We start from the raw sequence: 51032 nt of genomic DNA on the forward strand, positions 1-51032 counted from the left end.
GTTAATGAGATAGATCATTGATGAATAACTTTTTTTTAGACAAATAAAGATTATAAAGGATGTTTCTTGATATATACTGTAATTGAAAGGCATGTTGAGTGACTGACTTGGACACTTAGGAATATTTGATTTCTTTTGCTTAAGAAGAACTTGGCTTGTTTTTCAATATGTTTGAACTCATTGTCATTGCATTGTGAAGCAGTCTCAAGAGTTTTTATTTTAGGATTTGACTAAAAATGTAGCGCTAAACACTACAGGATTATTCTGTACATTTTCACCTTGCTTTTTTTTTTTAAGATGTTTAGCCTGGCTTTTTAGTTTGGTTTGAATCTTAAAGTAAACAAATAAACTGTCTGTATTTAGATTCATGACGGCAACTTTACGCTTAAACTGTTGATTTGGCCTCCTAAAGTTCCTACTGTCTCTGTAATAGGTCCTTCTGTCTTTTTTTAAAAAAAATCTCCAATAGGCTTTGATTTAGTAATGTTGGTAAATTCCCTTCACTTGAAGCTGAAACCGTCACTCTTCAAAAAGGGATTCGACTCTAATATAGGCTTCAGAAGAAGGAAGTGGTAACTATGATACCCCATTTAATCCCATTTGCCTCAATCTTTCGTGGCAGAAAGAAGCGGTAACATTTTTTATCATTTTGTATACTAACAGCAACAGGAAATACCTACAAGAGCAGATAAATGAGTCCACATTTCCTCTCACCATTCAGTGGTACAGAGTTAAACCTATAACCTGCTGAGTAAAAGAAGTCAGCAGTTCCAGTTTTTTGTATTAACTGTGCGTTTTAAAGGGTATATTGTGTTTAGAATGATTATGATGAGGTCACGTTTGGGATTATTTACACTCTGGAATAAAAGGCGGATGGACGTGCTTGGTCTAACAGCCGGGTCCTGCCAGCCAAGGAGAGGGGCCAGGCACTTCACTGACTTGTCCCCACCCTCGTGTATCGGTTCCTTATTGGAATAAAAGAAGATCACACACTGTCACCTTATGAGAAGTTTTTCAAGCAGCAGCAACAGCAGCAGTGGAGGGTCTCGTCTCAGTAAGTCTCTACGCCCTTTACATTCATTTCATCTGAATACATTAACATTACATTAACAACCTGCTTTTACACACTTTATTTATAATGAGAAAATGTGTGTTTTAATTAAAACACACCATATGGACTAAAGTGATTGAAATACTTTTTAAAAAGGTCGTCAGACCCTTTTCTAGATATCATGTTAGGCCACAGACAAAGTATACGCTTAATTAACGCAGAATTTTCAAGGAAATTTGAAGTGTTATTGACCCGTAATTTTCTATCCTAATGAAATTTGTATAAATGTGGTTTTGCGTGTACTTCTATAACATAGTTTAGACATGTAAATATATACGAAAAGTATTGTAAAATCCTTTTTCTGGTCCTTAATAATTTGGATTACATTTCGTCAAAGGAAAAAAGGGGGAAAGAGATGGAGTTAAACTGGCCGTATTTGATGGAGTTGGATATTTCTGAATTTAATTTGAAGATACAACAAACAGTTCAAATTTGCGCCTGCAGCTTCTCTGTGAAAGTTTTGGGTCACGGGACACGAGCCATCGTCTGAGCCGCTGTCCGCGGTGCTGAAGCGGGTTTCCCGAATCACATCATTTCAAAACCAGACCAGATGTTAGCAGGAAGGCTCGAGCGGGGCTCTGACACTTGAACAATACTTGCAGATTCAAGAAAACTGAAACAGATTGAAACTAAATCTACACAGAATTTAATAGAAGAGCTATAAAATCAACCCGAACTCCGGATTCTATTTTTTAGATTAAATCTTAGAGGGGAACAAATATTTCTGTCATTTAAGACTTGACCAGAATCAGCTAAATATCTGGACAGTAGATCTAAAGTTCCCGTTCGTCCACACGTGTTTGTCATTTGAAGATCTGAGAGAGAAACGAGGGTGTATAACCTGCCGCTAGAGCAGCTCCGATGCCCGGCATGGCTGTTAATTGGGGGGAATTAATGAGTCACAACACGGGGTTCGCCTCCTCCTGGTGGCTCGAACGAAAAGCGCACCCTCACACCGTCACCCTCGAGCATCAAGAGAAGTACTCCGCCAACACACCGAGCCCTGCGCCACGGACATGTGAGCCGGGAGTTTGTAGAAACAAGAATTTGTATTCTCAAAGCCGAAACACCAAAACGAGTAAAGGAGCAGCAAACATGGATTCTAGATCCCTTTAGCATTTTAAAGCGTCCCCATCACCCCGACTGCGTTTCTACATTTGCAACATACAGGCTGTTTGATCACACGCGACCAGTTTCCAAAACTAAATATATTATATCATTTGATTTGATCAATATATTTATATAATATATATTAATGTATATATATTTTAAATACAATATAAAATATTTTTTTAAAACTATGTTTTCATAAAAAAGTAAAGCAGTTAACAGTTAGCGGGTCCGGACTATATAAATTATTTGAAAAGATTGAGGCTGTGTCGGGTGTTACATAATTCCCTCAGGCAGACTCGCACGTCGTTACAAGCACTTTGACTTGAAGCCATATTATTTAATACCGCATAGAAAGACTACTTATTCTACTTATTCCTTGTATTATTATTATTATTATTATTATTATTACTACTACTACTACTACTACTACTACTACTACTAATAATAATAATAATAATAATAATAATAATAATAAGATGGCAAACTATATTTAGGACTTGCAACTGGCAGTCCTGCTTTTATATTTTCTTAGAAGAATATCCAGTCATATAATTAACGTATTGTTTAGGTCCCGTTGCCTGGGCGTGAGCTATCATAAGAAAGAGAGTAAAAGAAAAAGAGTCAGTGAGAGAGAGAGATGTGTTGGTGGTGGGGGTGACACCCTTTTGCAACAAACCTGCCCACTGTAACAAAGCCGTGATGTTGCGCTGTGTGGGGATAAATTACTTCGCCTGATGTTGTGGGGCTTCAAAGCATGAGCAGGCTGCGGACAGAGAGGACGGATCTCCCACACAAGCTGCTGCACTGCCTGTGGATGCACAGTAGGCTGCTCACAGTCTGTTACTTTAAATCAGGCTGTGTGTGAGAGATACGCGCTAACCGGACTCTCTTTTTTTTGGAATGATTATTTTATTTGTCGAGGTTCTAGTGCTGTCCTTCGGCTCACAGAGAAACGTGTTTGATTATTATTATTTTTTTATTTTAAAGAATATATTTTTTTTATTTTTTGGATCAGGCGCATTCAATATTTTGGAAAAATTCTAAAATATAATATTTTGCCATGAGGGAAAATACTAGGTATTTAATTATGCATTTTTTTCTACCCCATTTAATTGGGGTATCATATTTCAAGCCTTTAATCTGCAAACATATGCATTTAACAATGATTTTATGTCTTGCCTGCAGCATGTCTATCATGGATGTGACAGTGGAGGGAGTGAGCCCAGCAACTCCGAGGGCTCTGTTAGTGACATGCATGACTCTGCTGGTGTCCCTGCACCTGTTTCGGTGGCTGTGTCGGCAGCGGTCCCATTCCTGGCCGCCCGGCCCCCTCGCCTGGCCGGTCATCGGGAACGCACCGCAGCTTGGTAACGCACCGCACTTGTATTTTACGCGCATGGTGAAAAAATACGGCGACGTCTTCCAGATCAAGCTCGGCAGTCGGACGGTGGTGGTGCTGAACGGGGGGTCAATCAAACAGGCGCTGGTCAAGCAGGGCTCCCACTTCTCCGGCAGACCGGACTTCACCTCCTTCCAGTACATCTCCAATGGGAACAGCATGGCGTTTGGCAACTCCACGGGCTGGTGGAAGATGCACCGCAAAGTGGCCCAGTCCACAGTCCGGATGTTTTCCACAGGAAACCCCCAAACTAAGAAGACATTTGAAAATCACGTGCTCAGCGAGGGCAAAGAGCTGCTGCGGCTGTTTCTGAGGAAAACGAAGGAGGACAAATACTTCCAGCCCCTGACCTACGTCGTGGTGTCCACTGCCAATATAATGAGCGCGGTTTGCTTTGGGAAGAGGTACTCCCATGAAGATGAGGAGTTTCAGCAGGTGGTGGGCAGGAACGACCAGTTCACCAAGACTGTAGGCGCAGGGAGCATAGTGGACGTTATGCCCTGGCTGCAGTACTTCCCCAACCCCATCAAAACCATCTTTGAAAATTTTAAGAAGCTCAACCTGGAGTTTAGTGAATTCATTCGAGATAAAGTTGTGGAGCACAGAAAAACAATCGATTCAAGCACCATCAGAGACATGACTGATGCCTTTATAGTGACGCTGGACCAAATACGAGATAAGATGGGACTTTCTGAGAAAGACTATGTGTCCTCCACAGTCGGGGATGTGTTTGGAGCAAGTCAAGACACACTGTCGACTGCCCTACAGTGGATCATCCTCATTCTCGTCAAGTAAGATTTTTTTTAATCATTTTAAAAAATGACTTTATAGAAGGAGTTATTTATATGGATAAATAACTGCATGATAAATGACAGTTTATCTTCAACTTGTTGCTAAGGCTCTGCAGAATTGATGAAGTTTAGCTGCATTTGAGTTATGTAACAGCCCACTGGAGGTGTGTGTGTGTATGTGTGTGTACGTGTACTGGCAGTAATAAGCTGAAACTTCACACCACAATGAAAGAGAACAAAATGCCCAGTCAGCGTTTTAAAATCTTTAGTGCCATTTAATCTGTCCTGTGCCTGATACCTTTATCAGTGGATGGATTACAGAGCCACTATTTTTTTTCTGCTTGAGTTGTGGCAAGGACTACTCGTGTCTATGGACTATCTAACATGATCCATTTAAGCTGTTAACATCCTACAGGTCACCAGTCATGCATCTAGGTGTAGGCAGTTAAATTAAACCTCATTTTATTTGGAGGTGGGGGCAGGTGGGGGGGGGGGGGGGGGGGGGTTAACGGCAGAAACCATTTTCTAACGAAAAAGATTCTTCATTCCACTTTGTTCACCAGCAAGAGTGTTTAACTTCTATCCTGGCAGTAGTCACCTTAAATGTGTGTTCACCTGTGATTGCAGGTATCCAGAGATACAGGTGCGTCTCCAGCAGGAGGTGGACAAAGTGGTGGACCGGAGCCGTGTCCCTGCTATCGAGGACCAGCAGCAGCTGCCTTATGTCATGTCCTTCATCTACGAGGTGATGCGCTTCACAAGTTTCGTCCCTCTCACCATCCCCCACTCCACCACCACAGACACATCCATCATGGGCTACACCATACCAAAGAACACAGTCATCTTCATCAACCAGTGGTCCGTCAACCATGACCCAAGCAATTGGTCCCAACCAGATATCTTTGACCCAGAGCGCTTCCTGGACCACAGCGGAATGCTGAATAAAGACTTGACCAGCAACGTGCTCCTCTTCTCCCTGGGCAAGCGGCGGTGCATCGGCGAGGAGCTGTCCAAGATGCAGCTGTTCCTGCTCACAGCTCTCATAGCGCACCAGTGCAACATCACAGCCGACCCTGCAGTGCCGGTGAAACTGGGCTACAGCTATGGCCTGACTCTGAAGCCTCACCCTTTCTCTGTAGCCGTGTCTGTGCGCGATGATATGAAGTTGCTGGAAGCAGCTACCAGTCAGCCCTCATCAGACTCACAAACAAAATAATAAATTAGATTCAAACTATAAGGTGCTAAAAGACATGAAGGCAGAGGAAAACGTAGAAACTTTTGTTTGAGGCTGAGCACCATATTTAATGTCTGGAAATCTCAGGCCACTGCTTTTGCTTTTTGATCTCATATACACTGTTTCATGTACCAGAGTCGAGACTGATTTAACAGCCTTTGATTACTGACTTATTCTAATCAGGGCCAGAAAGAAATAGCCTTGGTATCCAAATCAAAGAAGATGTACATCTTGTAGACGCCATCTCACCTGGATCAATCTCACATCTAACTTCAAAAACAGTCTCACATGCCAGCCAGCAATTAGGCACACTCCTTTGATTCATCAGATTAGAGGACTGCAGCACATCGCCAGCTGTGAACGGGACTTTCAAAGCAAGTCACACTGTGGTTACCTGAGTTCCAATTTACTGAAAAGCAGAAAGTTAAAGCTGTCAGTTAATTTGTTTTATTGTTGTTGTTTTTTTGCTGTTCTTTTGTGACGTCAGTTAAAAGAAAACAAAAAACAAACAAACAAAAAAACAACAAAAAACAAAATATGATTTTCAGGAAGCTCTTAAATTCTCTTTCTCTCTGTATTCTTTGTCTTTGTGTTTATTTTCCTAATTAGGGCTCCAAACCCTTTCCAGTGCAATATCGAACTTGTAAAAGCAAAAATACGTGACATTTGAAGGTAAGCACTAAAGATTGGAGTTAATCCATTTTTGTGTGACGAAACAGAAAGTGCCAAGGTCAGACATCTTGCCAATAAATAAGCTAATAGCGGAGCCTAAAGCTTCATATCTGCTAACATTAAATACCTGACTAACACGCAGTTGTTGTTGTTTTAATATAAGGTATATATGTGTAGATACTCAGGAATAAGGCTGATAAAAGCCAAATAGTACCTTTTAAGTGCTAATGTGATACATCTATATTCTGAAACCTGTTGTAGATGCTGTTTTAAAGAACGAGGCAGAGGAAAACAAGGAGTACCCCGAGCAGACATGCTGAAGGGAACACTTGTCTCTTGTTGCTGCCCAGTTCATGTATGAGAAAGTTAATAAAGCTAATATTCGATCAGTGTTGAATTAGGGATTTGCTTCTCCTTTTGTTTAAATTTCAGTAATGAACCGAACCAGTTATGTCCTCTTTTGATTTCCACACTCATGTTGCCAGTAAAATTTCTTTTACCTTTTACTTTTTTTTAAATCCTATTTTTCTGTTACAGAAATGCTGATGAAATTGGCTTTGAGACAATACAAGTACTTTGTTAATTTTGTTTATAGACTCATCTAATTGCTGTGTGAGCACTGGAGACTAATAGACTGACTGTAAAGTCTTGGATTTGAGCATTTGTTGGCTTGCTGCTGATGCATTTGAATGAAATTCTGGCTAAAAAACCAACCGATTTTAGGTGTTAATGCATTTACAGCAGGCGGAAAAGCCCGATGTCTGTGGACTTGTTCCACTGATGCTGTAATTCGCTTGATGAGATCAGAAAAAGTTGTATTGAAGATTAAAGCCGAAAGCATGACGAAAGTCAAGAAATACCTCAAATCCAACAATTTACATTACCTTTACCTCAAATGCGTTTTTTAATAGAAATATATACATTTGTGTAGATTTTTGGCACAAACAAGACATTTAACTCTGCTTAATGTAACAATACAGTGCTTTATGCTTCTGAGTACACAATGCTGCAGCTGTGATGTTATCTTGAGTGTTTCTTTAGTCTGTAATGAGATTGTACAGTTGTATAATAAAAAGATTTCTTTTTGTTTTTCACATTTGTAGTTGGCTCTGTTGTAATCAACTTAAAGGGAGAAATGATTACATTTAAAAAATCTGTATTTAAAGCTCATAAATCCGACCTGATTAATAAATCACTCTGAAAGTGAAGGACCCTTCGCCGGGTATCATGTCAGGTGGGAACAAAGGAGAAGTGTTGGCGAGGTGCCTTTCCCTTCTCAGCATTTTATCTCACTCTGTCAGAACATCCTGTTCTTGATCAGCTGGATGATTATAGAAAGCTAGCCAGTGCACGGCCAGTTCAGACAGTAGTTGATTACTGATATGCCGTTCTCCACGCAACCCTTTGTCCATTTCTAATAATACAAAGTGAAATCTGAAGACTAAATAGTGCCAGTGAAGTCATGTGTGGCAATGCTCCAAGCATAATCTTTATGAATGGGAAGGAAAACCGTGGGCTTTCTTCAGCTGAAATGAGAAGACAGATGATAAATGAGTTAAAAAAGAGCAAAGAAGCGGACAATATTGTGGTTAATGCACCCAGTGCAGCTGCACAGCAACTTCAGGTATAACTGCAGGGACGGGACAAAAGCAGTAACCCACTGAAGGTTGATATCGTCTGTCGCCTTGCATTTCAGGAAGCTGCAGAAGGACGCAAATATTCTTCTGTACAGTAACATACAGACAAAGTGCATGGTGACTGAATGAAGGTGACGAGAAATATCATGCCTTGCACAGATGGGCGTGTGCTCTATACAAGCTTGGTGTGCATAAGAAGGGCTGTGGTGGTTTTATCCTAAGAAATTCAAAATATTGCAAGAAGTGGCGCTAAGACGCATCCTATGTCATTACAGCTTAGACCTGTCAAGGCTGCATTAACAAGATTAGCATGAAAGCTTGTATCCTTCATTGGCTGAAGATAAAGCACGTACACATGTGGCCCATTCACACAAGATCCATCTGCTGTTGACTGCAAGTTGTGTAACTTAGACATAGCTGAGCTTAGATTGTGAATGGAGGGATATACGGAGATCTGAATGAATGTGAGTGAGATTAAAACAGATGTGGTATTCAGACAGAAGGCAGCCAAACTGTTGAAGCCCGCTGCTAGGAATGGTGTGATAGAACTGTAATGACACTGCACGGTTAAGTTAAAATGATCTTAACCGTTAAAAGTTAAAATGATCTTAACCGAGCAAGTTATCAGCAGGCTGGCCTCACATTTCATTCTAGCATACATTGGAATACACAGGAGTTCACGATTGACTCCTGTGGCGGCAAAACAAGCCAGAATCTCCACCCAACCACCACCGTGCTTGACAGTTGGTATGAGGTGTTTCTCTGAATGTGCTATGTTTAGTTTTTGCCAAATGTGGTGCTGTGCATTATGGCCAAATAGCTCTACTTTGTTTTCATCTGCCCAAAGGGCAATCCTCCAGAAATCTGGTAGTTTTTTAGGATACAATTTATAAACGTAAACCATGCTGCTGTTGGCAGGCTTCCCAAACAAGCCTGTAGACCACAGGTGTCAAACTCCAGGCCTTGAGGGATTTTAGATGTGTCCTTGATCCAACACAGCTGATTTCAATGGCTAAATGACTTCCTCAACATGTCTCGAAGTTCTCCAGAAGCCTGGTAATGAACTAATCATTTGACTCAGGTGTGTTGACCCTGGGTGAGATCTAAAACCTGCAGGACACCGGCCCTTGAGGCCTGGAGTTCGAGTTGTACATCTAAGGTTTGAACCTGCAGTGAGCTTGCTGAGATGTGCACTCACCAACACACACCAAATGTCCCAGATCAGCAAAAATATTAACACAACTGTTGTTTTTATAGAGGTGCTCACTCTTGCTGATGATCAGTTATTTAAGTGCAATTATTATTTAAGTATCAGCGACTGGCTGCCAATTACCCTTTTAATTCCCATGGAAGCAACAACAGCATGTACCTTGTTTTACCGTAGGACTGCAAACAGTTCTGTCAAGGTTTTATTTTTCATGACTGCACAAATAGATAGTAAATTATCCTTTGAACAACATGTAAATAAGTTGAGCACCAGATAAATAATTGCTGTCCATAAAAACTTGTTTGGACAAACTTGAATCTTGTGGGACGACAGGGGATCAGCAGAGAACAACTAGCCTAGCTAAGCTTGGTCACATTGCCCCCCAAAAATACCATGTACCCTGTAAAAGTCTAGAATTTGCTCTTGTTTGTGCCTCTTTCGCACTTATTTACATTTTAGTCATAGAAAAAAAAAACCATTAGTTTCTCTAAAAGAAAACAAACCAGCAATAAACTCTAAAGAAAAAATGTAACCCCGTTTGACTCTTTAACTCCTCCAACCTTCTAAATGCAACACCCTGTCTGCAAAACCATTAAACAAAAAGTTTGATAAACTGCACGTCTGTTTTATGATCAAAAACATAAATGACAGCCCGTCAGTTTCCTGGATAACAAACAGGTTATAAATCTGTTATGCAACAATGGACAGCTAGTGTGTGCACACACATCCAGACCAACGTGTAAGTGATTTCTGCAGCTGTCTCAACTCAGACTTTTGATTAAAGAGCACAGGAGGCTCATAAAATCAGCCAGGAAAGGTGAAGTTTTCATTCCTGTATAAACAAACACCTGTACTCACTTGGGAGGCACCCTTTTAACATGGCTCTACTGCGGGAAAAAAGAAAAGAAAAGTTGAAACATGACTAGGCGGGTGGGAAGTTAGCCTGAATGTGATCCAGTAACAAACTCCGAATTGCCCTGGCACAAAATGTACAGTCTCCGTAATCATGTAGGCTCCAGCAGGAGCTTGTTACACTCTGTTGATTCTGGATTAAGATCAATTTAGAGTATAAGAAAAAAAATAAAACAAATAAATCACTGTATAGCTTAATTATAAGTTACAGCTTACATAACTTTACTTCTCAGCAATAAAACCTCAAAAAACATAAACAAGACAGACAAGCTGGCAAATTTGATCAGGATTGCACAGATTTAATTGTAGATTCCAGTACCATCAATCATTAAACACACACTGTCTAAAATACAGCACAAGTATAATGCATAATCTCCATCCGATGCGATACAACCTTGAGGAACTCGTTATGGCATTAGAAAAAAAGAAAAACATTTGTAGTGTTGGTAGAAAAATACATAAAGCGACAAAGCAAAATAATTCATTTTGTAAGTAGACTTAAAAAATACAATGAAATAAAAAATAAAAGCCCTAAACTAATTTCCAGTATCAACAGCACCGATGTTTTCAATCAATATGCACGTTTTTCTTCATTGAGTAGAGATAATAATAAAAAATAACAGCTGAGAATATGTAAAAGAGTAATAAAAGGAAACATTCAAACTTCATTTCAATCTGATTGGGTCACATTTTAGTGGCATTATGCAACCAGGAATTCAGTGCTGTGTCATGATAAACAACGAGTCTGAACCTGGCATTATTGATCGGTTTTAATGGACAGCCATCAGCCCTGTGGTTTTTGTTGTTGTTGTTCTTGTGTTTTTGATGGCAAAAAAACAAAACACACCCTCAGATTTCCTGTCAGTGACTCTTTTTACATGAACACCAGATTCATTTGTTTTTTTTTTAAGTTCCTTGAATCCCAAGTCAGATTTGGTTTTCCATATTAACTGAAACATATCCATTTCACAGTAACCAGTACAATAACGTGTACTATATATGCAGCATAATGACACCTCTCTATATACATCAAACACCTTTTCGGTTTCCTGATTCATGTGGTACATGTTACATAGCTCTCCAAAAAAAATGCTGACTCAGAAAAATTCCTAACATGTTTCAAACTAATCACATGTGAGTGTGTCAGAGCTCAATTTAAAAGGTTTAAAAAAATGAAAGCGTGGAAAATCAAATGTTCTTGGTGACCTATGAGAGGAGGAAACCTTCCAGGAATAGGAACTCTGGAGTAAAAGGTGCTTCTGTTCAAAAAAAACCTGTTGTGTTCCTGTACAGGTGCTCTTTGAATCTATTAAGAGGAAGTCACTGACATCATTTATGGTTTCATTTTTTCCATGATCTGGCAAACATGCAAAAGGGCACATTAAATACAGGACTTCAGGTGTGTGGTGTACACACAGAACTTGCTGCTGTCCAATACTACACTTCATTTGGTGGTACTGCTGTCACAGAAACTGAGGAGCAGGAGGTAAACGAGTTTGAGTCATGATCAGAGAATTTATCTGTGAGAAAATAATCTCATAAAGTCTGCACGTGAATGTTAAAAGAGACTATTATTGCTGGTTTGTATCGGGAGGGTGGTGGTGGCTGTTCAGTGGTCACAGCAATGCAAAATGTTTGGGTGCGTCAATGTCTGATGTGATAGGACGGAACAACAAACCCTGTTTGTCACTTTCCCAAAAGGCGACAGGTCTGTGTCATCAACCTGAGACACACCGGAATTAAGTTTCCTATCAGAGCAATCGGACCTCAGAGAATGTCTGCTACACACTGCTATAAGCTGAAGAACACTGGTTTAGCTCACTCATTTAGCTGGAATCCTTTATGATGATTGGTTTCTACTTTTAAAAATTTCATAATACAAATATGACTGGAAAGGTACAACAGATGATCTGGATGCAGTAGCCTTTTACACCCACGGGCGCTATCTACACTCACAGAGTGAAATAACACGATGGTCTATCACATGCAGCTGCAGTACTCGCAAACTGATTCCCAAAAACCTTTCCTCTGCTGTCACACTCCAAGTGCTGGGCACAGTAAACTCAGCTCCTTTTGTGCCTCTTCATTCTGAAGGTAAAACACATGATAATGAATGAGTAACACCTTCAAACAGTTAAATATCTTGGTTTAATTTGCCTATTACAGCAGGCAATGATTAGGGATGGGTATCGAAAACCGGTTCTTGTTGAGAACCGGTTCCCACTGTTTCAATTCCTTGGAATTATTTGACATTTTCGCAAACGATTCTCTTATCGATTCCAGTCGACAACTTTTCTCCATGCCCCTGGTACACTGCTGAATGACGTCACCACGTTGCGGAGCGTCATTTACCTGGCAGGAAACACGGCGCCTAAGCGGCTCAAACGCTAAAAAGTTTGGTTATACTTTACGAGAACGGATGACAACAGGGCAACTTGCAATACTTGTAAGTAGATATTTCATTTAAGGGGGGAAATACTACGAATATACAAAAGCATTTGCTCACAAAACACACGTGATAACCTTAAATGAATGTCATGTTTTTAATTCCACTCCGGACTCGTGAATCTCAACCCAGCAGCAGCGGTAACGTTTGCACGTCCTCTCCCGTTAATGCGGCAGGTAAATAATCAACTAACGGTGCATATTATGTTAGCGCGATCTGCCTTATTACCAAACTTGCCATTACTGTGCATTTAGGTGACCATGATGAGACAGACAGAGTCTGGCTGGCTCAGATGCTGGCAGTTGTCGCTGCAGTCTACCGGTAGCGTCTCCTTTCAGGCCAGGATAGACGAATGTCACCGAGCAGTGAGTAAGTTTGTGGTAAAAGGCTCGCACCCATTTGCCACAGCAGATGCCCCCGATTTTTGGTAAGTGAATGTGTTTAATTGTAGGCAGGACATTACTGGATATTCTTGTGTAATTGCTACAGAATAATTTATGTTATACTTTGTTATTGCTACAGAAGAATATTTATTTTACAATTACAATTTTTTCCCCGGGGACCCTGTGACACCCCACTGAAGAGCCATAGGCTGGATCTCTTAAGGATCTCTTAAGATCTCACTGTTGGGTTTGTAAAGCCGTGCTAATCCTAAATTTCTACCTTGTTCAAAGAGAAGATATAAAACAAAGTTCTAAGCAAATCGACCTTAGTGTTCTCCTTTGTTTTAAAAAAGAATCGATAAGAGAATCGATAAAGAATCGAATCGTTAAACAGAATCGAAAATGGAATCGGAATCGTGAAAATCTTATCAATACCCATCCCTAGCTATGATGCGTTTTTGCTAGCTGGATTAGATGAGGCAAAAACAAACAGATCTGAATACAGACGGTCCTGAAGTGTACCTCTTTGGATTCAGCACTCATTGAACAAGCAGCTTGACACATCTTCTTAGCCTTTTCGCACTGACCCAAGTCTTTGTAGCACTACCAAAGAAAAGACCCAGAACTGTCAAACGACTGTTTTGTCCTATTAGCATCTGTAAAACGGTTTATATTTCACAATCCAAGTACTGATATGTTTAGTACTAACCTTAGCCAGAAACACATAGTTGAGTTTAGAATAAGCTGGATGGAGCTCCTCGACCTGGTTAAAAACACAGACAAGAAAAGTTTCATAAGACTTAGTTAGACATAGTTTTCCAACGACCGCAAAAGACGCTAACATTTGTAGCATAGAAATAAAAAGCTAAGGTGCAAGTGCAAAAAAACAAAACAAAAGCGGTTAGAAGCAGCACCAAAAGGAATCCAATCCCCAAAGACACCACATGAGCCCATGTCCAATTTCAGAGAAGAAATAAAATACTTTTAAAACCGGTTACAACAGTTTTGACCTCTTAAGTCTTTTCCCCATTAGCTAACCAGAGCTAGTAATCAATGAGAAGTCCCAAGAACAAACGTTGACTTCGAATACCAACATGTCTACTGTGAAAGAAACAAACAACTAAACACATGCTGGAGTCATAAATAAGGCACCGCAATAAAAGTCCACAAAATAAACGTCCATCTTTTATATACAGTTTATAGATTAGGTCAAAAACATTCACATCACAGTCTGGACCTACACCAGAACTATTACTAGATTTTGACAGACCAGACTTTATCTTTCTATTTTAATCTGTGCCGCTTTTTCTTTGTTTTTTTTCTTATGGTAGGTAACGTATGTACACGTGTGATATTCAGCCAATCAAATCCTTTATTCAGCACATGAATACAGAAAATCCCACAAGACAGCCAGCTGTTGACTACATACAGACACTGACACAGATATAGTGATATACTGTTGAGCTACTTCAAAATATGTTGCATTGCATTAAAATGTATGCAATGCAACACAATGCAAGTTTGTTCAGTTGAGTTGAGGCGCTCCAACTCAGTACTTAGACAAAAGCAGACATATCAGCAAATTCCTCTGAACTGAGTGTCAAGCTAATCACACAGACAGAATCACTGTCTAAAAACGATAAAAGCCATGCTGTCACGACTTTCATTCACGTCTGTAATAACAGCTTCTGTTACTAACTGAAGCGTGTGCTTTTGGACTACACATGAATATTTTGGTTTCACAGAGCTTGCTTTCATTCTGAGAATTCGATCTTCACACAGAAGGAGTAACAAGTTTAGTCTGCAGCATTAAATATGTCAAGAACGGAGCCGCATCTCTACACTAAGCTCTAGCAAGGCTGGGGAGGTGTATAATGTTTTAGTTAAAGCTTCTCCAGGTCACTGGTGACATGTTGTAACTGTGACCACCTGAATCAAGCTTATGGTCTAGAAGACATGAAGATGAGGCATGCATAGGAATATTGGCCAAAAGCAAAAGTAATTTCCCCCACTACATAAACATTTCCAATGTAGGAACAGAGATTAAGCCTTTCTAAATACAGAGGGTTTGGGCTTTAAAAACAGGGAACAGATGCAACCTGCAGGCAAATTGCAACGTAGCACAAGATAAACAGGGGTGTGATTTAAGTGTTTCATAACTGAGGTCAGAACAAGTATTCAGTTAAAAAGTACAAAAACATAAACCACTGAATAAGAAATAAGTCTCACTTCTTGGTTTGAGGACATGGACTGAATATTACATATAACCATCATGCCTACTTTATGCACTTTAGTTCAATGTGCTTAACTTTCTTGGTAAACTTTAAACCTCAGACGGCTACGCCCATCGTTTGTGCTCAGAAATGATTGCTCTTATTTGTACAGTTCATCGTGCTTCACCCCACTCTCTGACTTTGCCTCAAACACTTTATTCAGATGTGGACAGCATATTGCTGTCCACATCTGTATAAATAAATAGAAATAAATAGAAATATATATATATATATATATATATATCGAGAGAGAGAGAGAGAGAGAGAGAGGGGATGTGGAGGGTGAAGGTAACAGTGGTCCCCGTGGTAATCGGAGCACTAGGTGCGGTGACTCCCAAGCTAGGCGAGTGGCTCCAGCAGATCCCGGGAATAACATCGGAGATCTCTGTCCAGAAGAGCGCAGTCCTGGGAACAGCTAAGATACTGCGCAGGACCCTCAAGCTCCCAGGCCTCTGGTAGAGGTCCCGAGCTTGAAGGATAAACCGCCCGCAGGGGCGTGCTGGGTGTGTGTGTATAAAACATCGCAGAATAGCTTAAGAAACAAAACACCAGTACCTTAAGGAAATTCTTCAGTGCGTCTTCAACTGTGGCGCTTGGTGGTTCTCCAAACAGAGTTGAAGCAACTTTCCTCTCAATCCACGATAACTGAGACACCTGAAAACAAACATCACCAATCAGAAGAAAATTGGCCACCTTGGCTTAACATTAATGGATGAGAGGGGTAATGCTACAGTCAAAGGCATCAAGTCAGTGATGAAATAGTAACAAGTTGGAGGCAGTCTAATTTCAGTTTGCAGCTGAATTGGTTGAATTAATCTTTACATGTAATCTGTTTACGACATGACGATTAAATGTGATAGAATGGCAAATCTTTGCCACTATTCTAACAACTCATCTGCATAATGTCTCTTTGCAACAGGGGACTGAACTCTTGTTGCCAGCATGTTGTATTCTAGTTATATTTCTATGTAAAAGCAGGGTTTCTGTGGGCCGCTCTTATTTTGCAGCGATTGTGTCACTATTTGTGGATGAATTTCTGAAGTTCTGTTTTATACCTATCAGGTTCCGACTATACTCTGAATGTACAGTGATGGAAAAAGTATTTTCGCCTTTGTGATTTCTTATTTTCTTCCACATTTTCACACTTAAATGTTTCAGCTCGTCTATCTTTGTCTGATTCTAAAAATTTTATGTGAAAACCTTCGCAAGAAATGCAAAAAACTTCCATCCAGTTTTGACTCGTGTGACTGAGCCATAAAAAGCAGTGCATCACCGCCCCTTGTAGCTAATATTTAAAAGCCTATTTTCTGACAGTGAATGAAAATTAACTCATTCACTGCCAGCCATTGGCAGTGAATGAGTTAAACCCATTAACTCATTCACTGCAATTGACGGCTATAGACGTCAATGGCAGTGAATGAGTTAAAGAACTGTTGTGAATAACAAAGACAATTAAACTTTCACAAACTTTCACACATCCTCTGACTTTTGACATAAAAAACAAACAAAAATAAACCCCCCAAAGAATTAGGTGTAGGTACAAACTTCTAAAGAACACTTAGTAATGTACGTATATATGTATACATGTGAGCCAATATTTATAACTTTGATCCTATGTGGATCATAGAAATCTAGAATAAAGTCAAACTTGCGCACACAATTCTTAATTTTTAGAGTTATTAAAGACGAATGTTGTAAAATCTAGAGAAAGAACAGTTCTAAGAAATCATTAAAAGCCCAAAATGACCCTGACATTCATGCCAGTGATGATTGTATGTAAACGTATGACCACAGCTGTATTGCTGCCATCTCTTGAGCTGTTTAGGTAATGTTGATGTTCAGTATGTGACATCCAAAACACCCTGGATAATGTATAAAACAGCAGCATCTCAGACCAAAACAAATGGTCTCATTTGACTCTGATATACACAACATGTAATAGAAATGACATCTCTGAACAAATATGAAGAAATGTAACAGTTAAAACATAGATTAAAATAATCTGCACCCATTTACCAGCAGGACTGGTTACATATCATTTTTCAGAACTCTTACAGCCAACTTCCTGTTATTTTACTAGTGTTTCCATGACAACGGGCATCCCCGTCCACTTCTGCTCTGCTACTGACACCTTTTGCAGAAGAATGTCACCAGCCAGCAGCAGCTTCAGCCTCACACAGTCATCAGAGCTGTATCTAACTCCAGGTGTAGAATTGCTCTGGCAACATCAGGAAATTTCAAACAGAGATGCTGGCTGAATGTGAACAGTAGGTCATTGTTTAACATGAATGCCCCGTAGACAGCCCGTAAAATACAACCCCTGAAAATATCAGGTGTTATGAGCAGCTCATAAAACAACAGGAACCGTCAAAAGCAGAACGTCTGGAAATTTCGATCTAAACAACAGCAATTCATCATGTTACGTGCGTTTCTGAAAAGACTAGACAGTTACAGAAACAATCACGTGCTGCATCCCAAATGACTGCAGCTACCGAGCGAACACGAGCCAAACAGAAACAGGATGAAATTATCTCCCTGGTACAATCTGATTTAAAGCTAACAATGGATGGTGTTAACCTCCCATAGCGCTCTCTGTGAATATCGCAGAGGGAAAAACAAACCTTGAGGAAACCTAAACAGTGGAAATGAATGAGGGGAAACCGTGGGTGGGTTAGCATAGGGAGGTGGGAGGTCACGCAGACACGCTAGCCTTCATAAATGTACATCATATTGAGCAGAGATAGAGATGTGCTGTACTGGTCACATACAGCGTAGCACCAGCGGCCCAGGAGGTAGTAGGACAGCGGGTCCTGCGGCTTCAGCTCAATGGCTTTATCCAGATGATCCTGAGAAGAGAAGCAGACAGACAGAGAGAAGATTTTCACTGTTGATTCATAGCACAGCTGCACCGCCTTCTGTTCTGACCTGATCTGTCCTGCTTCACCAACCCACAAGTATTTCACAAACACCTCTCACACACGCGATCTAGTCGAGCTACCGCACACTCCTGGCTGTCACGCACCCTCCCTCGTTCTTTCCATTCTTCTTCTGTTTTTTTTTTTTTTTTTAAATATCTTCCCTCTCCAGGGCTCTATCTCTCGCTTTCACCTGTCAAAGAGTTTTGAGGGAAAACAGTGTTTGCTAGAGGCTGCTGACAGAAGATAAAATGCTACGTGCTGCTGTTCCACACTCTGATGCAACTTAATGACTGTAGGAGGGTCTTATTGGCTTAAACTGTGAAAATGACCATTCCTCTTTAGCCTAAGCACATGGAGAATGCAATGCCCAATATGCATAAATAGATGTAAAATGCATTGTTTGCATTATATTATTATTTGACCATTCCAAGAATTTGCAAGGTCAAAACTAGCTCTCCGTTCACATGCCTTACCTTAAAGACGTATCCGTTCTTTATCTTGTTTTGGATGGTGTCATATTCGGCCATAATTCCACACATGATGGCATACCTGTGGGGAGACACTGCTATTAGAGGTTCAGGCCATCCTACTCTTAAACAAGCTATGTGAAGAAACACCCCAAATAACCCTAAACAAACAAATCGTACCAAACAGCAAATTAATATTTAATGTTTTCAAGCCTGTATGGTATCATAAAGGGTTCAAGGAACTGAAGTTGCAGGAACCGTATTGGCAATTCTTCTAACCCTTCTGCTTATTTATTATTTGGCACCAAATTTGTTGTGTGCAATAAAAACCTTTGAGTTCTGGAAACATGAAAGTTCATGAAGTGCTTCCAGGTCATCCAACACTCAGACCCAAAAACTTGAGGTGGTGCTGAAATAAGTTTTACAATTACATTCTACCCTTATAAATATATAAATGGAATGAAAACAGCCAGATCCTAGGATCCAAACTGCATATTTTTATTAATTATATTCTGTATTTGTTTTTATTGCGTAAACCATCCATGCAACTGGGACATTTGTCACACCACTGTGCTATAACACTGCAACTTGAGCCTTGGCTCTCTGTGCTTGGTGCTTCTTCAGGCATAGTACAAGTTTCTAAACAACAGAGGGGCCATGACTAAATTCAGGTGTAAAATGTAGTTATTGTTGTAAAGGTTGTGTGGTTTATTTGCAGCAAAACTCAGTTTCTATCTATATTTTTTACCAGATTGAAAGGAAACTAGCCTTAAAAGGAAAACCTAACCTCTAACATCTTTAGCTTTTCACACAATTTGGATTTTAAGCAAAACAACGGCAGCATCAGGCATTCTCGGTTCCCCGGTTCTGACAAAACAGAAGTTAAACAATGATATTTTGCAGGGGGCGGTGAGAAGCACAGAGATGGTCAGCAGCACCTCACAGTCACACAACCTTTTCTTTGGGTCACTAACAACCAAAGGGCCTCCAAAAAACCCACCATACTCAGTGGTCTGTGGAAAGACTCCTCATTAGACAGCACCAGCAAAGATAAGCTGCTCCACCTTATTCCCCCGCTCTCTAATTAATACGCTGGCCTTGGACCAGTGGGCAGGTGGAAGCGAAACAAAGGGCGATTTCAGCTCTGGGATCTGTAAGTCAGCATGACGCCGAGGGTTCGGAGAGGAGAGGAGTGAGCTGATCAAAGCCTTTTCACTGCACGGCTGCTTTAATCCTGCTGGTACTCTGTCAAACACCACCGAGCAACATAAACACCTTGTTATATGAAGGATCAGTGTGTGCAAAGGTCATCTGACAGCGTCGCCTGACACGGTGGCGGTGATGGGAGATGGAATCTACAACTGTACGTGTGTACTACAGTGTCTGGTATGTGTGAGTAGATTTTTTTAGCGCAGTATAATGAAATGATGGGGGCTATGAAGTAAACTGCAGAGTATACTACACGATTAGCAGGTAATTACTAAATTAAGATCATGACGGCAGAAAGATTAATCTTATGAGCAAAGGAGGAGATTTCATTCAGCTGAGAATGTTCCAACTATTATCTGATCGGTATCTGATGAAAATAAATTCACAATCATTTTGGTTATGGTTGGATGAAACATCATAAAACATGAATCTTCACACGAACTACTCACACTTACTGGAAAATTGTCAGAGATGAGACACGCGTTAATCACATCACTTTTAAATGCTTTAAATTGGCCAAACACGGGCAGATGTAACTTTAAACAAAAAAGACGTGTTTATTTTTCTTAAGTGGAGCAGGGTGTGCCCATGCGCCCACTGGTTGGCGCTTGATGAGTGGAGCGCTCTACAACATCAGAGGAGCAGAGATGCTATCTGTCTGCAGTTGTGCTGCCTGGCTTCCAATGAAAACACACAGCTGGATGTAAATGCTTTGAGCAAATCTTTGACTGGCAACTAAATATCTGCAGATAGGAAACCAAGCCACGACACAGTTGGTTTGCACGTGACCGTTTCACTTAAAAAAAAAAAAAGTAAATTAGTAGTTAAAAGCTGCTCACAGTATTTAATGGTTCACTGTTAGCAAAGAGTTAAAGCAAAAGTTTTTCGTTGGACATTGCTGCTTTTATAGTCACTTCCAGTCCGCTCTTTATAACTGACCATTTTTTTCTCCCTTGCTTCTTAAGATGCTCAACGGTGACCTATGAATCGTTCAGGCACAAAAAAAAGGAATAACCCAGTGTTGAGTCTACAGATAACAGACAACTTAGCAAAGAACAATTTTAAATTGCATCTTTATGCACTTTGTTTCTACCATCCTGTTGCAAAAACACTTAATTTGTTCCATTTTCTTTAGCTGATCATCTATAAAAATGCCACAGAGTTTGACAGGCTTAGGATATTTATTTTAGACCATTAAGATGATTCTCAAAGGGGTATTACCTGAAAACTAAACAGTAACTCAAAGCCATGTCCTTAAGAACTGGGAGACACTGACACAGGGCCTGAGAGAGCCATCTGGCCCTTCATTTTATCCATCTACTGTTGACTGAAGCCGTATCAATAAAGGTCTCACAGAAGAAGCAGCGTTCAAAGAGTGATTCTTAAGGAAAGGAAACACGGAGCAAAGGTTGAACGACGGTTAATCAAACAATAACTTGTCTTAAAATCAGTTGCAACATGTTTTATGGAGTGATGAATCCAAATATGAAGTTTTTGGTTCAAATTGTAACCAGAATAGATTGAGATGGTCAGCTCGAAAACATAGTGGAGGCTCTGGCATGGACTACATTATTGACAAATTTTCATCCACAATGCACAATGATTGCTTAATTTTCCACATGACAATGATCCCAAACAGAACAAAAAGGCAACCAACAAGACAGAGCTTTGAATGTCCTGTAAGAAATATGGAGTACTATTCCTGAAAACTACTTGAAGTACTGAAAAATAAAGGTGTGTGTGCTATGTGTGTAGATTGTTCCTGTATAAAATGTCTCAAATCTCTTGAATGGATTAAATAAATTCAACAATTTGATATGTTTTGTAACTTTATAAATAGAATGTCATTGCTTCAGCGTGTCAACATGAGGATTAGCCGTTTTGGTGTTTGTTACCCAATCTCTGTAAATTAAATTCTGCTGTGATTAAACTATAAAGCAATGTTTTGACATTGTGGCAGCAATTTTTGAAATACTTTTAGACAATAATAATTAACCATGAAAATCTATCTACAAATACGTACATCAAAAAGTCCAATGGGCTCTAATGACATACATGCATTATGTACGTGTTGCAATATGCTGATGTGATTAAATGCAATAAATCTAGACAGTAACAACACGAGGAGACCAAATACAACCAAAGAAGAGCAACTAAGATCAATTATTTCCCAGGTGACAGCTGTGGGAAAGATTGCCCAACATTCAGCTTACTGCAAAGACATATTTTAGCCTCCCACTCAATGATTAACACCAACATTCAGCATGAAGCAATTCAAACAGTGTTTACTAACACATGTTCCCCAAGAAAAGATTTGGTAGAGTAGCTAATTATTGGACCATTATTGGACCAGCAGCTGGACTGTGGGAAGTAAGCAGATGTCTGTCTGGGTTAGAATCTGCAAACACCATACAGGAGATCAAGTGTGGCATTTTGGGGTTTATTGTCACTCTGTGAAAACAGGATTGAAATGCACCAGATCCTCAGTGGAGTGTGGGCAGAGGGTAAGTGGAGGGAGTGTATGAGGAAATTAGATGCGAAGGTGTACAAAGGTGCGTTTGCCCTTAGGGTCTACCTGCTGTTGTTTATCCTTTCATTTTTACTGATAGTTGAAATTCTATCTCATATTTGAGTCTCTAAGGCAAGAAAAGAAAAAGGAATCAGGAAAGAGTACAATAACAGGAGGACAGAGCTCTTAATTGTGCAAGGTCAGCCTACGTTGTTAACAGACTCAATATCACCAACTATACTTGGCAAAAAGCCCCAAGTCTCAGCTGCATGGAAGAAGCAGCAGATTGACTTTCACATCCAAACACACAGAGCTCATTGAACTTTACACCATCAGGCACCTGTTCAGACTAAAAGCCGTACAGAAACAGGAGGAGAAACTTGAGGAATTTCGGCTAACCTGTGTGAGAGTATGCGAGTTTGCTCAAGACAAAATTAGTTGATTTTGTTTTTCTATGCGTGGGAGACGAAATTCATGGCACGATAAGTGTTCCAACGGTGTACAAAGAGGTGTGAAGTTTAAGCAGACACAGGCTTTCCAAGGCTGCTGGGAACACAGCACAGTGCTGCCACCAATTATGAGGCACGTGTTTAAAATTAGGGTTGTCATTGCAAAGTTCAAAGTTACTCCATCCTCCTGTCCTCCTCTGTCTCCCTGCTTAATCCGTGGGTCTTTGTATCATCAGTGAGGCTCTAAAGTCGGGGATTTACTTTGGATCAATGAAAATGCACCTATATACAAAGCCAGAGATACAAGAATGCCATCACGCCTCCCGTCAGTCAGATTACACAAACCGGCCTCCACGCTCAATGTCCCCAAAGCCCCACACGTATGCGTATGCATTCATCTAATGTCATACACGTGGTCAATACATTAGCCCTGTAAATAGACACAATAGCTATAGACTGAGTGCTTTTGAAAACTGAAACCTGGGAGAGGAGAAATTGAAGTATTAAGAGTTGACATGGACATAAAATTTATTTTAGTGCGGAGTACACTGGTAGTATGCAGGGGTAGAGGTGCTCTTTGAATAAGTTAAGTGCCTCTACACACATCCAACTTCAAAAGAGTCCTTATTCACCTTCTACTCAAAAAGACTGCATGACATAATGGGAAAGTATGTGTAATCTCTCCTAAGGTGACCACTGTTACCTCATCACTTAAAGCCTTAAACAACCATAAAACCCCAGAGAGGATGTGTTTTGTTCTTGTATGAGGTCCTACTGTCTCCAAACTTTGGTTAGTTATTATTTTTTAACAATAGTTTTAAATAAGGAAGTCATTTTTTTTGTTTTTAGTATAATCCTTGTTTTTGATGGAGGTGTAATGATGACGTCAACATCAACGTTATCAAACGTAGACACATAAAAAGAGGTTTCTTGATTTCTTTTTTTAAAACGGAATGTTGTTTCTTAATTTTTTAACAATATTATTCAATTCATTCCAATTTTATTTATATTGTGCCAAATCACAACAACAGTTGCCTCAAGGTGCTTTTAGAGTATAGCTACTATAGTAAGGTCATAACTTTAGCATTAACTTTATTCTACATAACCACATGTAAACATACACACAATGAAGACCCTTTGATCTATAACTTGTTACCGACATATTCCTAACTACATTTGCTTATATACCAATATTTGCTAGCAATTTGCGAGCAACAGATATGGTTGATACACTGGTCATTCGTCATTTCATTACTGTCAGTCTCACTGCTTTAAAAAAAATGAAAACAAAACAGAAACACAAAACAGTGCTTCACTGAAACTGTGAACCAAGCTGAAACAGAAAACTAAGAGTTCAGTAAAGTTTTTCTACTATTTCTGCAGAATGTGTCATCTCTCTTAACTAGGGATGGGTACCGCTGTCCGGTTCTGACATAAACGGTAGTAACCAGACCGAAAAGCAGCGCACATTTCGGTGCTTTATTTCGGTGCTTTTTTTCCCTGAGCTGTGATACACTTCTAGACAATAATTTTACGTTTCCGAGGATAGTAGGCGGGTCCAGGTACGTACGTTCTGTTAGAGCAGAGCTACAGATTAAAAAATGCCCAAGGCGAAGCGGTCAAAAGTCTGGCTGTACTTCACAGCAAAAGATGCAAACTCAGCAGCCAAAGGAGGTAACACCTCAAATCTGATGAAACACCTGGCGCCGCATAGCGTTTTTTTTTAAAAGCCCAGAAATGCGCCGTATGATAGCTTGCTGCGAGACCTCACACCGAGCACATCTACTGTGCGTAGGTTGCCTGTTATCGGACCCGGAGTTAGCAATATCCCCCAAAAACCCGAAGAGGAGAGTCCTGGCCCCTAGCCCTGTCAGTGTAGCAGAAATGATGACGGATGATGATGGCAGCAGCCGTTCTTCTCTGCGTGAGTAGCTTAATGTTGTTCGCGTGTAATTTACGTTTAGTAGGCTAACCACGTTATTACATTAATGCATGTAAGGTGAACTAGCAAACATCATCATAGCTACATGCGGCTGTCTTCTTGTTTGATGGCAGATACTCCCTTCACCCTGGCCAAAAAGGCTAAAATGACCAAAGAAAAAGTGGAAAACAGTTAAACATGAGAGGTTTTGGACAAAGTTTGTGTTTTTTCCCATTGATTAAGCACTGCTTCCAGCCAAGAGTGATACCATATATGCCCCATAGCTGCAGAAAAGGCTAACATTGTTATCTTTTTACAAAAAACAGCTGAACATGAGAGGTTTTCGGACCAATTTTTGTGTTCTCCAGTCTTTAAGCACCGGTTTGAGCACCGGCACCGTTTCAAAAGTACCGATTTGGCACCGGTATCGGATAAAACCTAAACGATACCCATCCCTACTCTTAACTCTTGGCACAATCAGTCAACGCATCATTAAAAGGCAGACCAAGCTTCCAGGTTGGATTTACTTGTCATGCCGTTTGTACCAGGTAACAAAAATCGGGAGTTTCCCTAGAAGAAGAAGAAATACTGAAGCATGCCAGCAGGTGTGACATTATTTAAGGTGGGTGACACTGACAACAGTAAGGATTTGCTTACCTCATTAATTGAAACTTTAAACATAACACAGCAAATTGTAATTTTTTTGCGTTAGATCTATTTTGATCTGGTATCATTCAGAGTATACAGTATTGGCTGGGCGTAATGAATGAAGTAACATAACGGGTGGGGTTCTATAAGGAGTAGTTCTGACTATGGCAGTACAAACATTTCAAAAGCTTGACCAAAAAAGACAACACCCATCTATTGAAGATGAGACAACCAGAAGATACTGCTTATTGTCCACGTGTTAGCTGTGTAATGGATTCAGTATGTGTCCAAGTCTTGGTCATGATGGAGACAAGTGCTGAAAAGTAAAAGGCTTGGAAGATTTTTTTTGGCAAAAAATATTCAGTTATGTTTTTAAATAGTTTGAATTTGAATATACAAATATTTAACTTGAGCATCTTGACATTTTCACTAAATTCACACAAGAATCCAATAGAAATTTGCAGCAACATTTACTTTGCATTTATGTTGGAGAATTCTCCTCACGTTGCCGTGCGTACTTTATCTGAAAGGTAAGAATGTCAAATCTTGTCATAAGAAATTGTTTTTCTCCAAGTGACAGTGGATATTTTCTAAGGCTTTGATGCAAGTGAGAAAGGCTACTTTAGTGTCCATTAAACCTTGATCACGTTTCTCAAAATAATGTCCTTTAATGACCTTGTAGTACCATATCACCCCATTAGAGCACTTCGCTCTCGCACTGGCCTACTTGTTGTTCCCAGAGTATTTAAGAGTATTTAAAAGTAGAATGGGAGGGAGAGCTTTCAGTTTTCAGGCACCTCTTCTGTGGAAACAGCTCCCAGTTTGGATTCGGGAGACAGACACTATCTCTACTTTTAAGATTAAGCTTCAAACTTTCCTTTCTGCTAAAGCATATAGTTAGGGCTGGACCAGGTGACCCTGAATCTTCCCTTAGTTATGCTGCAATAAGCGTAGGCTGCTGGGGGATTCCCATGATGCATTGAGTTTTTCCTTTCCAGTCACCTTTCTCACTCACTATGTGTTAATAGACCTCTCTGCACTGAATCATACTTGTTATTAATCTCTGTCTCTCTTCCACAGCATGTCTTTATCCTGTCTTCCTTCTCTCACCCCAACCGGTCGCAGCAGGTGGCCCCGCCCCTCCCTGATCCTGGTTCTGCCGGAGGTTTCTTCCTATTAAAAGGGAGTTTTTCCTTCCCACTGTTGCCAAAGTGCTTGACAATAGGGGGTCATACCATTGTTGGGTTTTTCACTGTATGTATTATTGTAGGATCTACTGTACAATATAAAGCACCTTGAGGTGACTGTTGTTGTGATTTGGCGCTGTATAAATAAAGTTGAATTGGAATTGAATTATATCATGAGCAGTAAAAGATACAGTAAAGGTAACAAAATTGTTTATGTTGTCCGTTTTTGAATTATCTTCAAGTTCCCTACAATAAATGTTATGTAGTAAAGAATACTAGGAATTCAAAACATTTTCTTCCATGATCCAAACTTAATTTCCTGATGGAGAAATCATGTCATTTAGAAGTGCTGTCAAGGGGAAAGGCAAAGTCCTTCGAAGTAAACTAGACAGTTGACTAGTTATTCATTTCAGTGAGCCACTGGCTCGATGTTTCGGTTAGACTTTTGAATCATTTTACCACTTAGAGTAGACCAAGCAATTTGTCCCTTTCTAATCATGATGCCCTATTACACTACCTGGAATACTATTGGCTGCAATAGACACACCCCACCGTGAAGCATATTTGGCCTAGAAAAGCCAGGGTAGGTGTAGAGACATACTTTATGTGATATGCCATGCAAACTGCAGATACAACAAAGCAGGTTTGTTTAGACAGTCCCCCTCACCCAACCTGCTCGACTGTCACTCATAGATGCAAGGGTGACAGGAGTTTACTGGCAGCCATTTATAAATCCACTGCAATTTCAATAACGATTTGGGCTTTCAATTTTCAGTTGTGCCTACACCGTTTATCACTTTTACATCTTTGACTTCCAGGTAAATCGCAATCAATCAATTTAAACACCTTAAATGAGGTCACACGGCAGAAAAAAGGTCCAAAAAGACATTCTTTCACTGGTATGTAAAGTCTATAAGTAGTTTCAGTGGCTGAGCAGAAACTGACTGGCAGCCTGTTTAATCAACATCTGTGAAACTGTGACAAGCTGAACAGCATTCAGGAAAACAGGTGACAAGTTTTCTCACGGCATCAGTACACTAAGTAAACAGTTACCTCAGACATAAACTTCCTTGCAACACTGCCTGGCACCGTCCCCACTCCCTGCCTCCTCCCTTCCCAAAGTGCAGCTTTACCTACTTTGCTCTGTCCGTTCAACTTAGATGCTGTTTATGCTCGGTTTAAGAATCTTACAAATTCCATCAGTGGATACAGGATTAAGAATTAAGGTTTTTTCTTTTTTCAAAGCCGTTCCTCTTAATTAGCTAAACAAACACAGCCTTATTTTTCACCTGCTGTCTCGAGTGCTGCGGTATGTGCATGAGCTAATGCTAATTATTCCCTAACGAACAGAACAAATAGGACTTCTGGTGCAAGCGGGCCGTTTTCTGTGAGAGAACTTTGTGTGCCTATACATAAAGTAACCACATAATCTCAATTACACTGGACACTCATTTATGAAATGCAAGTACCAGTAAACACTTTAAATTGGAAACGTTTTTTAGAATGGCCTCCATTAAGGACAAGTTTAAAAAAAAAAATAAAAAAGCTAGATAAATGTGCTCGCATTTTATTGGAGCTGTGCGCGCGTGTGTTCTGAAGAAATCATAACTGTATCTAGTGCAATTTTCATCTCTCCGTTTCAGCCACAGATTCCATCAGTCAAGTTTTGACATGAGCAGTGTTTCAGATGGAGGAATGCATTGGGGCCTGCACAAATACAAACGGGATGCACGCCATCAGGCCCACTATGCAGAGCTAATTAAAAGCAAGGGGATTTTTGCTTGAGTCACAGACTGACTGGGGTGGTGTACAAGTGGAGAGGAGGTATTCCTGATATCCTTTCCTTTAATTTGTCCGGGGATAATCTGTGACTGCCACTTACACTAAGGACCACAGAGGACAAATAATAGTCATTTTGTCTGTTAGCGTCAGATTCAACAAAGGTATCATTAAATTATGCTGATGTTTTGTGACAAGAACATGTAAAATGAAAATAAATGCCTTGGAGCGACCTGTTCAGCAGCACATCCCTAAGCGCTGAATACGTACGGCTACAAACAATGCATGTACAACTTGCACTGCTGTGAAGCAACTAACAACCTGCAGAAAAAGTTAACTGTTGCAACTTCTGCAGACACGAGTTACTCCACTATAACCGTCAGTCGAACTGAGCCAAGCTTGTGCTTACATTCCTAAATTGGATGAGATGCTATCAGGTGGATGAGGGGCTGATCCGAAGGAAGGAGATGTTTGAGATGTAAGCTACTACTATCTGACAAGCATACATGCTTTCAAAGGATGCGGCAGTGCTCTGCTGAAGGACACCATTTCACTCGTATTTTACATATTGCAGGGCTTTCTGGTTGGGTGTAAAGCATAAACCAACAAATTCATATTTAAATTGCTTTTTTCATTTACCCGTGTGAGTTTTCTCTTTTCTTGTTCAAGCTACATTTAGTAGGCTACCCAAAGGAAATGCCTGAGTCAGACGTTCATCTATTCAAACACAGAGGAACAGGCGCTCCAGGGTAACAAGTCACTCAACCCTACTGACACCTCTGATCTGGGGAAAGTACCTGCATTTGTGCTTTCATTTGGTCTCATAGCATTTAACTTAAAATTAGCTGGATTAGAAATCTGCATAACATTGATTCTCACATAATGGGACTTCTCTCATATTCAGGCTAAGCCTCATCTCAGACATCTTTCATTGCGAAAATCAGAAAGAGTTTATTGAACAGAAGAAAGTTGCATTTAAATGATAACAAGCATAAGGAAACGGCTCAGACCTACCACTGATGACTTTCAGCACATGTAGGATTTAAGCTCACTGCTTCCTCGCCAACTTTCTTCCCTGAGAGGAAAGAGAAAAAGACAGATAAACGGATAACGATCCTCTGCTGAAACATAAATCTGACACACACTCTGCAACCTGGACATTCTTGTTCTACGGGACGAAAGAACAGAGACTGGATTAGTACAATCAAGGGGTGTGTTGACTAAGAAAGCACAACAGGACACACATAAATCAAGAAGCATCAATGGGCACTGGATTAAAGCAATAAAACAGAAGTTACATCAAATGCAATCCAGGAAGACAGCTCAGTTTTTAATCCTTCATCACTTAGTGGAATGCGTTTCATTTTGTCCGCTCTATTAATATCTAAAAGAATGTTAAACATGATTCTTTGCTACTTTAAAATTTCAAGGCTTTGACACGTTCAAATGCTTTGAGACAGGTGCCTTAGCAGGAAGCACCTGGCTGGCTCTGCTTAGAGGTACAATGATGAGAAAGGATTACAGAGAAACAGGTCAGTCCAGTATGAAAACGAAAACAAACAAACAAAAAAAACAAAAAAAACAAAACAGCCTCTGTTTGGAAAAATAAAACCCACTGTGGTCAAATGTAAACGATTAAGAATAAAGCAAATTAGGTCAAAGAACAAAGTGTTTGTTATCATTAAGTTAATATGAAAGTATCCTCTTTTTTGAGCGTATTACCTATGTACACAGGACAAAGATGGCAACATAAAAGGACAATTTTCTGAAGTTAACTTCAGACACAAGTATTGTAAATGCTCCTAGGGTCACCTAATCCTTTTAACACTTAAAGTAGCTCATAGGAGACATTTTGTTGTTACATTTTTTTAATTTATAGATAAAAATACACAAATGTCAGTTTTCATCTGGAACAGTCCAATCGTCAATTGAAAAACTGTCTTTGTTTCATTTAAGTGTACAGTACCATTAGCTCCACTGAGCCTACACTCACCTGCCACCTCATGGATTACACCTTGCTAGTATTGCTGCTTTGTGGCACAGATTCAACAAGATGCTAGAAACATTCCTCACAGGAATCCAGGAAATCCCACAGCCACTCTAATGGACTGAGCTCTGGTTACAGTGGAGGGTATTTTGAAGTCAGTGAACTCTGCCACGTTAGAGAAACCACTAACATCACTGAGATGACACGTTATCCTGCTGAAAGCAGCCATCAGAAGATGCACTTTGGTCATGACGGGATGGACACGGCCAATAACAACACTCAGATAGGTTGTTGCATCACACCACCGCCAACTGCCTGAACCTTTGATACAAGGCAGGATGGATCCAAGATTTTAATGCTGCTGACACCAAATTCTGACACAGCCAATCATTTTGTCAATCTTCTACTGTGTAGTTCTGGTGAGCCTCTGTGAACTGTAGCCTGACCATTCTCTGTTTTCAGACCTAAAGATGGCTGTGTGGAACAATCCCAGTAGATCAGCAGTTTCTGAAATACTCCGACCAGCCTGTGCTACAACGACTACACCACATTCAAAATCACCTTCAGTACTCATTCTGATGCTGAGTTTAAACTTCAGCAGGTTGTCTTGATCATGTCTACATTACTAAATGCACTAAGTTACTGATTACATGATTAGATATCCAGGTTAATGGGCATCTGTACAGATGTACCTAAAAGCAGCCATTGAGTTTATTAGAATTAGAACCTAGACTTGTTGAAATTAAAAAGATGAGGTACTAGACACCAATGTTTGGGGGTTTACGTTGAACAGAAATTAGAGTAAATGACTAGAATATAACACTATACAAGGATCTTTGCACTGGTCATTGCAGAAGTTGTGACTCAGTGCTGTTTAAAGAACTGAATTTTTCTAGAAGTGTTGTGTAATTAACTTAAGCAATATGCTTAACTGAAGATACTGAAGATACATGAACGTGTTGCATCCAAGCTAGTATGACAGATAAATACCAATCCAGGGCTATGTTTGGTCCAAGCTTGCCAAGCACTCCTGCCAATTCCCTGACATTGCTTAAAACCACATTTGGATTTGGGTATTCCAGATGAGACACTGACTTTTGAGGGTTGGCCAGTGTAACAGTCGGATTTATTATAAGATAACATCTCATATCCAGCGTAGAATGCTAGTCAAACGAGACATGAAACAAGTTTTAGTAAATTACCAGTCTCTGCGTAGGTCTTCTTCTCCTCCAGAGTCAAGCTGATGTCATGGACGTCACAGTAAGCTCGGGTTAGCCGCCAAAGAAATGTCGAATTTTGTCCAAACTAGAGAAGTACATGAAAGTACACAACTCCATCACACTGTTTTGTATTTATTATGGAGACAAACACGAATTAATGAAATGTATATGCACCTCTTCTCTTTGTTCCAAAAGGATATTAAGACTTTCCCGTTTGTCAGACTCACAGCCCTGATGCAAACGGTCAATCTGCTCAATGAGGAGAGACAACTTGTCCACAGGATGCTCTTGATCCCTCTCTTCTGCATCACTTAGCTCATCCTCTGAGTCTGTGAGCGCAGTCATGTACCTGTAAGTACAAACAAATGGCAAAAGAATGAGGTGCAGCTTCATTTTGCTGTCAGCATGTGCAATTAAACGTTACTGATGTGGATTAGAAAGCTGTGCTGAACGCGTACATGCAGACCACACCGTCTCCATCCTGCTATCAGCAAAGTGCATACGCTAAACTCAAGAAGAATTAATAAACCGCCCTACATGTGAGGTGAACTCACCCCAGCTGAGGAGCTTTTCAGATCAATCAAAATCCTGTCATCATGAGAATTTTTACAAGCCACTCTGTGCCACATACTGATTATAAAGAAGCCCTATTCACTGCCTGTTTATGCACAAAAAAAAGGCACCAGGTTTGTTTATATAAGTTGGTCTGTTAATTGTTTAAAAATACTAGCTCTTAAGGAATTCCTAAAGTCTAACTTTAGTTACCTGAAGGCTTTTTCACAAACACAAGGAGACTTGTTTAGCACTGTGAGGCACGCAATGCCTGTGTTAGAAGTTTTATGGTGCCCTTTCAATGGCTGCACACGCACACTGACTCCCTAAGCTAACACTTAAATAGCAATGGCAGAAAAAAAATACCCATATTAAAAAGGCAGGTGAAAATAAAAGACAGACAAAGGTAAAAAATATGAAAGGCTTCTATTAAGTGTTGGCAGTGGCTGCATATGCGTCATTGGTGGTTAAGAGAATGTTTTGGGCTGTGAGCCATGGTTCTGAAGGGATGTGTCGGAGCGGGCCTCAGACATAAACCCTGTGGACCCAACAGGTGCCTTGTGCTGCAGGGCTGCTTGCCAGTTCCACCCCATAACGCACGCGCGCGCACACACACACACGCACACACACGCGCACACGCACACGCACACACACACACACACACACACACACACACACACCTGGGTGCAGTGATTACAGGAGTAATATGAGGGCATTTGAACTGCAGAGATTTCCCTTAGCCAAGAAAGCAACTGTTGATGATGAAGTGCCACTACAGTAAAAGTCAAGTGCACAAATCGACTTATACACTGAAATAATGGGAGTTTTTCCCACTTTTCAATCAATTTTACTTCAATGAAAATGCTTTTTAACCCCTATCAATATTTTTATACAAACAGTTAAGTGCATGATAGTTTACACTGTAGGAAAGGTGACCAGCTACCGAGAAATATTATATTCCCAGGGATCCCAGAGGCTATGTTGTCGGGGGGCTTTTTCCCCGTGGTAGGCTCTCCCATGGCAAATTGCTCCTGGGTGAGGGACCAGACAAAGAGTGATTCAAAAACCCCAATGAGTGAAAGATCTAGAGAATATCTCACCCTAGCCCGGGATAGGGTTACTGGGGCCCTGCCCTCGGGACAGGTGGGGAAGGTGCCCAAGGGCGAGTGCCTGGGGATGGGCCTTAGTCTAAGACACACCAGGCAGGCACATCCCAAATGAGGGACATGGGCCCACCCTGCAGTAGGCCCGCCACCCACAGGAGGTGCTGTAGGAGTCTGGTGCAGTGTGTGCTGGGCGGGGGCCAGGGGTGCAAACCCTGGTGGACTGATCCCCAGCTCGAACCCGAGCAGGGTTCTGTTTCTGGACTTCTGTGCAAACCAAAGTTTGTCCACAACGAACACGATTTTGAAATAAGGACACCCAAGGCCACAGGTCGATGACAGATTTTGTAATCGTATCATCAGATCTAAGGCCGTATGTTCTGGACACTTGGGTGAAGACAGGTGCCTAAATGTATAGTGAGGGTTACCTTCAACTCTTACCACCATTGACAGCATTCCGAGGGAGAATGGGGACATTGAGTCCGAATAGACCATGTTTAATACCTTAATTGCTGAAGTTTCTCCACTGAGCTGCAGCCACAAGGTGGTTGGTGTCTGTCTTGGTGGTAACCTTTGAACCAGATGGTGGGCACTGAGCCAGTTAAACAACTCCTTGGAGGCATCCACTCCAGGGGATGAAGTTTACCCAGAGTTCTTGAAAGCTCTGGATGTTGTAGGGCTATCTTGGTTGGCAAGAATGAGAATCAGCATCTCCAAGTCGGAGGCCATGGTCCTCAGCTGGAAAAGGGTGGAGTGCCTACTCCAGGTCAGGGACAAGTTACTGCCCCAAGTGAAGGAGTTTTTCCAATTCAATTTTCTTTATATAGCGCCAAATCACAACAACAGTCACCTCAAGGCGCTTTATATTGTAAGGTTTACCCTACAATAATACATACAGTAGAGTTTAAGTATCTTGGGGTCCCACCAAGAGGAAGCCACAGGGCAGACCCAGTACATGTTGTAGAAATTATATCTCCCAGCAGGCCTCTGGGAACACCTAGGTGTTATCCTGGACAAGCTGGAGGAAGTGGCCGTAGAGAGGGAGGTCTGGGCCCAGATAAGAGAAAGAAAGTGGATGGATGGACTATCGCTTTTACCACTGTTATAAATTTGAGAATTGGACTGCATAAAGATTAATCATTTGCCATAATGTCTGGAATCTATGAGCAGGGTTTCTTTCCCGCGAGATGTCTTTAGGAGCGATCATGGCTCAAGAGTTGGCAGTTCGTCTTGTAATCAGAAGGTTGCCGGTTCGAGCCCCGGCTCCGACAGCCTTGGTCGTTGTGTCCTTGGGCAAGACACTTCACCCATTGCCTACTGGTGGTGGTCAGAGGGCCCGATGGCGCCAGTATCCGGCCTCTGCCAGTGCGCCCCAGGGCAGCTGTGGCTACAATGCAGCTTGCCATCACCAGTGTGTGAATGTGTGTGTGAATGGGTGGATGACTGAATGTAGTGTAAAGCGCTTTGGGGTCCTTAGGGACTAAGTAAAGTGCTATACAGGCCATTTACCATTTAACTTCAGATGCCCCCTCTGCCTTACTTTTTATCATTTGTGAGCGAAATGCATGCACTTGTAACGTGAGTTTTTGCAACAGTGAAAGACCTCTACATCAGAACAGTCTACGGGTGGAGGAGAAAATGAAAAAACACAACCATACAGCAATATCTGTACAGGGACACTAGATGTTGATATTTTATTAAATACATTTAAATAACAGTCATTCAGTCAAATAGTCACAGCCTGACATGAACTGACTGAAATAAATCTCAGAGAGATTGTTGAAGGTTTACAAATAATTGCTGTATAATTTATAAATGCAGACAGATTGCCAACACGTTGTCAGTCTAAATGAACACAACCTGAAGGGCGTCAACTCAGCTGGCTGCCAGCTGGATGCATCTGGTTATAGTCCTATAAAAGAGGAAGGTTCCTTAGCACAAAATTAATAACTGAATGTGAATTTCTGTTAAATGTGAATTGCTCTCTATTTAGTTTATTGCCAACTGTGCTGATATTTATTCCTGAGAAAAAAAAGCATGTCTTATTTTTTGAAATAAGACATGATATTGAAATAAACTGATTGTTTTTAGAACGGAGCATATTTTTCCCCATTTAGTGGATCTGGCTTTTCATGTGTTGCACATAACAAATATCCAAATATCTAAATAAATACATAATAATAAAAATAAAATCAGATATATGTATTAAAACTTGGGTCATTAGAAACATTAGTTAGCACAGTTTAAAACAAGGTTGCAAGAGTGTTTTCAGCAAGGGTAAATCTTATTGCTCCAAAGTCCAAATTTTTAACTACAGGATTGATTTTTATTTTTTTAGCATTAGTCAGGAGTTTAAATAACTGATTCATTGGCTTGTCACATTCAGCAGCTTAGCAGGAAACAGAGAATCTCTGTAACTGCAAAAGAAACCAGACTTTGCCTCATACATATTTTAATCTCCGTTTGTTTTTATACCATCATTTTGAGATTGTAGCAAGGCTTTGGCAGACTTGCTACAATCTCCCTCTGCACACTAAACCCCAAAGTAAACCCTAATACCTGCAGGCGAAGCTCAAATCATTTATTGGCCAATACATTTCAGCTTAAAAAAATTTGAATGTGGGTGCTTTTGTGTTCTTACTTTTTTTTTTTTGGTCTAGCTGCAACACAGCACGCTGCACTAACTTTCACCAAAAAAAAAAGCCTTGCATTTATCTTTAGCCTCAATGTACTAGTCATTCATTCTCTCATTCATTCATCCTTTTGTCTTTTTAATTCATTCAACAGCCCTTTTTCCCTCCCTCACTCCCTCTTGGGTGGAGAGACAGGCAGTGGCGTACTGAGTGATCAACGCATTCCTGTCACGCCATTCCACGGTTCATGAATCACTTGAGTTGAAAGAAAAAGAAGCTAAGAATCTATTTGTCTTACTGTGTGTTTATGTAATGTACATATGTTTGTACAGGAACCATTATTATGTTGGCGGTGTTACTAGCAGCGCATAGCTCTGAAAGAACAAATCTAATTAAGTTTGGGTAAGGGAAAGGACCTCACAAACAAAGACAACAGTATTACAAGAGAGAGAGAGAGAAACGGAGAGAGACCTTCTGTGACTATAATCATGGTGCAGATTAGTGAAAAACAATGACTGACTTCGATCATAATCTTTGACACCTCGGTATGACCCTGAAAATTGACCATTTGGTCAAAGCATTTAACAGATAACTACCAGATAATGTAGCAAACATGGATAATTATGTATTAGATTTTGCACAGCATCACACAGAATGATAATTGGTAAATGCACTGGTTCTTCTATAGTGATTTTCTAATACACCTGAGCACCCATTCACAACCATTCATACATGCATTTTTTTCTATGCTTGAGTCCTTTCTAATTAAAATTCACACACATTCATATGGATACATCCGAAACTAACTTGGGGTAAGTATCTTGGCTATTTAGCATGCAGACTGGAGCAGCCAGGGATCAAACCACCGACGTTCTAAGTAGTAGATGCTCTACACCTGAGCTACAGCCACCCCCATATAGCGTGACAATGAGAAAAGTGAATAATGTCTTCACTTTACGATTACATCATTCAGCTCATTCAGATTAAAAGTCCAGCCCAAGTCCAAGTGAAGTGTTACAAAGAGGAATTTATAACAAATAGCTTTACAAGCTTAAATTCATGGAGATTACTGTTATATGGAAACACCTAAAGAAAATAATAACAATATACAGGGAAAAAGCAAGTGCTGCATGGCTCTAGAGGTTTATCCAACAGGTGTTTATTAGTAGTGTGAACACAAGCTCAATATAAAAAAATTTAATTAAAAAGGAATTGCTAAATATAATTGCCAAAAATCATGTAACAAGTTTATTCTTGGTTTGTTTTGCCTGCTGAATTGCTCCAAGAATAAACTTGCGACATGATTTTACCCTAAACAGAGTGGCTCAGCAACCCCTCCTCCTCCTCCCCTTGTTGTTTTTTTAAAAAAAAAGTAGAGCTTTGGTAACACAGCATGGGGTTTCAAATGCTGCTAATTGAAAGAAACCCCCTAAAAATGGGTTCATAATTAATTTTATCCAGTCAGTACTGGATCCTGTAAAAAGAGAACTTCTTGGTTTGTAATCAGCACCATGCACAAAGCTGTGAACAACACTGTAACTCCCCATTGCAACGTTAATGGTTCCTGAAGCTTTACTTTCATTTTCAAACAGGCTGTGTGCTCCCTAGGGGAGATCATTCAGTGTGTAGAGCCTAAGGGGGCAAAGAAGGAACCTCTTAATAGAGCTTACTAATGGCAGTTTCCACGGTTACCGCCTTCAAAACAAAACCCCAGTTACCATCCCAACATCACCGGGCCTAAGAGCATGCAGCTCAGCTTATTCAGAGTCTGGTGACAGGTCCAATGAAAGCCTGCTGTGAAACAATGCCTGACTGACTGGAGCGAATCCAGTTATTTATTCTCCATCCCTCCCCCTAAAAACGCTGATGTCACCTTTCACTTTCCCTACCGACCTACAAGCCAACTGACAGCGTCACTGACTTTCTCAACATGACCCCCTGCGTTGTGCTGGAAAAAGATGTGGGTGATAAACAACGCATCATTCATTTCTCACAGTCACAAGATGACACTGCACATTAATAAAGAATAGAGCCATTCATTCCAGCCACGTTATTTTTATCTCTACTGTGTATCCATAAATAGCACTTCTATTAGGATATGATAAAATGTTGTTCCTGAAATAGCAGATGAATAAACAAGTTTTGAAAGTGGGGATGTACACAGCTGCACATTTGACATTTAGCTGCAATGTCACCAAAAGTAAACAGGAAAGAAACACGTGTATGAGAGTCATCAATGTGACCAATAAACCTGTTAGAAGGTCACAAAGATATTTAAGATAAAATAAATTACAGCAGAGTGTTTGGCAATACACAGTAAATAAGAAACAGAGTATAGAATAAGCAATTTATCCGACAGGTTACTCTTTTTGTGTGTTTTATTACACAACTTCCTGAGTTTGATGTGTTGTGATGGATTGCTTCCATTAGCTGGAAAAGGTTTTTAATCAGCTAGGAAGGATCATAACTCTAGTGACAGAGGATTTGACAGCAGGGTGGCAGCAGCACGTTTCTTGAGAATACCAAATGTTGCTTTGTTCTTGTAGCAAAACAAATAAGAACAGCAAAGAGTAAAGAACACAGCTCAAAGAGCTTTCCAGTGAAAGACATGTAGGCCCATAAAGCCCACAGAGCAAACTGGAAGTCAGTGAATGACTAGATTTGGTAGTTTTAGATATATTCACACTATGATTATATACATAAATTGTTGAATTGAAATGATGACTGACCCACAGACTCTGTGCACCTGATTAGTTGTAATAGCTAAATCACTGTCCTGATCAACCTCTCTCTGCATTATTAATGCTGAAGCAGACTAAAATTAGTACTGGGAAGCAAACTGGAACAGTATCGGTATTCCAGTTTTTCAAGCTTGACGTGAATTTTTCCAATACTACTATACCGATGAACAGGAAAATAAACAAAACACCCACTGTGGCTTTTCAAGGGTTTCAACATACAAAATTACCGACTACCAGGAGCGTCATGGAGCAAACTCAGAGGTTCTAATTATATGACACAACAATTATTAGCAAACGCTTCACTCTAAAGGAGAAAACAACAAAGCAACATAAATCATTTGACACTAGAGCATGATTAATACAGGATTTTTAATGCCGATAACATTACTGCCCTCTATTGGGCAAACTATACAATGTAACACTCCTTACATAGTTGAAGGGTGTTTCTGTCATTTTTTTATCCGTTGTAAATTCTGACACCAATAGGTTATCAAGTAGCTAATAACAGCCAATATAATCAACTTGCTGATAAATTGACTAATTGTAATCCCCCCCCCCCAAATGATGCCACCGAATAGCAAGAGCGTTAATGCTAGCTACCAGCTACTAACAGCTGTCCTGCAAAGTTTGGAAGAGAAAGCTGAAAGGAAGTTTGTCTTAGCTCTGCTGTGGAAACAGTAAAAGCAACGCAAAAAGTGACATTACACTAAAAGCAGAACAGGCCATCTGTTTAGGACTGATTATGAAGACCTCATTATATTAGTAACAGAACCTAAATGGAATTTATTAATTATTTCGATTTTTTTTTAACTTTATAAATTTATTTTTTCATGACGACAGTAAAATTCATTATATTCTAGAAAGTCCTGAAAGGTGAATTGGCCAACTAGCAAGAGTTCTATACATCTGGAGGAGCAATTGTTGGTCAAAAGTGTTGGTGCTAATTAGGGCTGCCACAAACGATTATTTTGATAGTCGACTAGTCACCGATTATTTATGCGATTAGTCGACTAATCAGATCATCATCCACTGGACATAAAACTACAGCTTATTGCACCAGCAGCATCTGCTCTTATATAACTATCATTAGCTTACAGCTTTAAGCTTTTAAGGTGCTAACTAAAAATAAAGACAAGATGATAGTTTATTAAATTTTAATGAAATTTGCAGATTGTTTCGGTGAAGTTTAATAAACTCCTTGCTATCTAAAATATAACAGGACAACGGAGTATATTCTCCAGCATCTCACACTTCTGATAATCAGCTGTCTGCTTGACGTTTATTCAGCTGTGTAAAAACTATAACTTTAATCTCAGACAAACCGATTTACTCAGGAACAAATAAAATACAAAAAAAAAAAAGCCAAACAACAACATTTTTAAATTATCTAAGTGACTCATATATATTTAACCTGAGTAGCGAAAGACGGCGGTGGGTTTGAAAACAATTTGCCGGGAGTCCGGTGTTCTCACCGCGCTAGTGACCTAGCCCCCGGCTAGCTATCGAGCTAGTGGGTAACAGACGTCTCCGAAAACGTCGGAGCGCTTTTGAAAATATGTGGTGTCCTGATAAACTGAGCAGATATTTGAGGTTTACACAGCTACATTCTCGCCTGAAAATATGTTAAACGTTTATTTTGTGACCCAGAAAGAATAATAAGAGTAATATTAAAACTAACTAGCTGCCGCCATTGTTGGAAACTAAGCTGGGCCGCGCTATGAATTCTGGGACACAGCTGCTTCTTCTTCTTCTTCGGGGTTTAACGGCAGCTGGCATCCTTGTACATGCAGTGCTGCCATCTTCTGTTTCAGTCCGTTATTACACTCTTAAATCCTGCTACTTATTCCTGCGTCTTTTGGGATCTTACAAAGCTTCAAACAACGCGTCGACTATTAAATCAGTCGTCGACGATTTTGATAGTCGACGTAATCGTGACTAGTCGACAAATCGTGGCAGCCCTAGTGCTAATGGCCACCTGCAAAATAACCGATCTCATTAAGATGAGTGAGCATCAACCTTTACTCTCTATACCACATCATCTGAATATAAATTAGAGATGGACCAATCCAATATTACATATCGGTCCGATACTGACCTAAATTACTGGATCGGATATCGGAGAGAAATAAAAAATGTAATCCGATCCATTAAATATCACAAAAGCACCTCACAAAACTAGCGACACAGCGTAACCCGGGTCATGACCTTAGCACGTCTGAGCGGTGTGCGTCTCGTGATAGAGTGGCGTGCGAGACCTGTTGGCGGTCTGGTTGAGCATTTGGAGCCTCACTACGTGCTTCCAAACCAGAATTTCATTTTGGAGAAAGCTATCCCAGAGAAGTAAAGCAAGTGTGTAAGTTCATCTCTGAATGTTCGTAAAGCATTCCCACGTTAAGCTTAACAACCGATATATGGAGCGACTGCCTCTCTCTCCCTCCCTCTCCTGCTGCTACTTCAAATTGAAACTGATCAACAATCAGCTGATCGGCTTTTCTGTCGCGACCCCCGTCTCTCTTGTTTGTTTTTCACCCACTTTGCGGCAGAAAGAGGAAACCGGGCTGAACAACAGCAGCACGTTTAAGCTTGATAAGCTGTTGTTAGAATTTATTTAAGATTACTTTCTACACCAGGATCTAGCAAAGTTTTGCCAGGGGGGCAGGTAGGGCATTAACAGGGAAAGAGGGGCACAAAAACATACTTTTCTTTCTAATTCTCATGTCTAGCTTTTAATAAATAATTATCTGAATCTTACAACCAAAGTTTTCATCTGATGTAAAATGTATAGAAATCCATTTTTGTATATACACTCTACAAAAATATAAACGCAACACCTTTGTTACTGCTCCCATTCCCCATGGGATGGACGTAGAGACCTAAAATTCATTCCAGATACACAATATAACCATCCCTCCCAAACAGTGGTCACAAATCAGTCCAAAACTGCACATTCCAGGGTGGCCTTTTATTGTGGGCAGTCTGAGGTACACCTGTGCACTACTCATGATGTCAGATCAGCATCCTGATGTGGCACACCTGTGAGGTGGGATGGATTATCTCAATATAGCAGATGTGCCCACTACCACACATTTGGACTGATTTGTGACCACTGTTTGGGAGGGATGGTTATATTGTGTATCTGGAATGAATTTTAGGTCTCTACGTCCATCCCATGGGGAATGGGAGCAGTAACAAAGGTGTTGCGTTTATATTTTTGTTGAGTGTAGTAACTATTAAGTCAAATTTATAACCTAGAAAGCTACTGTACTTTTTCCTTTGCAATTCTGTTGAAGAAAGATGTTGAATCTATTTAATTACTGTAGAAAAATTATAGACTTCTGTGCATTTTTTTTAACACGTGCTTTAAATTCAAGTTGATTACGTCAATTAAGCATTATGGGGGGGGGTCCCTATTTCTTTCTTTCTTTTTTTTGCTGGCAACCCTATTAGTTAGGTTGTTTAATATTTCCACTAAGTACTCTTTAAAATACCACAATAGGGAGGATGGTGTAGGTTTAAGTTTATTAGATTGATCAGTGTTGGTGGACTATGAATATATATATATCCTATATCGGATTTATATTGCTATCGGCAGATATCCAAATTCATGATATCGGTATCGGACATAAAAAAGTGGTATTGTGCCATCTCTAATATAAATACGGATTAAATACTGTACAGCGAAAACTTGATTAAACAATGTTTGACTGAAACTGTTTAACAGATTAAAATGCTAATGGAAAAAAATGCCTTTTTTGCATCACGTTTATAAGATCGGGTCTATAAAGAAGCAACCTAAAAGGGAGACGTGGGTGGTCAAACTTAACAGATATAGGTCAGAGACCAGCCAATTTGACGAGAAACGCATCAGACAGCTGAAATGGGTGCATAGTATAAACTATTTTCCTCGAGTTAACAGATGTGTTTGTTTGGCTAATAGCCTTTCATTGAAGAATAATCTGAGGACATAGACGTGAATGTAGTGGATATGGACAGCTGCGAAGCAACACCTGCATGACGTCACAGGGAAGTTAGACTAAATCTTTTAATCACAAAGCAGACAATGAACTTCTTTTTTTTTTCTAAACATTTCTGTGTGTTGATCAGGCTTGCCCGCCGCTAAACAAAACTCCTTCTTAAATCTGCTTAAATCAACAACTATCCGATGTCATAAATGCTTGTTTTTTTGGAAAAGGAAAAAAAGAAGTGGTAATGTCCTTGAGCTACAGCGACGTGATGTGAATAAACTCAGTGGGAACTGTTTGAGGATTTACAAGTTCCTACAAGACACCTTTAAATGAGGCCTCTGACAGCTTGCCACAAAGACAGTGTGATTGATGGGTCTGCTTACCTGCAGAAAGGTAGCTTTGAGGAAGTCGCCGTGACACATGAGCAGTGAATGGAGTAAACAGCTGGAACTTTTGACCCTGTACCCGCTTTTGATCAACACTACGCCGCTCTGTAACTCTGCCATTATGTCACACTAATTGTTCTCTTGTTTGAGTAAAACACATTATTGCACTCAGGTTGGAGGCAGGCTGTACTGCCAACACTGGTCACACTTGAAGTCTCTTTGTAAACAGAGGACAAAGTTGATTCATAAAAATAACCTTTGCAATTATGCAAACAGAAAAGTATTACACTTGAAGGAATGACCTCCAGAAAGGTAGAAAAAAGTGCCTTTGCCTGGTCACGATGTGCACATATCATGTTTTGCAGCAGAGCTTGCTTTCGGATTGGTTGAAGGTCCTGTTTACACTTGCACGATGCCCTCTGTTGGAAACCTGCTTCTTTCTCCTCTGTGCTGTTAGCAAATCATAAAGATTAAGATAGTTTTTCTTTTTCACCCGCTTTTTCTGGAAGAAAGAAAGAAAAGAAAGAAAGTGTACTTTATTGGTCCCCGTGGGGAAAATCCCTCTCTGCATTTAACCCATTCACTCAGTGAAGCAGTGGGCAGCCACTGGGCGCCCGGGGAGCAGTGTGTAGGGACGGTACCTTGCTCAGGGGTACCTCAGGGTAGCTGTTCAGGGGAATCGAATCCCCGACCTTCCGATCATGGGGCCACCACTCTACCTACTGAGCTATCCCTGCCCCTACAGAGAGGTAAAATGTTAACCTGAAATGTTTACGTGAAAAAAAATGCACTAATCTTGCTAATCTTAAGGATTTGGATTTCAGCAAGCTCATAATATCTTCTACTTAATGCTTAGAGTGTGGGTTTTACGGGGATAATTTGTGGAGATATTGTGCTTCGAGACGGCTGAAAAGACACGAAGAGGCTTTTGAAAATGGATGTGAGGATTAGAAATCTTAACTAGGAGGGGGACGCCGCTCACTCCCTAAGGGGCTGGAATTTCTTCACTCCACTGTTCCCAGCTAACCCCCACACCCTCTGCTCTTACAAATAACAGAGCGGCAGGAAAGGCTCTTTAATTATAGGAGGTGTGTGCGTGATGTGATGTCTTTTAAAGCATAATAACCCCAACTGTAATTAGGAGCATTTGATGCGGCCGATGGCTGTCACTCAAAACCTGTGAACACATTTGCTAGAGGGCAGTCTGACACCTCCCAACTGTTTCTTTAGCCAATCAGGAGGGCAGTGGTAGCGACCTGAAAAGTTTATACATCATGAAAGAGGGCTCCTGGTGTCTTCTAAATAAGATCCAACTAAAGTAATTCATGCGCTACTGGCACAAGCAACAAGCACACCACTAATTAAACACTCAGAGCACGCTGGATGTTCAGTTGGCCTACTTTAAGTTGTTTTTTAAAAAATCTGCTCCAAGGCAGTACGATAATCACTGGGAGGATGGTAACAGAGATGGGGAGGAGTCATGCACCTCTGATCCAAGGCTCACTGCACACCTAAAGAGAGCGCGGCTAGGATGTGAATAGAGCTGCACCCAGTGTTGTGATGTCTCTTTGGCACTTGACATACTCCACTTCCTCCATAAATAAAGCAGGGGGTCAATCCAGGTTAAGTGGCTGGATAAAGCATGCTAAAATATCCTCTTTCTGATTTGGTGCTCACAGTTTATACAAGTTTGAGAGTTTGCGTGTTCAGATTGTCTCTGTTGGGTCCAACAAAAACTTAAGTGCTCCTAACCGGTGAAAATATTAAGGCCCCGGATTAATCGTCCTTATTTAACTGCTGATAATGTTTTGATAAGATGAGATTTTAGCTGGTTGTCCATTCACAATAGACATGTTATCTATGGCTGGCATGAGTTCAAGACATCTTGGCAGGGGGTGGATGACTGGGCATGCGGTGTTTGATTGGTCTGCTGTTATCTGCAGCACCTGAGGCATTTCTACATACTGTCACATATATAATTTAATGCAAAAAAACAGCAAGCGGGTTTAACTGGTAAAGTAGGTGGGCCAAAAGTCTCCTAAAAGCAGATAATGACCAACAAATACGGCTGTTAACGTGTAAACTAACCCGAAACTAATTTACCACTCACCACCTGTTAAGATATTTATCTGCAGTTTATTTTTCTGTTTGCTTCTTTGTGATTAGAACTACTTTCAGTAAGAAATGACTACAGCCTGATGATTGTATGGATATAGATAATTAGCATAAAACTGATTATAATATAATTACATTTATTGCTCTTCAACCATAAAGTGAGGCAGATATTTTCAAACCTTTTACTCAACTGTTATATTCTACAGGCTCATGGGGTGTAACTGAGTGAAGTGTGCTGGACAAACGGTGGAACAATGTCACAGATTCTTTGTGTCCATATAAAAACTTATTCATACTCTATACTTTATGAAGATATAAAAGCCCACTCTTGCTTCAGGTCAGGGAGATTTGTGGGCATTCACTTATGCACAGCATTTTAGTCAGATTGAAATCTGGACTTTGACTGGACTGTTTTTTCAGTCACTCTTTTGCAGATTTGCTACTTTGCTTGGGATCATTGTCCGGTGGCATGGCTAATATTTAACATTCTAACTGAGGAGTTATGTCTGAGATTCTTTGAGCACTGCAGAGCCTGACCTTGTGGTGAATTTTCTGGGATTTCCACTCCTGGGAATATTGATATTCGTCTTGAAGGTTATTCACTTGTTATTCAATCCTTCTCATTGTATAAATGATGAACTCCAAATTGTTAGGAAACAACTATATAACCCTTCCCAGACTGAACAAACAGCTGATATCTGTCCTCCTCAGCAACTAACACACCTGAAGCCTCCAGACCTGCAAACTGATAAAACATCAGCTTTCAGCATATTTACAGTTGCTGATGCTCAGATAATCAAGTACATGTGATTAGCAGCAGATAACTCCTCTGGATACCTATATGATTTCACACACTGGTTCTATAGTTTGCCTTAGTAACACAACCACAACAATGGTTGTGTTACAGGCAAACAGTGCAAATCACTACAGGTAAGTCACAGTTTCCACATCTGGTTCTAAATCCTAATCAGTCCCATCTTCCCCTTCATCTTTATCAAAGTGTCTGTTTTGTTTTGTTGTATTAAATTGGAACTCTTGATTTTTTTTACGTGTGCTTTCTGTTTCATTTTGGGCTTTTGCTTTAGCCAGATCACAGGTTCCCTTTTTGCTCAGTGACTCACTTCACGTCACTTTAATCTAACTAGCTGTTTGGCTCCCAGGAAACCACAGAAAACCATATACTTTTCCCTTCACAGAACATGAAATAAAAGTGAGATTAGAATTCTTCTTAAGTGCCTGTTCATTCCCACATCTTAAAACAGACCACAAGTGTGCATTATCTTTTGTTTAACTTTAATTGCAGCACATGCTTTTTTTACAACACAGATTCGCTTCTGTGATAATGTTAAGATTTGTTAAGGGTGTAACAATTATGAAACCAAGCCAGAAACTGCAATAGAGAAGTCTGTAACTGACTTATGGAGACAAACTAAGTGTTACTCACTTAATCCCTATTCTATAATTCACAAAGAAAGAACAGTGAAGGACACAATAGTCTTACTTTACAAATATGTCATTATTATTGAGCCACTGCACTTCCTGCATCAGCGTATCAGCATTAGTACTGTGATATTGGCAGATTGGCCACATGCAGTGTGTGTTCCTTAACAGCACATGAGGTGCACATAAAATATGTGCACCTCACGTGCTGTAGATGTATCTATTTATTCGATCTAGCGGCTTCTTCATCACTCAAAATTCAAAACTGCTGCAGCTAGTGAGGCTGGTGTAATGGGATGGAATTGTAAGTAAAAAGTAGCATTTGTTTAGGTTGGGCATAATTTTGTGTGTGAATCCTGTTAATCTGATATTTTCAGTTTAAGTCTATATGTATCTACGTGTATGTGAGCAAAAGAGCGCTTTGGAGGAAGTCAAATGACTTCTATGGCTTGCTGAGAGACAATTCAGGAAAGCATATTACTGTCATAGAATCTGTTAATGGAAAAGATTCTGATGTTGTTGTACATTTGCTCAGACATTATTAAGAAATCTCTAACCAGATAATAAAAAGGGAAAACTGTTTTCAGCTTTTAAAGTACTCACCCTCCTTCACTCTCTGCTTCCTCTGAGCTCCGGCCTGTAGCTCTGGCCTCAGCGACAGTGGCCGCAGTTCTTTTCCTTCGTGTTGGCGTAGTCCTGTGCAGAGAGCCAGTTCGCCGTGCCTCTTCACGTCCCCTGAACTCCTCTCTGACCTGGTCTTGCAGCGATGGCAGAGCGTTCTTCAACGCCTTCATTTCATCCTTCAGCTCTGACACACACTGAATCAGGGCTTCAAGGCGATCCAGCACTTCGGCCTGACCGCTGGGCAGACCAGGACCATCCACCAGCGTGAGACCATACCCTTGCTCATTAGTATGGTGAAATTGGAATCCCAGGCACGAGCCTCTTCGCCGAGACCTAAAATTTTGGTAACACACCACAGCCAAGCTGACACCAGCCACTCCAGCCAACGCTCCCAAAACCAGTACCTTGCTGTCTGTCTGGGCCATCCTGCAAACCTGAAGATACGCGAAGAAAAAAAACAACCTGAGGGTCACTGACTGCAGAAACTTTGCTGTGAAAGGAAGATTGTAGTTAATGAATTGCTAATTCTTTTGAGGCTGCAGCCATCCCTTTTGCTTTCACACCTTTTCTTACCACACTTCTCCCTTCCAGTCAGCTTTGCATGAGTACATTTTGATACAACACTATTGCCAACAAGCAGCCATTTCAGCATTGACCTTCTGTGGCTCACCCTCCCCATGAAGGGTGTCTATAATTATCATAAGCGCAGCTCTCATGCCAGCATTCTTCTACATGACTGTGGTTTTGTGAACTGAACTAAACTCAGAGATATATTGTATTTATACTGTTTGAACAGCCATTTCCTCAAAATGAGTTTAATATGTTATGATAAGTTTGCTACATTTTTTGAGCTTTTAAAGTGCTTGAAACACTATAGCTTCAATATAATGGGTTTAAAATATATTTGATTTTCACATCCTTAAAAAAAATGATGGAAAATATTGAAAATTTTCCATGATATAATTTTTTTCCACCATGCTAACAGAGAAAAACAAAAGCCCTTTCACTCACATGTGTCTCATGACTTGCATGAATGATCAGTGTCTGAAAGGAGCATTGTCAACACTGATTTCAATATGTACTTAGTTCTTGCAGAAAGATTTGCCTGCACAGGGTCTACTAAAAGTGAAGCAAGGACACAACAGCGAGAGTTTAACTATACGGAAAACAACATTCCCCTGTTTGGATAATAGGCTATACTTTGCTTTCTTTAAGACAAATGATTATGGCATTTAAATTCACATTACACTTCCGACCAACTTTAGCATTTAAACCCCTTTCTGATTAACGAAGCACCAGATATGAAACACATAAAACGAGACTCTGCCAGCACTGAAATTTCTAACATTAGTCAGCAACAAAGTGTTTAAACAAAGACACATGCTAGTAGTGGCTAGCCTCAGATAATTGGATCAACACATAATCTTCAAGGGAGCGTGTCAGCCAGCAGTCAAACAGCAGCTATTGCAGCCCGAGCACATTAAGAAATTTAAAAGCTTTCACGGTTTTCCTTAGCAGTACCCTATGAGATACCACAGCTTGACTAGAAGCACAGAAGATATCTGTGTTAATTAGCTTACAATATCATGAAGTTATGCTGCTAGCTCTTAGTCGCCAGTTACCAAACGACGTGCCAACGTTAAAAACAGAGCGACACGCTAACGTCACACAGATACAAAAACATAAATTGATCGCTTTCAGTAACAGAGAATCATCTCGAGGTCTTACATGAACAAAATGTACGTAAAAGTAATGAAAAGTGACATTAATATACACCTTACTGTAAGGTAGGGAAGGAGGCACTTGTCGGCTTGACAGCTATCTGGTGCGACAGCAAAAACATTCCGTGCTGGCTCAGGCGCCGAAAGGAAGAGTTCCGGTTATGTGCCAAAAACAAAAATTGATTGCTGATGGTTCTGTGTGCTTATGTTTAATATATTTGGTTAAACTGGTAAATAGAATGCTGTCGACGAGTTTATGAATGGGCTATATATATATGAAAAAAAGAAAATAATAATAATAAAGAAAGCCTGTATTGCAATGACTTTTGTCACTGCGCTATTGTGCCTTATCTGTGTTCTACATTATATTTTATTGAGCCCTTTTTTGGCCACTTCAGATATTTAATGCATAGCTATTAGAATATATCTGTTGTAATTTCTGCCACCGCTGCAGTTTCTGCTGTCACAAGATTTCTCTTGAAAATCACATTTTAAATTTCAATGAGACATTTCTAAAATTATTAATTAATTTATTCATCTATCCCTTTTCTTAACCTCTTATTCTGAGGGGACAGAAGGTTCTCATGGCATAGCTGTCATAGAGTGATAAGCAAGATACTCCCTGCACAGGTCACTAATGCATCACAGGGCCACTAATGACATGTTTAGTAGAAAGAAAACTCCAAATTTACATTAGGTCTGCTTCCCTGTCTGTATTTAAGCCATTCATAAAAGCAATCCTTTCTACCCTCTACCCTCAGTGCACAAGAAACTTTATTTTGTTAGTTACTGATTTCTTTTGAGTATGTTCATTTGGGAGAAGCAACGGTGTAAGAGCCACTGCTTCTATTTCACCAGGCAGAATGTGGGTGGACCATTTCAGTTACTCCCACTGATGCAGCTAAAACCCTGTTGGCTGTCAAATATGCATATCTGTGCTACACTGTGCTTACATGCATAGAGCACGATGTGGCTTTGATGGAAGAGACTTCTCAGGCTCCAGCTCTAATTTTAACAATTCTAATACTGCTTACTGTGTAGTGTGCAACAGCATTGATCTAGCCCTGTCCTATTTTTATTTTTCTTCCCAAGAGACAGACTATATTGTTTTGAAGGCTCTCCAGATTGTCTAAAGGGCTTTCAAAGTTTTCACATAATGGAATACTATCAACCATGGATTGGCTGAGTACAGAACAAAAGGCAGCAAACATGTAAAGAAGAGCTTTGACATCTTTCAAGAATCCTGGAAAACTATTTCTGAAGAATAAGAAATGAAATAGGGTTGACTAAAGATTTTTGCACATTACTGTATATTCAGCTGAACGTGTGCTCGCATATGCTCTACGTGGCAGTACAGGCCTACACTCTAACAGAACAAAAACAAATCACAGAACATGCCTTTTCCTATCTTCCAACTATCTCTGTGAAACATGTCCTTCATGTTGATAAAGTGAGCTTTGATATGAAATGGATAATGCACAAACAACATCCTTATATGCCATTCAGATCCTTTTCCTTCTTGTTGCACTCCAATGTTTGCACTGCAGTCACCTTTTTTAAACTTTACTTGTTGCATCTGTCAATTTATTTTTCAGATTCTAAACATTCCTCGCTTCAATTTTTTCTCAACTTGGCTTCAACATGCGAGTTAATAATCAGGCAAAGAGTGATCAAGGTCCACTACAATAGCAAATGTGCCAGAACTGCATTTAGAAAACACAGATAATAACTGCTTCAAAATGTTATGTTCTTTACAATTACAATCTCTAACGAAAGTGCAAAGGCTTTGTCATCTAATTAGTTTTTAAAATTCCTTTTATGTAAAACTAGTAGCAATTATTGTGAAATAATAAGCACAAACAATGACTCACCGCTGTGTATGCTTCACTCACACAAGTGTCTCTCTGCAGTGAGCCTGAGCAGAATGTCCTCCAGGATTTAAAAAAACTGCTAAGCACACGTATTATCACTGCATAAACCTTGGACCTGCACTCTGCAGTCATGGAACTGTCCTTACATGGTCTGATTAAACAGAGAAACACTAAAGCCTAAAAAAAAGATCTTCAAGGATATCAAGCTTTATCTGATAGAGTTTCCCTAGTTATCTAGTTATCAACATATATCATGTCCAATACAAATCTCCAAAAAGGTGACCTTGAATTATGGCAAAGGCCAAAAATCATTGAGTTTTGTATTTTTTTTAATCATCCTTTTCTATTTATTTACATTAGTATTAGCTGATCTTCTTCTTCCTTCATGCTTTTTTTAATCTGCACATAA

The 51032-nt window shown here is 40.2% G+C and overlaps 2 protein-coding genes across 5 annotated transcripts; one reads left to right on the forward strand and one right to left on the reverse strand.

Moving 5' to 3' along the window:
• The first annotated feature begins 931 nt into the window (after positions 1 to 931).
• On the forward strand, positions 932 to 7414 carry cyp1b1 (cytochrome P450, family 1, subfamily B, polypeptide 1). Of its 2 annotated transcripts, none has more exons than XM_076891907.1 (3): positions 932 to 1054; positions 3410 to 4414; positions 5042 to 7414. In XM_076891907.1, exons 2-3 carry the CDS (start codon positions 3411 to 3413, stop codon positions 5628 to 5630), a joined length of 1593 nt encoding a protein of 530 aa, XP_076748022.1. In that variant the 5' UTR covers positions 932 to 1054; position 3410; the 3' UTR covers positions 5631 to 7414. The 2 variants fall into 2 exon arrangements, with proteins under 2 accessions (XP_076748022.1, XP_004554583.2); XM_004554526.3 differs by lacking the exon at positions 932 to 1054 and adding an exon at positions 2965 to 3301.
• A 2940-nt stretch (positions 7415 to 10354) lies between these two features.
• On the reverse strand, positions 10355 to 50694 carry rmdn2 (regulator of microtubule dynamics 2). Of its 3 annotated transcripts, none has more exons than XM_004554529.3 (11): positions 50624 to 50694; positions 47011 to 47465; positions 31647 to 31821; positions 31455 to 31557; positions 29280 to 29340; positions 18570 to 18645; positions 17947 to 18024; positions 15734 to 15832; positions 13615 to 13668; positions 13428 to 13508; positions 10355 to 12164 (listed from the first exon to the last, which is right to left on the reverse strand). In XM_004554529.3, exons 2-11 carry the CDS (start codon positions 47454 to 47456, stop codon positions 12111 to 12113), a joined length of 1227 nt encoding a protein of 408 aa, XP_004554586.2. In that variant the 5' UTR covers positions 47457 to 47465; positions 50624 to 50694; the 3' UTR covers positions 10355 to 12110. The 3 variants fall into 3 exon arrangements, with proteins under 3 accessions (XP_004554586.2, XP_004554587.2, XP_004554585.2); XM_004554530.5 differs by lacking the exon at positions 50624 to 50694 and adding an exon at positions 48813 to 48930; XM_004554528.3 differs by lacking the exon at positions 50624 to 50694 and adding an exon at positions 48808 to 48922.
• Positions 50695 to 51032: the final 338 nt, after the last annotated feature.

Source organism: Maylandia zebra, linkage group LG13 (genome assembly GCF_041146795.1).
Source record: "Maylandia zebra isolate NMK-2024a linkage group LG13, Mzebra_GT3a, whole genome shotgun sequence".
NCBI lineage: Eukaryota > Metazoa > Chordata > Actinopteri > Cichliformes > Cichlidae > Maylandia > Maylandia zebra.

What these genes read in the sequence shown, in the direction of transcription:
- cyp1b1 (XM_004554526.3), top strand. An exon ending in ATCATCCTCATTCTCGTCAA is followed by an intron (nt 4,415 to 5,041) that starts GTAAGATTTTTT and finishes CTGTGATTGCAG; the next exon opens with GTATCCAGAGATACAGGTGC.
- rmdn2 (XM_004554529.3), bottom strand. Translation starts at nt 47,456, where the DNA reads ATGGCCCAGACAGACAGCAAGGTACTGGTTTTGGGAGCGTTGGCTGGA. An exon ending in GAAGCAGAGAGTGAAGGAGG is followed by an intron (nt 31,822 to 47,010) that starts GTGAGTACTTTA and finishes TTGTACTTACAG; the next exon opens with GTACATGACTGCGCTCACAG. An exon ending in AGAACGGATACGTCTTTAAG is followed by an intron (nt 18,025 to 18,569) that starts GTAAGGCATGTG and finishes TTCTCTTCTCAG; the next exon opens with GATCATCTGGATAAAGCCAT.